At 22.2% G+C, this 72,089-nt stretch overlaps 4 protein-coding genes and 2 further genes across 7 annotated transcripts in view; 5 read left to right on the forward strand and 1 right to left on the reverse strand.

Annotated features, from left to right (window-relative positions):
* The window catches only part of Bm7244 (Uncharacterized protein), a gene marked incomplete at both ends in the record, with an annotated part of 22,282 nt that extends 21,905 nt beyond the window's left edge, over positions 1–377 (forward strand). For both annotated transcript variants that reach the window (XM_043080966.1, XM_043080967.1), the window contains one exon: positions 275–377. In XM_043080966.1, coding sequence (XP_042936900.1) covers positions 275–377 — 103 coding nt within the window. The remainder of the gene's footprint in view (positions 1–274) is intronic.
* Positions 378–14,488: 14,111 nt separating this feature from the next.
* Bma-irx-1 (Iroquois-class homeobox protein C36F7.1, putative) lies at positions 14,489–31,826 on the reverse strand (the record flags this gene model as incomplete). Its single annotated transcript, XM_043080968.1, has 6 exons — positions 14,489–14,796; positions 19,213–20,022; positions 20,653–20,857; positions 28,143–28,373; positions 30,579–30,860; positions 31,785–31,826. 6 exons carry the CDS (start codon positions 31,824–31,826, stop codon positions 14,489–14,491), a joined length of 1,878 nt encoding a protein of 625 aa, XP_042936902.1.
* A 4,280-nt stretch (positions 31,827–36,106) lies between these two features.
* On the forward strand, positions 36,107–36,195 carry Bm15622. Its single transcript, XR_006228004.1, has one exon. The product of XR_006228004.1 is annotated as a pre-microRNA Bm15622 (primary transcript).
* A 10,006-nt stretch (positions 36,196–46,201) lies between these two features.
* Bm15739 lies at positions 46,202–46,280 on the forward strand. Its single transcript, XR_006228028.1, has one exon. The product of XR_006228028.1 is annotated as a pre-microRNA Bm15739 (primary transcript).
* A 542-nt stretch (positions 46,281–46,822) lies between these two features.
* Positions 46,823–46,918, forward strand: Bm841 (Uncharacterized protein; the record flags this gene model as incomplete). Its single annotated transcript, XM_043080969.1, has 1 exon — positions 46,823–46,918. A coding segment is annotated over one exon (96 nt), but the record flags the coding sequence as incomplete, so codon positions are not given.
* A 14,513-nt stretch (positions 46,919–61,431) lies between these two features.
* Bm8658 (Uncharacterized protein) overlaps positions 61,432–72,089 on the forward strand; it is a gene marked incomplete at both ends in the record, with an annotated part of 11,204 nt that continues 546 nt past the window's right edge. Inside the window, 7 exons of the mRNA XM_043080970.1 lie at positions 61,432–61,515; positions 62,282–62,434; positions 68,149–68,274; positions 68,633–68,761; positions 69,074–69,149; positions 69,451–69,516; positions 71,867–72,031. Coding sequence (XP_042936904.1) covers positions 61,432–61,515; positions 62,282–62,434; positions 68,149–68,274; positions 68,633–68,761; positions 69,074–69,149; positions 69,451–69,516; positions 71,867–72,031 — 799 coding nt within the window. The remainder of the gene's footprint in view (positions 61,516–62,281; positions 62,435–68,148; positions 68,275–68,632; positions 68,762–69,073; positions 69,150–69,450; positions 69,517–71,866; positions 72,032–72,089) is intronic.

Consider the following 72,089-nt stretch of genomic DNA (forward strand, 5'->3'; position numbering starts at 1 on the left):
ATGAAGCTTCAACAATCATTGATCATATTTATATAGCATACAAATGAATATCTGAAATTTGAATCACCTAATTTTGTCATGAAAAATGTTTAATTAATTAGGCGAAAGAAGATCATTTATTGTTATCTTGCAAAGAAATATTATGATGTGACAATCAAATGCGATCATAAAAAAAGAAAAAAACCGATAATTCTTTCGCTGAATTTTTTATTCTTATTTTTTTTTTAACAATAATTATTTAAAAATTTGTTTTGTTTTTTTTTTTTTTTTATAGATCGGTACGTAGCGTAACATCGCTCAGTAAATCAACAAGTGGTTCATCGATACCATTACATCTAGCCGAAAAAACTGCCAAAATATCTCGCTCAAAAAAATGAATTAGGAATGCGATCAATTAAACTCAGTGTTTTTTTTTTTTCTTTTTCCATAAATGATAATGATTCTTTCATGTTTGTGAATTTAAAAAAAAAAGTTTTAAATCGTAATTTTCTTGCCATCTGTATACTTCACTTCCTTATATTATATTCATTGCATCTTTCTTTTTTTAAAAAAAAAACTAGAAATTTCTTTTAATCTTTTTTTTTTTATCTCTATATAAGTTTGATTATATGAATTGTGTTATTTTATTTGAAATTTTAGAAACAAGAAAATTATTTTTAAAAAAAAAAAGCTATATAGATTAGAAATTTTTCTGATATATGGAAAATACGAAATATGATAGTAAAATGATTGGTTTTAGAAATAGAATAAATTCAAAAGAATTATAATTACGAAGCTAAAAGGAAGTAAGCTTTTTTTTTTATATATATAACAGCAACATTGTAAAATTTATAGCTTATAGCTTTCTCTATAAATTATTATCAGGATTACTTTATCATATATCATCGAAGTAATAAAGTAGTGAAATTTCGAAGTAACATTTTTGATTAAGTTTAATCTTTCTTACATCAATGATTTATCCAACACTTAATTCATGTGCTCTCTTTTTTTTTATCAATTCTTATTGTAAATTTTGTAATTTATGCAATACATATATTATGCATGTATGATATTGTTTGAAGCATTCATTATTTTTTAAGCATCAATTCATCAACTCCATTTTTATTTATCATTTTATATTTATTATATTCCTTTTTGTGGAACCGGTTTTCCTTCTTTTTTTTTTTCTGTTAATTGTTAAAAAATTTTTGATCATTTTTTTTTCTAACATCAAAAGGAATTTTTTTCCATGTGCTTTTCATATTTGTGAATTTGTTTGCTATCTCCTAAATGGAAAAAAAAAATAGATAAACTTATTTGCTAAATAAGTAAACCAAGTAAAAATATTGTGCTTATTTATTTTCTTTATTTGTAGTGATTCTACTTGTATTTATGAGGAAATGTTGTAATATTCTTTTTTTTTTTCTACCGATTTTTAAATTCTATGATTATATAAATTTTTCTGAAAATTATATCAATATTATCAATTTTATGAATTATATCAGTTTTTTGATTTTTTTTTTCTTTTTGATAACAAAAAAGGGAAAAGATATGCCAATATCATTATAACTGATCGTAATTTTTTTTTAGTTTACTCTTCACTACTAGCAAAAGTAATCAAAGATTGGTATTAAAAAGGGAAGAAGTCATGGAATTGATGAACTTGAATTTTGATAAATTTAAAAAATTCAATTTGGAATTTCAAAAATGCAACCTGTATCCGTGGATTTTTCTTTTCTCTCATGAATTGCGGGAAATACTATCTAATATTTATGTAAATGAAGATTGTTCATTTTTGCTTAATTTTTTCTTTCTTTTTATTTGTTAAAGGAAAATTATTTCATCTTATTTAAATAGCATGATTAGAGAGGAATGATATTTTATTATCACTAACAATATGTTTGTTTTATTTCTTTTCTTATTTTAATTTCCTCCCTTTTTTTCTTAAAAATTCACTTAACAATGCTTTTGCATATTTCAAATTTAATTTTATTTTTCTTTCATCTATAATTATATTCAATTCAATTATGAATTATTGTTTTCATTTTTAGTCAGTTATGCACATATATATTGTAAATGTATATGTGTTATGTGTATGTGTAATATTGGAATTACATTTTGTAAATTTTCGAAAAAAAAGTTTCAAATTTTTTTTTTTCATTCATCTATTGTGTTAAAAATTAAAATTCTTATATGAAAATGTAACTGTATTAGAAGAGATTTACTTTTTTTTTTTTTTTCAAATATTTCTTTTTAAGCAAATTTTAATTACTCGAATGTTAATCGGGTATTGCTTTTTGAACAATAAATAAAAGATTTTTACCGGTATTAGCGCATATTCCTCTCATTATCATTATTATCATAATTTTCTGTACAATTATTAAGTGGGCAAAAAATTGATAAAAATATATGTTATGCATAAAATGTGCTTAACATTTCTTTTCTTTCTTCCTTTTTCTTTTTTCTCTTTTTTTGAAAAAAAAATCAATTTTAGTTAAAAAAAAAATAAACAAAATAAAGATTAATTATTTAAAAAAGAATAACAAAGTTTAAAAAAAAGTAACTTTTTTTTCTTGTTCATTCATCTTTTTTTTATATTATTTTTCTATAATTTAATTACTCAAAAAATTTTCATTTATACATTCTTCCCTTCATAGGTTAAATTTTTAAAAAATTTTTTACTTATTTTTTAATTTAATTTAAGAAAGAAACAATGAAAGAAGAAAAAAAGAAAACGAAGAAATAAATTTTAATTTCCCCCTCCATCCAATATTTTCAATGTCACACACATTGTGACAACATATGTTTGACAAAATGTCTCACTCAATTCATCTAAATATATTATCAAACAATAGTTGTTGATAGTTAGGTTAGTTGAGTTGGGTAGGATAGTAGGATTGGGTAGGGTAGAGTTGGGTAAGGTTGAGTTGAGTTGATTGGTTTAGTTGTTTGTTACAACAACTATTGCTGTAATCTAACGATAGATAACTAACAATCATTAATAAAAAAAAGAGAGAGAGAGAAAAAAAAAAAGATTGTAATCTTTGATTATCAAATGATATTAATTTCATCTTGTCCTGACTGTCAACGAAATACATACATAATGGAAGTTGCATTTGGACGAACCAATTAAAGTTTATGAAGATTAATCTATTTTTCCTTTTTTGTGACATACCTTATCTTGTTATCTTTCTCTCTCTCCCTCTCTCTCTCTCTCTCTTTGTTGTTTATTTCATAACATTGTATGTATCTACGAAACTAACATATGATTATTATTATTATTATTTAACGATTGATTGCGGTAGATGATAAGTGATATAATATTATTATTATCACTATCATTCTTAATGGTTAAAGATTGAGGAAATGACGAACAATTAATTAATGAGAAGAAGAAGAGAGATAGTTGCGATAATAAATTTTATATGTTTTTCATTTCAGATATGACTAATTTAATAATTTAATGAAATAAACATAATCAATGTAAATTTCTCGTTTTTTTTATTTTTTTGTTGTAAGAAAAGAAATATTTGTAATCACTTTTGCATCATTCAAATAATCAATGATAGCATTTTAATCAATTATTTATATTATTTTAATCAATAATTTATAATTACTATTACATATACATATATACATACAATAGCAGTTTGAAAAATAATTGATTATATATTGATAAAATTTATATCTTTTAAATGTGAATTAATAGGATTAGAAAATGAGATAAATGAATGATTTTGCAGTGATATATGATTGTAATTGAATGTTAAATCTAATTTTTTCATTTTTATTACCAATTTCCTTAAATGTCAATTAGTATTTATTAATTTAATTAATGAATATTTTCCATTTTATAAAAATGACAATGATTTATTCATTGCAACAATTTAATTAGTTTAATTTTTTGTGAAGAAAAAACAAACAAACTATTGAGAGTTTAATTTACTGATTTTAATTTAATTCAGAATGTAAATCATAAACATTCATGTAGTTTAAAATAAATTAGGAATGATATGTAATTAATTTTAATTATATTCATATAATAATTGGAATCATAATTCATCATTAATTAAATCAAAAATAAAAAGGCGAAAAAAGTTTTTGATTTTCTGATATTTTCCAAAAATTATTTTCTTTCTAAATTTTAACATAAAATATATTTTTCTATAATATAATGATCGATATGTTTAACATATGTTTTCAATCAGTGAACTGCCATATTCTTATCAAATATAACACAGAATGAATAAAAGCTATTTAAAATTAAACGAGTACAAAAAGGAAATGGAAAAAAGAAAGAGTAAACAAAAGAAAAAAGATAACAAAAAATGATTTTGATTTTTGCAATTTTATTGATTATAATTTTTGCTTAGATTTTTTTTTAAATATGTTAGTTAAATTATAGTAATAATATAGAATATTTTGTTTTGAAGCAGATGATAAAAGATTTATAAATATTTGATGATTTGCTAATCTTTTCTTGTGCTATTGTATATTTTGTTGAGATACCGCAATTCATTCATTCTATCCAAATTTAATCCGTACCAGATGTCATCCTTCTCTAAGTCTTTGTCGTTGTTGTTGTTGTTGTTGTTATCATGATCATTGTTGTCATTGTTGTCGTGATCATCTTTTATCATTAGATGGTTGTAAATTTTATTTTTAAATCATTGGAAAATTTTATCCTTTTTATGTCATTTCCAAATGCGCAAGTGTTGATAATACTGATTATGATGATAAATATAGTAATGACAATGATGATAGCGATAGCGGTAATAACCATCGATAGCAGCGATCATGATGCTATAGTATTAATAATAGCAATACTGATAATAATGATGATAATGTTGATGATGGCAACAATAATAATAAATAATAATTAATGATAATAATAGATAATATTAATAATAATGATAATGATAGTAATGATGATAATGCTGATCATATCATTGTTGTTTATAGCTGATAATTTTTGACATGAATATTATTTTAAAATTAAACAAGAGAAGGAGAAATTTCAAGCGGAATTATATAAATATTTAATTTAATTTAATTTTTGCCTGAAATATATTAACTATATCTAATAATTTCTTTTGAAAAAAAAATTTCCCAAAAAAAGGGAAATTCAAAAAGTTAATGTGAAAATTTCTCATATAACTTAATATATTTATGAAGAAGAGAGAAATATCTCAGACAATAAATAATGTAAGTATTTAAGATTGCTTCTGAGAATGAAAGAATAATTCATTGAAATAAGTCAAACAATTTTCAGAATGAAAAACGAAACGACGTCTTTTTGAATATTCAGCTAATAAAAAAGAAATGAATAAGAAAAACGAAAACAAAAAACTTAAAACATTTCTTTTTCTTATTTTATTTATTTTTTATTCTTTTATTTTTTAAAATTATATTTTTTTTTTCCACTTTAGTATAACCATTATAATATTATCACTAAATATTTCTATCTAAATACATTTACAAATATTTTAGTTAGAATATTTTAGTATAAATTTTATTATCAAGTCTGTTCATTATACATCTAAATATTTTAATAAATTTTAAAATGAACATTTTATTTATTTGATCATTATAAAATTGAAATGACGATCATTTACTACTTTTATTATAATTTTATCAATCCCTGTTATTGTTATAAGAAAAAATTCATAAATTGTATAATAAAACCATAAAATCAATAGGAAAAAAAAGAGAGAGAGCTAAAAATAAATAAATAAAAACTATGAAATGATTTATAACAATGAATATTAATGGAAATTGACAGTGATAATTTATGATATGAACTACTGAATGCAATCTTTGTAAATATATCAATGATGCAATCAACAATTTGACCTTTTGTTTATTGATGCTTACATTATCTGACTTAAGTATCATTATGAATCATTTTCTCTCTTCTTTTTTTTTTATTTTCATTCTTCACTTAAACATAATTGCACATTCGTAATGTTAATAACCCTAAACTAACTCAATGTGAACAATAAATCTTTATTGATTCTTTCAATTTTAACTTTTACTTTTTTTTGGTGCGATTTTAAAATTTGATTAATAAAATTTTATATTATAGAAATATAATTTGCACACTCGTAATGTTAATAACATTAAACTAACTGAGTGAGAACAATAAGAAAGTCTTTATTGATTCTCTCAATTTTAACTTTTAGTCTTTTTTTTTGCAAATTTAAAATTTTAATTTGATTAAATTTTATATTGCAGGAATAACTGTATGAAAAGTTTGCTATTTGTTTGATTAATGCTTAGATTTTTTTTCGTCTTATTTGATTGATTTTTAATGGGAATTAAAAAATTTGAATAAATATTGATTGAGATACGATTAATAATAAGAAATTTGATATTTTATTAAGATATGATAAATTTTATTTTAACTATTATAATTGTAAGTTTGATTTAATTTATAAAATTTGATAATAATATTATTATGCAATATTATTGATTATGATCGTAATTTTCATACAAAAATAAACTATTACTAAATATTGAAAAATGGAAAATAATTTTAACTTAATTTTGAAATTTGAACTGAAAATTGATTGAACAATTTTTGTTTCAGCTAAATTTTTACACAGTACGTTTTTATTTAAGCAAATATAAAATTGAATAAAAATTTTTCTTTTATTTTTCATCTTAAACATAAAAATTTTTTTTTTTTCTCAAAGGGTTTGAAAGAAAATAAAAAAAAAAAAACTTTTTTTTCTCAATCAGCAATTCATCATTTTTTCGTTGAATTTCTCAAAAAATTTTTTCAAGTTTTTCAAATTTATCAATTGCTTATTCTAATCGAACAATTCCAAAGTTTGTGACAATTGAAGAAGAAGGAGAAAAAAAAAAGAAAAGGAAAAAACTAGATCGATAGTGAAGTGATGAAGTGAACAGATGGATGAAAAGGTAAGATTTGGACAGATAATATGTCATTTAAAAAAAAAAAAAAAAAAAGAAAGAAAGAATGTCACATGGATGGAATAATGGAGACAATTTACAAGAAATGATCATTTTATGTTAAAAAATAATTATCATTCAAATGATTGTAATCAAAAATAGAAAAAAGAAAAAAGTATGGGAAAATGTTACTTTTAGTAGTTTATTATCTGATACAAAATGATTAGTTTATAACAAATTAGATCATCTTGTCATCTATTAATTATGATATAAATCTACAAAATGAAAATGAAATAATTGATTACATTTAAGATTTGTATTAATAATAATCGATTATATAAATAGATATGATTAAAATGCAAATTATTTATCATCGTAATTTATTTGAATAATTTTTTTTTTTTTTTTTGAAGATTGAAATGAAAAGATGAAAAAAAAACTGTTAAAATTATCACTAAGAAAAAACAATTTATTAAACAAACTAACAATGAATTATTATTTCGTTTTGTTTAAAAAAAAAAAAAAAAATTATAATTTTTTTTTTTTTTTTTTTTTTTTTAAATACAACAAATATTTACAGAAAATTTATGAATAGTTAAGATTAAGATTGTAAAAACAAGCAATAATAATTGTATTAAAATTATTAAATTAATTTGTTACAATGACTTTCAGAATAATTTAGTTTTCTTCCATTCACTTTAAAATTATAAAAGAAAAAAAATTTTTGTTTTACAAAAATATTCAATAGAAGGAGTAAAATTGAATAAATGATTATTGAGCAGTTTTGGAATTGAAACTTATTGAAATGTTAAAATTTTTTAAAAATGTTAAAATTCTCATTGTTACTATGAAATATTCTAAATACAAATACTGCCAACATTACACTCTAAAGTAATATTTCTGTTATACAGATCTTTCAATTTATTTGTGTAATTTTTTTTTTGTGGATGAAAAACAAAATACAAATTAAGTATATAATTAATTAATTATTTACCAGTTTCTTATATTAATATTTTATATTTTTACTCTCATCTATCCACCAGAAATATTACAACAACAGCAGTAATAATAATACCACCACCAGCAACAACAAAGAAACAAACATTTCGGAATCATCAAAGGGAATTTCTAAATGTCATATAACTGTCACCTCACTGTACACACTTCATTTGCAATCATTTCTCGCTTTTGTTAGCAATGATTGAGTGTTTTCTTTTTTTTTTTTTTTTTTCTTTATATTTTATTCTATTTTTGTTTATTATTTAATATTTTCATAAAAAATTATTTAATTTTATTATTAAATTATTAATAAAATTATCAAATGTTTTGTTTTCTTTTTCCTATAAATATTATAAATATTTTCATATAAATATTTATAAATATTAATTAATTTATAATCATTAATTTAAAATATTTTTAATTATAAAATGAAAAATAAACATTCCCTTTCTTTAAATCATATAGAAGAGATCAAAAAAAAAAAATTTATTCATCTTCGATCTTCTTATGCGGCATCTTAGAGGAATAATTTGTGTTTAACCTTGCGGCATAAATTGTGATCAAATGAGATGGATTAGTAAGTGATGCAAAACTATGATGACCTCTTCACTTTCATTTATTAATTTGATTAATATCAAAAAAAAAAAAAAAGAAATCATTTTCTTCACAAAAAATTTTTCATTCAATTATCATATCGTAAATATATATATATGTTTTTTTTTTTTTTTTTAAATATCAAATTTTAAATGTAATATCAAATAAAGTTAATTTCATTTATGTAAAATAATTATTATGAATTTCTGAAAAAAAAAAAAATAAAAAGGTCATCTTTCATTCTAAATGCTTGATAAGCTTTTTTTTTCTTCTTTTGGCGCACTTGACCTTGTAAGACTGATAAATTTCATTTTTCTTTTTTTTCCTTCTCTTTTTCTCCTACACAAAATTTTCTTCTTTTTTTTGTGACAATTTCAAGTACTTCTAATCTTTTAATCAATTTTCAAAATTTTGCTAAATATTTTAGTTGAAAGATAGAAATGATAGATGAAAAATATCGAAACAAAAGAAAAAGATTGATGAGTGAAAGAAATATTATGGAATTTTGTTTTTTGTTTTTTAAATATATAACAATTTTTAATTAACATTCATAATATTAAATTTTAGTTTTAGTCTTGAATTGAGTTAAATTAAAATTAGCTGTAAATTCTACATAAATATATTTACGCATTTTTTTGGAAGGAATATTATGAACCCACCTTTTTTTTAATATATAAGAATTATATAATTATTTTATTATATCAAATTAAACTTTAATCTTTAACTGTAATTTTACATAAACATGGATATATTTTGGAAGGAATATTATTAAATCTTACTTTAAAAAATGTATAATAATTTTTAATACTGGTCATATCAAATTTTAATTTTAATCTTAGATGAAGTTGAATTAAAATTTGCTGTAAAAATACATTTTTAGCATTAAAAACGAAAAAAAAATAAGATTTCATTTCGTTTTTTTTTTCTATTTTCCATTTTTCATTTTTAATTGGTTTAAAAAAAAAATATTTTTTTGAATTATTAAACTAATTCTTGTGGCTAATAATACTTTGATCATAAGAATCGTTTCATTGTTCAGCACCGTAAATCCGAATTGGATAAATAAATATTTGCAAAAGATGAAATTTTCAATTTTTCTCTGCTTTCCTTTCAATCAGTCATGAAATTTAAAAAAAAAAAAAGCGAAAGAAAAAAGATAAATAAATAAATAACAAAGAAAAAAAATTTTTTTTGAGAAGAAAAAGGATAAATATGAACTATAAATTAATATAAAAATATCATCGAATGATAGTTAATACAAATAATCAAACCAATTTCGCTTTTTTCTTTCTTTTTTCATAAATATAAGTAACGTATATAAAACACACTGATATATTTTAATATAAACAAAAATAAAAAAATATTGCATGCATGCATGCATGCATGCACATACAAATGACATGCATGCAGTAAGTTCCTACTGAACAAATAAATCAATGCAATATGGTTAGCTTTGTTATTATTATTTGATGTTTGAAATAAGATGAATGAAATGATTTAATTTTTTATTACTATATAATTTCACTAAAAATTATCATCAAATAATTTAATTAATTCAAAAAAAAAAATAAAATAAACGAAATTTTATCAAAGAGAAAAATTCTGTAATAATATTAGATTTGAAATTTTTTTTTTCAAATAAATTTTTTCTTGTCTTTCGTTTTTCTTTTTCCACTCGTTCATTCATTTTCAAAATTAAAAGCAATACAGTACATTTTTAAGCGTACAATAAAACAATGAAATATTTAAAGTATGTAAATTCCTTTATTTTTTTTTTTTTTTTTTTAGAAAAAAACGGAATTATTTTTTGTGTTGAAATTTTTATTTATTTTAAATTAGAAAATTTCAATTTCAATCAACGAAATTTGTTATGCACATACATACCCGTTTTCTTTTTTTCTATTGTAATTTAAAAATGCATCCATTTTACCGACTACATTAATATTTTAAAATTGTTTGCATATGTCTTTAAATGATTTGAAAAATTATTCCAATATCATTCGTTTAATGATACAAACATAAATCTCATCTTCATTCTTATCTTCTCTCCCTCTCTCTCTCTCTCTCCTCTCTGTCTGTCTCTCCCTCTCTTGAAAAATCAGAAAAACTCATTGAAAAACTAAAATTCCAAGAAACGATATTAGTAATTCTAAAAATTAATATTATTAGTAATAACACTAAATAATAATAATAATAGCATTTATTAATAACAGAATAATAATACTAATAAAATGATGATAAAAATTATAGTAATAATAGTAATAATAAACAATAATAATAGTAGTAAATTATATTACTAATATTAATATTAATAATAAATAATAACAATGAAAATATTAATTCAATAATAATATTTATAATATTAACAACGCAAAATAAACTATCCATGCTGTAAGCATTTATTAATTTCAGTATTTCTTTAGCTCATATTTAATCTACCAAAATTAGAAATAGTAATAAGAATTATTTTAATAGTAATATAATATCCGTCAAACTGCTAGCAATGTCAATAAATGAATTATTTCAGGAAAAAAAATTAAATTAAGTAAACTAAATAGTTAAACAAGCAGACTAAAACTAATCTTAGCGACTTTAATCTTTATTCTTTTCATTTCTTTTTGTTAACTTATCCATTTATATTTATTCATTTATTTATTAATTCCTCAATTTCATTCATTTTTTAATTCATTCAATTCATCCATTCAATTTTAATTCATTCAGTAAAATGGAATATTTGGCTAAGATAAATTTATTGCTTAATTTATTTTCATTTCTTTCTTTTCTCCTTTTCTTTTTGTAAACTTATTTATTTATATTTTTCGATTTATTCATTCATTTTTCAAATTCATTCATTCCTGAATTCATTTAATTGTTCAATTAAGGTAGAATATTTGCCTCAGATAAATTCATTGCTTAATCCATTCATTCCTTAATTCATCAATTCCATCATTCGTTTCTTAATTTATTAATTTCTTAAATCATTAATTCTTTCATTCATTTCTAAATTCGTTATTTTCTTAATTCATTTAATTAATTGGCTAAGGTAGAATATTTGCCACAGGTAAATTCAATCATTCCTTATTATAGCTAATGATAGAATGAGGAAAGTGAATGATGTGTTTCTCACGAGCCACCACCGTATGCTTATTAACTTTTTAAAATATTTGAGAGAAGTAGCAATCATGAAAAATTGAAATAGAATTTATTTGTGTGAATTTTTTTTTTATTTTAAATATTTATTACCTAATATAATTTTTCATTTTTAATTGTTTTCATTTTTTTTTTTTTTTTTTTTTTTTTTAGAATTTAAAAACTTTATTCCAGGAAATAAATTAATCAATCAATATTCTTTAATTTTTATTAATCATTGCTTCAATAAATATTTTGTATGTTTTTAAAATAAAATCAATGCACAGTGATTTTTATTGTTGATTGATAAGTTATAAAATAGAAAAGTGATAATTTAGGTAGAAAATAGGTAAAATTGCTATTCAAATTTATTCCTATAATCGATATTATTGTAAATGTATTAAAAAATCATCAATTTATCGTACAATTTGTGTTCAATTTAAGTTTTTTTTTTTCAAATTTAAAAAATTTTACATTATTCTTAGATATATAACTATTACTTTACCTAATGAACTTTTTAATATTTACAGTTCAGTTTGCTCATTGATAGCACAAAAATTATATTTTAAAAATTCATGGCAAAATATTTTTCGAAATTTATTGATTACTTCTGGATAATTCTGAAAAAATATTTAATAATATCACTATCTTTTCTCATTATTTTTTAAAGCTATTTTTATCGATGTAATTAAAACATTTTTTTTAGCTGTTTTAGAAGATTCAAGAACATTAATTAATAGAAAAATTAATTGCATTAAGATTTTAAAATAAAAAAAAAAAAATTGTTAATTTTAGTGAAATGTGTTCGATAAAAGAAATTGAAATATCAAAATCAAAGAACTGAAAACTTCTAAATGAAATACAACAAACTTAATCAAACTTATCAGTGAAAAGAGTTCATAAAAATGAATACTTAAAGGTGTTGTTTCTATTGTTTGATTAATTAATTCATCTTGGAATGTATTATTCAACTGAAATTGATTTTGAATAAGTTTAATTTCAAAAAATAATAAAAATGAAAAAATTACAATTCACACACATACAAAAATGAAAAAAAAAAAAAAAAAAAAGGAAGACGAAGTAAAAGAAAGAGAAAACAATTAGTTAATGAAATAGCAAATTTAACATTTTTATTGCAAGAAATAAAAGAAAATAAAAATGTAAAAGTAACGAAATGAAAAGATGTGCCATTTTTTTTATTTTTTATTTTTTTTTTTTTTTTTGTTTTGATTATTATCTGATTAAAAAATATGAATGAATGTAGAAAAGAATGAAAATGATAATTTGTAAAATTTATATTTATATGCCATAAAAATTAAACAATAAATAATATACCTAAATAGGTAGATAGGCACTTGCTAATTTAGGATACTGAACGAAAGAGAGAGGAAAAATGAAATGAAAAAAAAAAAAGAAACGAAATAAAAAATAGAAAAGAAATTGAAATTAAAAAAAAAAAAAAAACAAAGAAACCCGTTTTGTATGAAAACAACAAACATTTACGGTTTAAACCCAAGAAAAAAAGAAAATGAAAAATTGAATTAAACAGAAAATATTATTGAAAAATTTCACACATAATGAAGAAAAAAAAAAATTTGTGGGAATTCTTGGTACAATAACAAAAATAAAAAATTAAATTTTTTGTAGCAATAATTATGATTGAATTTAATTAGCATACTTTTCAAATTTTAATTTGCATATTTTTCAAACAAACTTCTTTTTTTGTTCTTTCAGTTATTCTGTAATTTTTAAAATTAAAGAAAAGGAAAAGGAAAAAATGAAGCAAAACTAAGAGAAGAGAAAATAAAAATATGCAAAAATTTTATATTTAATTATGAATGTTGCTGCTGTTGTGATTGCATATATAAAATTAAAAAAAAAAATCGTTTTTTAAATAATTAAAGTTTTAATAAATACTTAACAAATAAACGATTAGCTAAGACATACCAAAAAAAAAGTTCTTTTTTTTTCGTTAAAAATTAAAATTATTACTATTTTCATTTCTCTATTTCTATTTTATCCATACATAGAAATTATTTCTTTAATTAGAAAAAAAACGAAAAATTTAAAGAAATTAAAAATTAAATGAAGAAATTTTTTTTTTAAAAAAAAAAAAATAAGAATTTTTGCTGTGAAAAGTTAGAAAAAATTTGAAAAGGAAAAAAAAAGTTTGATAAAGATAATTTAAAAAAAAAAAAAAAAACTTTTCTTTTTTTTTGGTTAAAACAACAAAACAAAAGAAAAAAGTAAATAAACAAATAATATTTGGGGTGAAAAAAGAGCAACCGAAAATTACTAAAGCACCGCACATTTTCCACTGAATGAACAATCATTGATAGTAGTGCTACTGTGATAACGATTACAACTTTTCATCACATGGATATCATGATGATAATTTATAGTGATAATGACAATGATAATAGTAATTGATAGTGATAATAGTAATAATGACAGTAATAATAACAACATTCACAATTATTAAAGTAACGATTAGGTATTATCATATAAGCGAAAAAAAATAGAATAATGAAAGAAAAAGAAAGAGAAAGCGAGAGAGAGAGAGACGAGAAGAGAAGAGAGAAAGAAATAAAGGAATTAATTTTAATTTGAGATTATTATTTTTTTTTTTTCCTAATAACAATTTAGAATCTCTTTTTTTGTTGTTAAAAATATAATCATTTGCTTTAATAATTTCTTTCATTCAATTCTAGAATTTATTTCCCAAAATCTTTTTTTTTTTTCCGTAAAAATTTTCATAGAAAAATTTTTGAATTAAAAAATAAAACTTTTTTTTTTCATTTTTTGAAAGAAATGAAAATAGAAATAATAATACATATTAATATATACAATATATAAATAATAAAAATAATAATTAATACAATGAATTTTCCCAGGATTTATCGCTACTTTTACTCCTTTTACTATCATTTGGCGAATTTTCATCATCACAATCAATACTGCTATGATTGTTATTACTATTATTATTATTGTTGTTGTTGTTATTGCTATTGTTATTGTTGTTATTGTTTGTTGTAATCGCTATCATCCTTTCGTTAGGTGTTATTGTTGCACCTGTTGTTGTTGTTGTTGTTGTTGGTGTTATCGCTGATGGTGAAATTACCACAGGTGTAATAGGACTTGTTGCTGCAGATTTTGGTGTTCGCCATTGTGATATAGGTCCTAAAAAAAATTTAAGTTATAATTCAATTTTTTCTTCCAATTTAAAAAAAAAAAAAAAAAAACTTTGTTTATTTAATTAAAACAAAATACAAAATCAACTAATTAAATAACATAAAAAGTATTTTCCTTTCTTTTTTTTGCTTTTTTTAATATGTTATTCTTTTTTCACACCTAATTATAAGTTTATCAACTTTTGAAATTTAGCTTATCACTTCATTTTTCTTTTAAATTTTATTACTGATATTTAATTGTTGTTGTTATCGTATCATACAACGAAGTTATGTATTATTTTATCATTTACTCATTTTTGACAATTAATTAATTAGCTTGATTGTTGACTAATTTCTTTTCATACTCTTTGATAGTTTTCCTTCTAAGCCTTTAAAATATTATTTGTTATTTGTCAAATAAAAAAAGATGAAACAATGAAAAACAAAATAAAACAAAGCAAAACAAAGTTATGCTATTAACAACAAATCATTAATAAGCTATGGAAGAAATAATAATAATATAAAATACAAATTTCTTCCCTAACAATAATATAATACCAAATAGTACCAAAATTTTTATTATTAAATATTTCTAATATTAAATTTTTTAAATTTTGTCAACAAAAATTATTGTGAAATTTATCACTTACTAATGCTTCGGCCAGTTTAATGTTTTTTAAACTAAAAAATTTTTTAATTTTACAGTTCTAGTAACTACATGTAATTTAGAAATTAATAATAACTGTAGATAATAGATAAAGAAAAAGCAAATTTTAAATTTAAAATATTATTTCAAAAAGTCATTTCCAATTTAATTAATAGCATTTTTGCTATGAGAAGTATAATATCCGCTTTATTTGCAAAGTGACTAATATATAGATAATAATATTAATTAATATTTATCAGTGCTGACATGATAAAGAGAAAGAAAGAAAGAAAAAAAAAAAAAGGATGAAATGGGTAAAAAGTGGAAAAATAAAATGAGAAGGAATTTATTATGACAATATTATTTCAAATATTTCAATTTCAATCCTTTGGTTTTACATCCTTTTCATTTATCACTTTATCAAAGTAAACAAAAAATTTATCAAATATCTACGTACTTTTATTACAGTCAAACTAGATGAAATCAAAATTTATTACTGTTAATTATTATTGTTATTATTATTAATATTATTATTATTATTACTACCATTGTTATTATTTTTGTCAATTATTTTTATTGGATAATATCATTTCTCTCTCATTAATTATTCCATCATTATCACTATTATCATTCATTATATCATTACTAAAATGTTTGACATTCTTTTCATTTGGCATTAATTACCATCATTTTCATAATTCTAAATAGCATTTAAAATGAAATAATGCATAATATTCTTATTGAAGTAATAAATAATAGTGTATGTATGTATGTGTGTATGTGTGCATGTGTGCATGTGTGTATGACAAAGTGATAAAAAGACATACAGAAAGTATGGTGACACATGCTATCATGATTATGCTTTCAAGGACAGAAATAATTTGTGAGCTAATCAAGAGGTAAATCAACCGAAACCACTTCTCCTCTCGTCTTTCTCTTTTTTACTCCGAAAAATCTTACTAATCAAATCTGATTAATAACAAAGAGGAGAGAGAGAGAGAAAGAAAAAGGGAGAGAGAGAGATAATAATATAGATGTAATAATCTGTCATTCTTCAAATCATCATCGTCATCATTGTCATCATCATCATCGTCATCATCATTCAACCCCGACTAAACTAATACACAAATGGAATGAAAAGAAAGATTAAAATATGAAATAATATTTTTCATTTTACAAAAATTCGTTCTGATAATTTTATTATTATTAATATTTTAAAATTATTATTTAATTCAAAATTATTACTTAAATAAATTAATGTAAAAACAAAAACATCTAAATGAATGGAAAGATGTTTAATTCTTGTGTATCTCACGTGTACATTGTCTCAATTTTAGAAATTCTTTCTAATAATTTTATCATTATTAACATTTAAGTTGAAAATTATTAATTAATTAGATTAATACTAAAAAAAAAAAAGTCTAATCAATGGATATATGTCTAACTCACGTGTTATTACCTAAACAGATAACTTTTTATGATGAAAAAAAAAGAAGAAATAACAAGTTCCTCTTTATAAAATATCATGAAATATAAATTATTTATTTTATAGTTTCTTTTTTCTCCTCTTTTTCTCTTTCTCTGTCCCTTTCTTTTCCACTTGTATTAATTATTTAAATAATAAATGATAGAAATGTCATGGAGAGAAATAAGAGCAATATGAAGATAATATATTTATTACACTGGTATCGTAATAATAATGATAATTGTAATGATAATCGTTGATAACAGAAGTGTAGTAGTAATACAGATTGATAAGATTGATAATGAATTAGTTCATCATTGTTATCATCAGTAATATCATAGTTGTATAACATTATATGTTCTGTTATGTACTATATTTACAATTTTGTTTACATTTGATTCATTTGATTATTAAACGAGGAAATAGAAACGTTTGACCTGAATTAATTGAAATTATTAATAACCTTATATGTATGTACACATACACAACATACATGCACAGACACATACATACATACACATTCTCTTTATCATTTAATTATCACATCATTTACTCATCCATCTGTTAACACTGATAACCCAATTATAGTGATAACAATAAACGATAGTAATATATATTTTTGATTTTATATTATAATGTAATAAGATTCTCAAAATTTATTGTAAATTTTAAAATTTCATTTTTTAGGAATGGAAACAACAAAAAAAAAAAAAATAATAAGTGAATAGAGAAAAGAAATAAAAAAAAATTCATTGATAACATTGATTAACCTAATTAAAACGATAACAATAAAGTAAATTTAGAATTAATTAAAATTAATTTCTTTCATCTTTTTTTAAATTCGTCTTTAACTTTTATCGTATTTTCCCTTCATTTTTACTTCGCGTTTGTTACAGTTAAATGAAATTAAAAATTATATTTAAAATTAATAATTATATAAACAAAAATCTTTTTTATGCTTTTGTATTAATTATAATCTATTTTAACCATTATTACCAATTGTTTTTTCTCAGTTTTTTTTTTTAGATTTAAGGAAAATTTTTGAAATGCATAAAACTATTAATTTCATTTTTTTTTCTTTTTTATCTTTTTTAAATCCCTCATTTGAATTATTTCATTTATTGTTCCCTATTTGTCATTCAATATGCTTTTTCTTTTTTTTTTTTGGCTTTTGAAAACAAAAGAAGGAAAAACTTTTTTTTTTTAAAAAAAAAACAGTAATTATGATAAAAAACTTCCTTGTACTTCCTTTCTATCTTTTCATCATTTTTTTTTTTTTTCTTTTTATCAGTTAATTTAAACATATTGCTATATTAACAGTGATAGGCTGTACCGTGGTGCGAGGATGCTAAATATGTGAAATTTTGTTGACATTAGCGATTTAATATCAATGCAAATTATTATGTAACAAAAATCTTTCACTTATATATAATATTTTTTTTTTTATTATCAATGTTTTTCTCAAAAAAAGAAATTTTTTTCTTCTCATTTTCTTGCATAAATATCATATTTCAAGTACAATTATGATAAGAAACAAAAAGAAAAAAATAAAGCAAAATATTTAATTTTTTACTCACTAAAATTTTTAATGTAATAATCATTGCTAAGAGAACAAAGAGAATAGTTATTTAATTATACAAATTGTTGAAAAAAAATTTAAATTATCAATTAATTAAATAACACGCATATTTTCCTTTACTTCTAATAATTTATACTTATACTTTTTGTAATGTATTTATAATTATTTTTTATATTTTAATCACTTCTAATTTACTGTAATTTTAATAATCATTCATGTGTAGTACCAATTTGATGCTATAAATTGATTTAAAATCTTATAAAATTATACATTGATAAAATTTTCCCGAAATTATCCAAACGAAACATATATAATATAAAACTTAAATTATTAAGTGTTAATGAGATTTAATTTCTATCCTTAATAATACTAATAGGCAATTAATGCCACTCTTAAAACTGTTATATTCAAATATTTAGTGTAAATTTTAGAATACAAAATTTATAACATTGTTAGATATCATTACTAATGATAAATATTTATATTTTAAAAAAATATTAAAAAAATCATATTCGAAAAAAATAATACAGTGAAAATTAATGTTTTTATAACAAAAAAAAAAAAAAGAAAAAAAATTTACTCTTACAATAAGGTGCTGCTGTTTTTTCGTAAATTTAAAAAAGAAAATTATCAAAATTATTTTGTTGCAAATAAATTTGTTAAAATTAATTTTTCCACAAAAATTTTTTTTGTTGAAAAAGAATATAAAAAAGAAAAATGAAGAGAAAAAGCTAACCATTTGTTAACAATGTATTATTAGATTGTGTTGTTGATAAATGAGTTGAATGTATTGGATGATTTGTTGTTGATATTCCAGGCATTATTGCACCCATAAACATTGGATTAAATAGCATTGGTGATCGAATATGGCCTGCTTGTGCCATCATTGTTAATAATTCTGGCCTAGGAAATGGCATACGAATAGCCATTGCCATAGCTAATTGTTGTTGTTGATGATGATGATGATGTTGTTGATGATGATGTTGATGATGTTGATGTTGCTGTTGTTGTTGTTGCCATGGATGAAATTGTAAAAAATGATGCGGTATTTGACCATTAATAGCAGTAATAGTAGAAGCATTTGGAGGTAACAATGATGATGTTAATGGTAATGATTGTGATATTGATGATGATGATAATGTTGTTGATGATGATGATGATGATGGTATTGTTTGATTAATATTAATCATTGTTGAAGCGATATCAGATTGTACCATCGATTCTTGATCATCATTCCATGATTTTCTTTCAACTGATGTTGATGCACGTTCATAATCATCTTTATTACTACCATATCCGATACAACAATTATTACTACTATTTGCTTCACCTGTATTACTTGATAATGTTTCTGCAATAGACCAAATTTTTGTTTTCCTTGGTGTTGTTACTGTAGTACTAGTTGTTGTTGTTGTTGGTGTTATTGTTGTTGTTGTTGCTGATGATGATGATGATGATGATAATCGTGGTAAATTAATATTTGCTTCAGAACATGATGATTGTAATGGTGGAGTGATTGATTTTGATTGTATATCACCGGATGCATCTGAAAAAAAAACATACTTTTTAAAAATTAAATGTAATAAATATTTAATATAGTAATAATAATTAATAATTGTGATAGTAATAATAATTATTTAATTTGAAAAAATACATTTTGTTGATGTAATAATAAATAATAATACCAATAGTTATAATAATAAATATCTAATATAAAATATATATTTGTAGATGTAATGAAGAATAATATATAATAATACTAACACTACTAATAATAAAATGTCTAATTTAAAATATATGTTTTTTGATGTTTATTTGTTTTACATATTTATAATGAGTAGAAATTTTTCATTAAACATAAGAAAAAAACGTTTAATTAAATGATAATGAAAGTAATATCCGTTTTAAAATATATGTTTATTATTATTTTCTTTTTTTTTTTTTGGATGTTTTTATGTATTTATTAATAATTGGTAATGTTTAAAATGAATGAAAATTTTTCACTAAGCATAAAAAATTTTTAATTTAGTAATGATAACAAACAATATTTGAATTGTATGTTTATTTATTTACTTATTTAATTATTTTTTATTGTATAATAATAATAATTAATAATTGATAGCGTTTAAAATAAATTGAAATTTTTCATCACTTTAACATTTTTTTTTTAATTTACCGTGTTCACTGGTATCATTGATAACAACAGAGATATCACCATCAGATGCACTGCTACATGGACGATCAGAATGATTTTGCTCGGATGATGCATCAATATCACCTAAATCATCATCGTCATCATCACCTGGTCGATTACGCGGTGACCATGTCATCTTATTTTCCTTCTTTAATCGTCGACGAGCATTTGCAAACCATGTTGACACCTAAATTTATAATTTATTTCATTTATATTTTTTGCTTTCTTTACCAAAATTATTGTTTAATTAATAATTTGATTGATTAATTAATTAATACATCTAATTTTTTATTATTTATTTTTTCAAATTATTATTCATTCATATTCACTTGCATTATTTGATTCATTTAATTTTTTCATTATTTACTCAGTTAGTTGTTCAATTACTCAAATATTACATTCCACTCTTTTCATTTATTCACTCAATCAAATGTAAATATTTTGCTGATCATTGATCATAAAATAATAAAATTATTTTTGAAAACTTTTTGTTGTAATTCAAAAAAATTTGTCATAAAAACAAATGTGCAATTCTATTCATTTCAAAAAATTTACATGCATATAAATGTATGAATCAATTGAAAATCGTGCACTTATCAAAAAATAAATGTTTTTAAACGAAAACATTAGAAAGTTAAAATTTGAACTGATTAGATACGATTAAATGATAAAGGACAAATCACTGATCATTTTCATTTGACAATGTTGTTCTCAGCAAAACAAAATGATGTAATTTTTACACATTAACCTTTTGAAAAGCCAGAAAAAACGAAGAAAAATAAGTGTAATAGTCAAATTGTAACTAAATTTTTACAAGTTAAAAAATTGTAAAAATTTAAAATTTTCAAATATAATAAATATTTTTTTTATTTACATTAAAATAATAGTATTCAACTGAAAAGGATGAATTCCTAATGATAACGATAACAATAGCAATAATAATGATAAATATTCATAACATTCATAATAATAATAATAACTAATTGAAATTAAATACTCAAAAGGAAAGTTTAAGTTAGTGCAAAAAAGAAATTTCTGAATTATTGATAATTTTTCTTTTTTTTTTGTTGTTGTTATCATCGAAAATAAAATATTTTAAACTTATCTTTCATCAACTTAAAACATTTCAGTTTTTTTTTTTTTTCCAATTTCACTAACAAAAATGATTAATTTTAGTTGTCATTTTGTTTTTGAATGAAATTGAAATCAATTTGAAAATTTTATTAAATTTCATTCATTTATTATTTTGTTAAAAAATTTAAATATCAATAAATTGGAAGGAAGAGAGGGAGAGAGAGAGAGAGAGAGAGAAGAGCAAAAGAAAGATCATTTTAGAGATGAATTATTATTGAATATTATTAGTGACGACATATCATATTTTATGAGAAATGTACACCTGTCAAAACTATCTAAAATGAGAAAAGCTTATTAAGAAATAAGCTAAGGTATAAAATTTATTTCAGAATTAAAATTTGATCGAAATTTGATAACGATGAATAAAATCTGTTTGCTTATCTATCAATCATATTATTCAATAATAAAACAATTTGTTTTTAAAGTTTGTAAATGAATAAATATTTTTGCAAATTTAAATTATAAAAACAAAAAAAAAAAAAATATTATAGCCTAAATTTCTATTTTTTTTAAAAAAAAATGAAGCTTTTAATTAAGTTAGCATAGTATTTAAAAATTTTTTTTGAAATGAATTAATATTAATAAAATTAAAATATCTTTTAAGAAATCTTATAATCAAAAAAAAAAAAAAAAGGAATTGAATTTGTTTAAATCAATTTTTATTAATTGATTTAATTCAGACTGTAAGGTTACAAAAACAATTACAAAAATATGAATGATAAAAAATTTTATAAACAACTTTTTTCCATCATTTCAAATTATTTTTCTATCTTAATTATTTATTGTGATAAAGCAAAGATTAAAATTTAAAATTATAATTATTTGATTTTTATCACTTTTTGCACTTTTTTTTTTTTTTTTTTTTTTGAGGAAAAAACTGTTAAGTAAAAAAAAAAAAAAAAACGGAAAAAAATGAAATAAAATTTTAAGAATGTTATCAGGAAAATGATAATCCTTTTACCGGATATTATTTCTTCCCTCTATCATTTCCCATTTTTAAATGAATCATACATGCATTATACAATCATTTTCCATTCATTACGATTACTCATGAATGACGCAATTAATGATTTCATTGTTGTCATATATAAGCTGTAAAAATTTTTTAAATATGCCATACATATGCTAATAATTATTATTATTAGCAGTATTATAATAAAGCTTATTTAGCTAGTCTTTCATTAACATTAAAACCGGATTAAAACCGGATTGATAAGGCGGAAAAAGAAAACAAAAACCGTGCAAAAAAGATTAAAAATATTAAGTATGTTTATTCAAGCTAATCATGAGTTCAATTTATTTATGCAAAGAAAAAAGTTGTATTAATGATAACTGAAATTTCTTTATGTAATAATTTGAATTTATCAATAAAGATATGCAAATATTATATTACTGTAATCGAAAACAGAAAAAAAAACAATTATTAAATATTAAATTAATAAAAATAATCAATTATTTTTTTTTTTTTTATTATAAAGCTATAATGAAAACAAATAAAAATCAGATGTTTTAATTCAATTAAAAATAATTGAAGATAAAATTAGAAAAAAAGAAATGGAAGATATTAAGTATTGCAGTAGTAATAATAAACCAAAAGTTTAAAAATTAGCGTAGATTTAAATTTTAAAATTAAAAATCTAACAATGAATGCATAAATTATTCTGAAATGAATCAAATAATTAACACTTTAGACTATAAACATATATCAAAGTATCATTTGTCTTTTTATTTTTTGTTTTTTTTTTTTTTTTTTTTTTATTCCCATAAGACATATTTAATTTTTAAAAAAAAAATCAATTGGCATAAGTATTTCAAAAAAAAAAAAAAACCAAAACTGAGATCATTTAAAAAAAAAAAAAAATGAAAAAATGAAGTACAAAGCAATAAAATCTTTTTAATCCATCTCATTATCAAAAGAGAGAGAAAGGGAGAGAAAGAGAACGAAAGAAAGAAAGAAAGAGAGAGTGAAAAAAAAAACGAATAAAATGTATTCATTCTGTATTTGAACACATTTACTAATTGATGTTGAAAAAATAAAAAAATTAAAAACATATGTTAAAAATTATTTCTAATATTAACAATAATAATATTATTTTTTATTTTAAATTTTAAAATATACCATTTGTCTTTTATTTTATCATTTAATTAAAAACTTTAATGAAAATTTAAAATAACATTACTACTTGCTAAAATAACAAATAGTACCATTGATACTAATAAAATCAGTAATTTTTTAGAAAGGAAAAACAGTGTAAAAAAAAATAATAACATTTCTGTAATAATTTTTTTTTTTTTTTTTTTTTGTAGATAAAAGTAGTAAATTGAAAGAGTCATTTTTAAAGGAAATGAAAACCGAATATTATATTATTTATTAATAAAATTTGCAAGAAAAAAAGCGAATAAAATTTACAACTTTTGAAGAAAACAAAATATATAACCATTTACAATTAAAAATTTAAATTCATTCAAAAAAAAATAAATAAATAAAAATAAATTCTTTTTTATAATTATGAAGGAGGAGCTGACTGATTACTACTTTGTGAATATTATTAATATTATTATTTTGTTTATTATTACTATTATTACATGTATTGGTGTTAGTATAACTATCATTACTGCTATTATTATCATTACTATTGTCATTATTATCATTATCATTATTATTGTTGTTATTATTATTATTTCTTACTGAATATTTAATTCTTACTAAATATTATATTCGAATTAGTTTTTTTTTTTTCTTCTTTCTTGCATCAGATAATTCTTTTTAAACAAAATGGTATAAATAATTAAATCGAATAATGTGATTATTTTCTAGTTTAAATTCATATTTTATCTATAAATGAAATTTGTAAAGTACATTTTATTAATTAACATTTTCTGCTACCGTAACACTATTCAATAAAGAAATAAATAAGAAAAAAAGAGAAGAAAATTGTTAGAAAATTAAATGATAATTCATTTCATATTAAATTAATAACAAATATCCTTTTTCTACTAATTCTTTCTTTCTTTCATTTTATTTTATTTTTTTTTTATTTATTATTTTTGTTGACCCCATCATACACTTTTCCATTCTTTTCTCGTCATCTTATCCATTCCGGTTAGTTGGTTAATTATGATCTTTCTTGTTTGCAAAAAATAAAAAAATGCAATTACTTCATCTATTCTCTTTCATACTCTCTCTCTCCCTCCCTCTCTCTCTCTCTTTCTTTCTTTCCTCCACCTGCTAAATTCGCTTTTATGTTACCGCTAATTTAACAATGTATATGGAATTTTCATCTCATTACTTTTGTCATTTCCCTTTTTTCCTGTTTTTTTTTTTGCAGTTTATAAAAATTTATATTATTTTACAATTACCACTTAATTACCACTTTTAAAATATTTATTACATTATATTACCATATTATTTGATATTATAAAGCTAACAAATATATTAAATTATTGATTCAAAATTTTCAAATAAGTAAATGTCTTTTTTTCTTCCTTCTTTTTCTTTTTCTCTCTCGCTCTTGCTCTCTCTCTCTCCTTCTCCTTCTTTCTTTTTTGCAATATTTTATTTATTTTAATTAGAATTAAAGGAAAATGTAAACAAAAATAATGGAAATAGTGTATTTCCACAAAATGATCGATTACAATGTAATATTGAATTATAACGATGTCAACCGATTCATTATGATAGTGTGCATGTGTGTGTGTGTGTGTATGTCTATGTATGTGCGTGCATGTGTGTGTGTGTGTGTGTGTATGTATGTGTGTGTTTATGTGGTACCATCAAAAATTTCTTGACATTATGATGGATTGAAAAGAATTGAGAAAGAAAAAGATACCGCAACTACAATTAATGTCATTAATAGGTAACAAGTGATGACACTTTAATCATCAAATAACACTCAATGAAAAACTCTGATTAAATTGGATAAAATGTTAAAAGTAATTATCCTTTGATATAATCTGTAAAAATCTGTAATATAATCTATTAAAAAAAAAAACAGACAAACAAACAAATTTATAATAATAAAAAAAAGATTTAAGTAAACCATAATTAGTTTAAAAGAAAGAAAGAAAGATACTATTTAATAGTAGTGAAAAATTTTTGAATAAAATATTTAAAATATAAAAATTATTTGGCGCAGAAAAATTTTTAAAAAAAATTTGATTTTTTTTTTTTTTAATAGAAAAATATAAATTTTATGGTTGCATATAATATTTTGCATATTGCGGTGGAATTTTTAAAAAATTAATTGTCAAAGTATTAGATGGATGAAAAAAATAAGGAAATTAGTTTGTTCTTTATATTATGTTCAAGAATTATAGACATTGAAATTTTTAAAATTAATTACTAAAGTATTTTAAAATTAATATTACAATTATATCTGTAGTTATTTCTGGTATTACTATAATTACTAACAAATAACAATAATAATAAGTAAGTAATAAATAATAATAAATGAATCAATAAATATATAAATAATAATTAATGAACAAACAAATAAAATTCATTTAATTAAAACGATTCATTAAAGAATAAAAATTACTTTCCTCTTTTTTTTTTGCTAACTTTCTCTCTCTCTCTCTCCCTCCTAATTTTTCCCTGTTTAAACGATTTATCCTACTAATACCTAAGAATAAAAAAACACTTGATTTTGATTGATTAAATGATTCTTTAAGTAGTATCACTTCAGGAAGTAATCCAATCAAGACGAATATATTACAAAGAGTGACCGCTTTGCCTTTTTTTTTTTTGCTTTTTGTTTTGCTTTTGCTTTGTTTGTTTATTTGTTTCACTAATCTTTTCTGCTACAATAAATACTCATTTAAGGTATTAGTAGTACTACTACTTATTAATGAAATTAATAATTAAATAGCATAAGCAGCAGTTAGAATAAGAAAGTGAATGAGTAAAGAGGAAAAAAGTGAAGGTCAATTTCATTTTTTTTTTTTTAAATTTATATAGCCAATAAACGATTTTTAAATGTAAGTTATTTTCGTATAAAATCAAAAAAAAAAATTCAAATTTTTTTAAAAAAAAAGTTAAATTCATTGTAACAATTATATAATAATAATAATTTTAATCAATTGTTTTTATCTAATCTAACATATTCTGAGAGTTTTTTTTTTTTTTTTTTTTTTTTTTTTCATTAAACAAGTTTTTCTTTTATTAAAATTTCATTTAATACAAAAATGGAAATATTTTAAATTGTTATGAAATGAAACTAAATGATATCATTTCAAATTCATATACTAATTTTTTTTTTTTTTTTAATGGAAGGAAAAATTTATTTATCAATTTTTATTAATGAAAAAAAGAAATATAATCCATAATCCATAATTCATGTAAGAAAAAAAAGAAAATTTTACCAAACTCTTAAAATTTCAACTTTTCTAACTATCAATTGTTTATAATTAGTAAAGAATAAAAAAAAATTTGTTTAAAATGAATAAAATTTCTGAACGAAATTTAAAAGAAAAAATTAGTTTATCATTTCTAATAAACAATTTTTCCGGAAAATGTCGCTCACTCTCCCTTTTTCTCTCTCTCTCTCTCTTTCATTTTGCTTCTAATTTCTTATTTCTTTCATTTCAATCTATTTCAATTCATACTTATCTTCTTCCTCCTATCTTTCTCTCTTTTCTTTCCCTCCCTCTCTCTCTCTCTCTCTCTCTCTCTTGCTCATTATGAATTTTTTGTTGTTACCAACAAATTAAATGAGCAAAAGACGAAAAAGTTGCTAATAGATATGGAAATACTTTGATAATAATCTTTGACCTATTGTCAATTAATAAATTTGCTAATTAATTCTCTCAGAAGGGAAAGAAAATTAGAAACTAAAATAACCAATGAAATTAATATAAACATTTATTCAAATTAATCAAACTAATTAATTTTTTTTTTTTTTTTTTTTGCAAAAAATTTTGCTTTATTTTTTGTTGGTGAAATTTGCAGATAAAATGTTTTCAATTCTTAAAGTATCATCTGAATTATAATGAATGAATGGTAAATTAATTTTCATTTTAATTTCTAATTTCCTTTAAATTTTTTGAAAATATTTTGGTTCAATCAAATAATATTTGATAAAATTTTTTTTAGCAAAGAAAATGAATTTGCAATGAAGCAGGAAAAATTCATAATAATATTTATTATTTTTTTTTTTTTTTTTTTTTTTTTTGATTCAAATCTATTATTGAATAAATTTTTTAAAAATTTGCTTATTATTTAAATAACATTACAAATTATATACATTTAAATATTTTATAAAATTTTGTAAAATAAGTAGAAAGAAAGAATTGAGAGAAAATTATTTAAAATTGATAATTTAAAAAAAAAATAAAATAACCTGTGTTAAAGTCATTTTAGTGAGTAATGCAAGCATAATTTTTTCCGCTTTTGTCGGATATGGATTTTTCCGATGCTCATTAAGCCATGATTTAAGTGGCGCAGTTGTTTCACGTGTTGCATTTTTGCGCCGCGTACCATCCAAACCACTAGCATATGGATGATATGGCATTGGATCGAAAAAATAACCGGAAACTGCCCGTACCGCACCAATCATTTCTGGTTTCATTTCCTGAAAATAACCAATAAAATTAAGTGAATTATTTAATTTTTTTTTTTTTTTTTAATTTCAATAATTATTCATCAATTTATTACTGATATATGTATGTAAAATTAATTACAAATGCTAGCTTTATTGCTTTTTTTTTTTATTCATTCCCTCTTTCTTTCTTTAAAAAAAGTTTTTTTTAAGAGGTAAATTATCCGAGAGGAAATGAGAGAAAGAGAAAGAAGTTAGAGAGAAAATTATTTTGTAAGAAATAAGCAAAAATGAATAATTTAAATTTTTTTCCCTTTTTTGAAGGTAATAATTAATACAAAAATGATATTTTCAATTTCTAAACAATTACATAATTGTATGGATGAAATGTTTGATATGCTTCAATAAAAAGGGAGAGAAAGAGAGAGAGAGAGAAAAAAAGAAAAAGAAAAAATGGGAGAGGAATAAATTTGTTATACAAAAATGAAAGCAGAGAAAGGGAGAGAGAGAGAGAGAAAAAAAAAGATTTTTCGTTTCTTTTATTTTCTTTTGAAAAATTATCATTACAACAAATCATCGTGTTTTTTCACTTATTTAATGCTTTTTCTTTTTCAATGATGAGCGAAATTGATTTCTGATTTAATTATGAATTCAATTAATATTGTTCTAACTGCTAAATAATTAAATTAATTTGATGAATTAGCAATCAATTAAACTGATTTTGTTAGCAAATGGAATAGTTTCTTCACTGAAAATTTTGATCACTGCATGTTATTATTATTATTGGTTATATTATTTTTAACAATTAGATTAATTATTAATGGAGGAAAAATATTATTAATTTTCAAATTCAAATGTGACTTTTGAAATTTTCGTCACATTTTTTTAGATCCTGAGGTCTCAACAAAATGACGCAGAAAGATAATAAATAACTGAGTAATTAAGTGCGACTAATAATTGTATTGACAATTGACATGTTAGAAATTAATAAATTGAGAAATGATGTTACAATTTTAAATATTTAAATATTCATTTCATTTGTTAATATAAATCACAGGCCAAGACTAACAATGTTTAAATGAATCATATTGTTACTTTTCTATCTTCAAAAATAATTTCCCTTTAAGGTAATGTTTGTAATTTGAAAAAAGAAATTTCCAAAATTAAAAAATAAAAAAAATTTGATTTTTTTGATTCATTCAATTTTTTTTATTTTAAAATTTCATATTTTATTCAGCAAGCATATTGTTATGAGCACGTTACTAACTAATATGGTCACAATTATTCTAATTTAAAAATATGGAATAGTAATAGTGATTAGTGATGGTAATAATGATGATTACAACAATGGTAATAGTGATGATAGTGGGAGTAATGATAATAGTAATGATGATGACGATGGTGGTGATGATAATGATTAGTGATAGTACTGGTATGATGGTGATAGTGATAATGATTAGTACGATAATGAGTGATGTTGATAGTAGCAAAAGTAATGATGATGACGATGGTAGCGATGGTAATAGTGATGGTGATTAAGGTGGAGGTGCATCATCATTATTCATTTGGAAGAGTTAATGACATTATCATTAGTCGAACATTTTAGACATAATGATTAAAAGACTTGCAAAAACTCTCTTCGGTACTTTGGAGGACGTTAACTGAAACACAAAATATTGTTGTTCCAACAAGTTATTAATTAAATAAAATGAAAAGAATGACAGCAAAAAAAAAAAAAAAAAAGGAAAAAAAAACGAAATAAAGGGAAAGGAAGAGAAGAAAAGAAAAATTCCGAATAAAGAGAGGGAAAAAAATCAATTTGGGCCAAACTTTGTATTAAATTATTTAATTCATCATTTATTCTTTTCAATTTAATTTTATGCTATTGTTGAAATTTTGTTTTTGCCTTCTTCTTTTCTGAATTTAAAAATAAATAAATAAAATGAGAATGAAAAAAAAAAAAAAAAACAAAATGATATACATAAAAGATATTAAAAATTGTATAAACTAGCATTTATAAAACTTTTTTAAAAAGAAACATTATAATTTCTTTGTCAAACAAATGGAAGGGAGAAAAGAGAAAGAGAGAGAGAGTGAAAAAGAAAGAAGAATATATGAAAAGTGAAATTATTTTACAATGTTATCAGTTATTTTATTTTTATTACAATTTTGATTCAAAATAATTTTTTTATTACTTGTTTTTATAAACAAGTAATTAGCAAAAAAAAAAAAACTTACTGCAGGATGTAAACCGGGATAAATGGCAGGAAAAGGAAGTGCACCTTGAGCCATAGCTGCCCTGAATGCAGCTTCATGTTCCATTGGATGCGGAAAACCGGCTAAACCACCGGGTGTCAGCAGTGGTCCACTGGCATTCAAAAATCTCGTCGTATCACCGCCACCACCACCCATTTCATCAGCATTATTACTACTTATTGAGGTTGCAACCGGAACATTACCAACTAATGTTGATGGTTGTTCCGTTTTAACCGGTGTAGACGGTTGTGAGGCAGCCAGCAACTGTAATAAATTGAAAATAACAATTCAAATATATACACAAATATTTTCTTTTTAAATATTATAAATTTTAATTTGAAATTCCTTAATAAAAATAAAATTTATAACTTAATTTAGAGCTCTTTTTTTTCTTCCTTTTTTTTCTAACCTTTAACCTTTTCCTTATCTTTCATCGTTTCCTTTTCTCATTGTTTGAAAAGCAAACATACGATTAAAATGTACAGAAGAAGAAGAAAAATGAAAACTTACTCGTAAAATATTTAGCATTTCAAGTTGATAAAAATTCGTTTCTTCTCTTTATCTATTAAATTTATTCAAAATTTTTCCTTTTTCCTTTTTTTTCTGATTAAAATAATAAATGAATAAAAATAGATGAAAAAAATAGAAGGAAATATTTGAAGTAGAAAATTAATCTGCTATAAATATGAATAACTTATTATGAACTTCTTATAATTAAATTAATTAAAAAGAATAAATCAATTTTAAATACAAAACAAAAACAAATACCAAAAGAAAAAAGGAAAATAGAAAAACGACGACAAAAAAAATATGAGTAAATAATTATTACTATTTCTATTTATATCACTACTATTGTTATAAATTAATTAACAAAATTTACTCCTACTCTTTTGTTCCACCTATTATTTTTACTACTTATTACTTTTACCTTTACTACTTACAAACTACTCATTATTACTAGTTAAAAACAGAAACACAACAGATTAACTGACTAAAACTAAGCTTTTCTATACAATATGGCATTATTTATATAGATATTTATGAACGAACAAAAAAAAAAAAAAAAAAAAAAGAAAAAAAAAGGAAGAAAGGAAGAGTTTCTTTGGAAAATGAATTTATGCCGAACAGAATGGATAGTTTTGGATAGTTAGATTGATGATAGGTATATATATATTGTTGTTGACACACCTGAGCATTGAATGCAGCTGCTGCCGCCGGATTGAATGCCATCCGCGATTTGCTGAAGTTGTTGTTTCTGTTTGATGATGATGGTGGTGATGTTGATGATAATGATGATGATGGTGTGATAATAATAGTAATAATGAGGTAATATCGAAGAAAATGATAAGAAATATTTGGGAGATATTATGCAGTTTATATTCAGTTAAATAATCGTCACCAATTGTTGCTGCTGTCACCAGCTGTTATTGATGCTACTGCTGTTGTTGTTGTTGTTATTGTTTTTGTTGTTGTTGCTGTCAGTAATATTGGTGTTGAATGCTATCAGTGAATTAAAATGATAGCAGATAATGATGATGGTAGTGATAGTGATAGTGTTGTTGAAGATAATATTGTTGAAGATAAGAAATGATAATAGAAAGCGAAAATGTTGCTATTGATAAGGTTAGCAGTAGTAGCAATGGCAACCAAATATATGATAATAAAAATTAATTTTCTGATAAAAAAGGTTTTTTCCTGAAATAAACCTGAAATTAAAAAAAAATATGACATTTGTAGCAATATTTTTTAAAAAAAATGGAGAAAAAAACGACGTTTTAACTTACAATATCAAATTAAATGTAAATAAATCATAAATAAGCAAAATAAACAAATAAATAAATAATAAATTTGCAAATATTATTAAACATATGATTGATATGATTCAACAATATTATTATTTCTACTATTTTATATAAAAGTTATTGTTGATTAAATTTCAAATATAATTTATCTGTTCGTTAAATAAAAGTTTTAAAAGAAAAAATTTTTATTTTATTTATTTTTTTATATATAAAAAATTAAAATACACCAAGAGATTTTTTTTTTTTTTTAAAAAAAAAAGGAATAATACTAATAATTATACATTTAACAAATTATTTGTATAAAATGTATGAAACATAATGAAACTATTTGTGTTTCTGTAATGTACTAATGTAACAAATGAAATTAATAATGTCTAACAAAAAGAAAAATTTCTTAAAATGAAAAAAAAAATGAAAAATAACGCAACAGCAATTTGTTTGATAAAAACATGATGTTCATCGACATGCTAACAGGTTTCTTGACGTTTGTACCCGATATATATATATGGTTGATTTTTAGTTGATAATAATGATTGAAAAAAAAAAAAAATGAGAGATGATGAACAAACTGGGTAAGATTGTCGGATGAGAAGAGAAAAGTGATCATTGTTGAATGTTGTGTAATTATTGAATTGCATTAAAAAAAAAAGTAACGAATTCAAAGTTGGAAATGATTAAATAAGTTGTTCAACTGTAAAGTACAAATATATTGTTAAATTTTTTTTTTTTTTTTTTTTTTTTTTTTTTTTTAGAGAGAATTAGTTTATTGATGAAAAAATTTGTTAGTAAATAATAAATATATATTGCCGCAATTATTATGCATTATTATTATTATTTTCATTGTTGGTAAATTGATTAATTTTTTTGAAATATATGACAAATTTCAATTTTTTTTTTTAACAAAATAAAGTAATGTCATTTTTCCATTTGTTTTTTTTTTTTTTTTTATAGCTCATATATTGTGTATTATAATAGCTATTTACTAAAGAATTGAAGGGAAATTAAAAATGGCTCAAATTTGCAATTGAAAATAGTGATAAAGTGGAGAGGATGATTAAACAATTGAATGACTAAATGAGTAAATATTTTATGATGATCATTTCAGACTTTAATGGTATTAGTTATAGAATTTGACTACTTTTGTTAGTAATTCAAAATAAATAATTAATTAGTGAATAGAATTAAAATGGTATTTGAAAAAATCTTCAAAAGATTAGGTAAGCAAAAAGAGATAAATCGTGTGAAATACACTTTGGCTATTTCTGACGAAACAAGATAAACAGAAACGTCTGAAGCTTTTAAATTAAACAAAAAAAAAAGTAATAATAATAACGCTTAACAAATTTGAACATTAAATTTTCTTTTTTTTTTTACTCATTTTTTTTTTTTTTTTTTTTGCTGAAATTATTAAATTCATACCTTCTAGTTTATTCTATTCACTTTTATACTTTTGTATATATTGATAAAATTTTATCTTTTTATCTATCATTATATTTATCTATACTTCTTAGCTGAAATTAATTCATTTTTAAATTTAATACTCATATATTTTATTATGATTCTCATTTATTCTTTTCCTATTTAATGATAATTAATTATACTTATATTGTTAACTAGGTTATCGTCTTTCTGTTCCGATCATGTAATATATGTCTTTGATACGTTAATAAAACGTGAAATGTAAAAATGTAAAAATTGTCATAGTTGCTGATCCAGTTGATCAGTATCAGTCGCTATGCCATCATCAATCAACACAACGAATCATTCATTTCTATCTGGTAATTGGATTTCTGCGCGCAATTTACCCGACTGTACCATCTAAATTGAAGCGGTAAATGTCAGTCAAATAAATGAACATAATTAAACGGTACAATATGAAGAGAATGAAGATAACAAGGAAGAATTAAACAAATTTATTAAAATTGTTGTTATTGTTATTATTACTTTTCTTTTTTTTTTTTTTAATAAAGAGTAAGGAAGCGGAAAAGATAACAAGAAAGGGAATAAAACAGAGAGAGAGAGAGAGGGGGAGAAATAAAAAAAAAGGAAAAAGAAAGATTGAAATGAAATGGTCGATAGTGATGAAAAAAAGATGGTGAATTTATAGCACTACAACCCGCAAAGATTGTCATCATACAACCACTGACTCACTAACTAACTAATTGACTGATTGACTGACTAACTGATTGACTGATTGACTGACTGACCGATTAACTAATCGACTGATTGAATGATTTGATGAGAATGTAAGAATATTGTCATTATGTTGTAACAACAATCAAGCATTATCAATGTAATATGCTTGATAAAGTTATGTTTAACAAATATGCGCTCGAATTTTTTTTTTTTATTTTTTTTTTTTAACAACAATCGAAATGAGATTAAAAAAAAAAAAAAAAAAAAAGAAAGGTTAAACGTATATAAGTATGGATAGTAAAATAATCCATAATGATGATATGATACGGAATGGAATGAATGCAAATTTGAGGACAGTTAAATAATAACAGTAATAATAATAATGATTATATCAATAGGGAAGAATGAAGGCAACTTTACAAAAGATTAATGATGATAATAATGTGGAATTGAATGGAAAATATAATCTTTATCAAGGTTAAATAATGATGCGAAATCGAATGAAGGTGAAATTTTTGAGAATTTTAATAAATAATGATGATAATAATATTGAAAGATAAAAATGAAAATAATTTTCTAATGAGACTGAATGTGATAATGATGATGACGCGGAACGAAACAAGGGCATAAACTTTTAGTGTGATTAGTAGTGATAATAATGCTACAAAATAGAATAAAAGAGTAATTTTTAAGGAAACTAATAATAAGTAGTAATAATAATGGCAATATATTAGTGATAAAAATAATAACAAAATGATAATAATGATAATGACGATGATAGTAATATTAATTATAATATAAATAATAATAGTAATAGTAATAAAACGGAATATTAGTTATTATAATAACAGCTGATAATAATAATAATAACTAACAATAATAGTTAATAACAATAATAACATTAATAATAATAATAGCTAACATAATTGTGGTATTAATAACAGTGGTATTAATAATAACTAATAACAATAATAATAAAATGATGATAATGATAATGACAATTATGATGATAATGATGATGATGATACGGAACGGAATGAAGAGAATTTTCTCGTATGAAGAGAAATGATTGTTTAGAAGTTGACGGATAGATGTAAGCGTGGCAAATGGTGTGGGTTTTGTTCGACAACACTCCCTCCCTCCCCTTTCCCCTACCCCTGTTGAATTGCTTGTCGAACACGTTGTTCACGAATGTTTCGAGATAGGTGGTCGATGGTTGGAGCTGGGCTGATCGGTAAGAAAATGAAGGTGGAGAAAGAGGGGAAAGGAAAAAGGGAGGGGAGAGGAGGGGACAAAAATGGTGAAGGGTATTCATCAATGGATAGTCAAGTCCCCTTTACCTCCCACTTCCCCTCTGTTCCCCGTCATTCGAATATTTGAGGCCAACCCATTTCAATAACTCCACCTATCATTATCTCTGCACCTTCACTGGGTAATATCAATTTACCCGCCCTCATTTGGGTTGGGCCTATTTGTTCAACAATTCCGCCTTATCCAAACTACTCGTTTTTCATCTTAACTCATATATCATATCAATATCCTAAAATTTTACCTATTAATCCATTAAGATAACTCTCTCTCTCTCTCTTTCTTTTAGAGGCAGAAGTTAGAGGGAAGGCGGAGTTTGACAGATGAACAGAGAGAAGGAGAGAGAGAGAGAGAAAGAATGAAAGCGAAAGAGCAAAAACTTGTTGTTATTGGATGTTTGATACGGTAGCTACCAAGTGCTAAGTATAATGTTCCCATTTTTACATTTTGTTTATGTCAACTTTACATGATAATAATAATAATTATAGTGAGTGTGACTAACACTGATAATATATTGATGATAGTGATAATATTATCATAGAAAATGAAAAATAACGTAATGGTGAAAATAAGTAATAACAATAATGATAATTGGAATAGTTATAAACTTTGATAATATTGATATGTGATCATGACGATGACAATGATAACAGTTAATATATTTTATCAGCAGTGATAGTGATGGTGACATAATTGTAATTATGAAAATAGCTGTTAGAATAAACTAATTGGTGATTAAATAATATTTTACTTAATAAAAAAATTTTGATTATGTACATAGTTTATAAATTAACATATATTTCAATCTTTTCTAGAGATATTATTTATAATGTCGCATTCGTAATTCCATTTATCATTATTATCCGAGTAGTAAGTTAATCAAAATTATTTTATTGATAATAATTACTAATTAATAATGTGATTAAAATTTCATTTCCTTCTTTCATTATTAAAAATTTCACTCATTTATGCGCTTTTATATCAAAAATAAAAATAAATGAAATTTGCTTAATAATTTTAAGTGTTTAAAATTATATATATAAATTCATGATAGAGAATGAGAACGAGAGAGTGAGTGAGAGAAAAAGAAAAAGTGGATGATTTACGTAATATGCGTACGTAAATACGTAAATCTATCAATACTATATCATTTATTGCCTATCAAAGTGTACATTCAATATTAAATTGAGAGAAATGAAATGTTTGTTTTAGAATGAAATAACTCTTTCTCCTTCTTTCCCTCTCTCTTTCTCTTTCTCCTTCTTTCCCTCTCTCTTTCTCTTTCTCTCTCTCTCCTGCTTCTTCTCTTCCTTTTGTCTACAATGAAATGATATATTCATTAATGATATACTTATACAATTATGTATTTTACATATAATATAATATGATATAACATAACATAATATAATATAATATAAAATAATATAATATATTATAATAAAATATGAAATAATATAATATAAAATAAAATAAAATAATATAAAATATCTGTAATAGAAGCAGTCCGAGACATATGTTCATTATATGTTTTTCGAAGCAGATGTTTTCACATTCCACATAGAACCATTAAAAAAAAAAAAAATCTTCCGTTGATTGATATGGCAGCTAAAATTATTTACACGAACTGATACATTACATACATACACATACAGATACACACATACACACATACATTTATATATATATTTACATATTTTAATATTGACTGAATAGATCAAAGCGGGGGAAGATGAGAGGAAGCCGAGAATGAGAACGAGAATAAAAAGAAAATTAACAAAATAAATAAATGAATAAAATGGATTGGATATTTTCATTTATTATTTCGAAATTAATTGGAAAAAAAAATTTTTTTTTTTATTTTTCTTATTTACATTTAAATAGCATAAACCATTTTTTTTTTTTTTTTTTTGGTTTTCATCATTAATTGTTATCATTTTTATTATTTATCATTTAAAATAAAAGAAAAAAAAAAGGTTTTTTCTTCCTTATTTTGTTTGTTTTTTTTTTTTTTTCTCGTACATAAATTTTATATAATATTGTTGACAATAAGTTTTATCATTGTTAATAATAAGCTTTGAATAAACTTATATTTACAATAGGTATATATAAACAAATGTGAAAGTTTTTACAAAAAAACTTATTGCTGATAATAAGTTTTATCATTGCTTGCTAATAATAAGCTTCGAATGAACATATATTTGTAATAAATACATATAAACATATAAGAAGATTTTTTTTTTTTTTTTAAAAAAAAAAAGGAAGAAAATAAAATATATAATAGTTTAAAGAGAAAAGGGAGAAAAAAAAAAAGAGGAATTTTAAATTGTAATTCTTAGCTTGAAATTTAATATCTAACTTTTTCACTCTTTCAACATTTTTCTCATTTTCATTTTTTTTATTTTATCTTCCTGGGAAATTTGTGATGATTTATGTTTACATTTTGCTATTAGTACTAGTCACTGTTATTATTATTATTATCATTACTACTACCACTGCTGCTTTAGCATTTCATGAAGAATATTAAAAAATTTTTTACGAATCATTATATTTTAACAGCAAAAAAGTGATATCGATTTAAAATTGTTAATAATATGAACGAAAATAAAAATGGAATTAGATGGGAATGAATTTTCTTCAAAAATTATATGCTTTAGAGAACAATTTTACATGAAAATTACATATAACGTGTAGGATTTTAAAAATAATTTATTATTTTGAATAGTTTTTTTTTTTTTTTCTTTTTCCTTTTTTCTTTCTTTTTTTTTTTTGCTTCTCTTTGGCACCCATTTTCGAAATATTTTTGCTTAAACCATAGAAAGAAAGAGATTTAGCGGATCATAAAAGGTGAAATTGGTTAGAAAAGTGAAATTTCATTGATTCATTCAATGATAGCATTTCAATTTTGCTAGGCACTTATTTGTTTATTCTAATTTAAATTTTTTTTTTTTTTTGTTTTTTTTGGGCAAATAAATTTTGAAGTTATTTGTGTATGAATGCATGAATATGAACTAAATAAATGTTATTTAGCCAAAAAAAAAAAAAACATGAAAACTTCCTTTTTTCGTTGCGTTGCAACATTGCTTAGAACCTTTTTTTTTGTATAATTGCAATTAACTAATTAATATCAATTAAAATTGGCATATTGATTCACTTTCTTAACTTTCTCAATTAATTTTGTTAATTCTTAAATATTTTTAATCAATTACCGTAATTATTTTGTATTTAATTTAAAGGGAATCTTTTTCTGTTCCTCATTTTAATGCATAAAATGATTGATATTGTTGATAAAACCTTTAGAATTTCGCATCTATCACTAGCTCGTAATTAGCAATTAATAGTACTAATAATAAAAGAATTAATGAAGTAATTACAATTACTAATATGCACTTAAAACTCAATCATTTTATGATATATTAAATTTAATTGAATAAAAACTATTTTAAAATATATACTTATAAAAAACAATTGTAACAAAATCGTATGTACTTCGTTATTTGCCATTTTATAAGAAAAATTCTATTAAAAAATATTAATACATAATGATATAATACGAATATATAAATGTTAAAGTGGAAAAAAGAATATTTGGATTGAAATGATTTGATAGAAATGATTAATCCAATCATTTAATTAAAAATTATTTTTCATCAGTTTTAGCTTACGCAACGATATAAAATTGTTGTTTCTAAAAATCTATTTTTTTTTTTAAGTTTCATAAACATTTGAAATTTATAGAAAAACAATTTTAGAATATGACAAAATGATTTAGTAATAATAATAACATATAAAATATGAATAAAAAGTATTATATAAAAATTTCATATATTTACCCTATGCATATGTTACTGTAAATTAAGAAAAATAGAAATGAAATGAACAAATGGTTATGGTAGGAAGGTAAGATTAAATATTAATAATTGTTATTTAAAATTCTCGTTTTTATCTAATATAATAATGAAATGAAATTTTTATTATGTATGCATATATTTATATTTTTAATATTTGTTAACTATTTTATTTTGTAACAATGCTATAGAAAGAAAATAGTAAATTAATTAATTAACAAAAAATTTGTTTAGAAATGAAAAAAGAAATTTTTTGAGAAAAATTATCTAATAACAAAGGTTATCTCATAGATTTATACAAATATTTGGAATAAATATTAAAGTTCAATTGCAGTTCATTATTTACATATACATATATGCATTCTATATAAAGTACACAAATTGAGAATTCAATTCATATTGTATTGTAAATGACATAAATTCCATCTCAAATATATTTTCCTTCCTTTTCATACCATTTAAAAAATTTTTTTGTCAACAAATGAAAAATTTTTCCATTTAAAACATTTAAGGGAGCAATAATATTTTGCAAAAAAAAAAATTCCTTTTAAAAATAAAATGTTTTTAGAAAAAAAAAAGAAGAAAAAGAAGATTGCATTGTAAAAAAGGATAAACTGATAAATGATAAATGGAATAAAATGATAATTAATAGTTGAATAATATGATAGAATGAGAAAATTGATATGGTTATAGATTAAATATTTAAGTAAATTAATGTTAGACTGTATGAATTAAGTAATAAAACTTAAGCATTAAATGGATAAATGAGAAAAAGCCAAAAACAAAAGGAAAAATTGTATCATTAAAAAAACAGAAAAAAAAAGTCAAAGATATGAGTAATACTAACATAAAAAAGGTAAATTAATCAGTAGGAACAAGTTGTGAATTTAAATTTTCTAGTAAAAAATTATTTAATATTTATGAAAAAAAAAAAAAAAATCATTACAAATATCTTAATTTAATAACAAATTGTATCAGAGGAAAAAAGTAATTTTACTAAATTTTGAAAAGATCTTAAAAATATATTTTCTCAATTCTTTTTTTTACAACTAATTTTTTGTTATTCTTCTTTTAGAGAAAAAAAAAAGTTGACTAAAAAATTTAATTGTATGATAAAAAATGACAATAAAATGCCTGAACATAATGAAAATGATAATAAAATGCTTGATAAACACAATGATAAAAGTAAACAAAATAAATTCTGAAAATTTTGAAAAACTTTATAAAAAATTCGTCAAAATTTAATCATATTTTGATCAAATGTTAATAACATGCATAAATATAAAATGCAATAAAATAAATTTGAACAATTTTTTACTCCAAAAAACGAAACTCTTCCTACTTTGAATGAAGCAACTATTATTGATGACCATTAATGTGACAATAAGTTGATATTTCATCACTTTATCCATCAATAGATGAGATATATAAAGTTTAGATTTGAAATCTCTCCTTACTTCAATTTTCATTGATGATTACAACTCTCTGATGTCTCAGCTAAAGAAGGTTAAGAGGATTAACTTCACAGAGATCAAACAAAAATATGACATCCTTTGAAGAAGCCGATAAATTAGACATCATACACAGGTATGAATGATGTATACACATGGCGCCATATGTATCAAGTTGCTAAAAAAGAAGAGAAAGGTAAGAAAGAAGTAAAATATTTATTCAATTACTTAATTACTCGTTAAATTGTTAACTGTATTATTATTAAATGTTGCTTTCTTTTTTTAATTATTTGCTAGTATTGTATATAAAAATGAAATTAGTTACATTTCATAATAACTATTAATATTTCACATTAAGCTACTTATGATAAGAAAGAAAAAAGAACATGGAATGAAATATTTATTCAATTACTTAATTACTAGTTAAATTGTTAAACTGTACTATTATCAAATGTTGTTCCTTTTTTAAAATGATTTACTAGCATTTTGTATATTAATAAAATTAATTATATTTCACACTAAGCCATTAATGATGCATTAATTTAATTAATCCTCTTTTTCAATTTACTTAGAAGAATAAAAAAAGCAAACAACCATTAACCTTAATATCATTTCAATCATTTCATTTTATTGTCACATTTCCCAAGCAATGGCTATTTTTCCAGTTTAAAAACTAAAAACAACTAAACATGTTAATTATTAATATCACTCTTATATCATAACAAAATTAAATTAATTCTATTCATTCTAATTTAAATTTATATTTTGTAGCATCTTTCTTTTATTACTTCTATATTTGATTTATTTTTATAACTATTGAATGATCCAATTAGTCTATTTTTAGTGTAATAAAGCACAAAATTATCCAATATACAAATTATAATTTAATTTGTAAATTTAAAAAATTTTAATATAAATTTTATCTTTCATACGGTATTTTTAAGTAACAAAAAATTCGAAAATATTGTTTAATTTGCTGTAAAATTCATGCAATTAATTTGTTAAAAAATGTAATAAAATAAGAAATTTTTTTTCAAAAAAAGAAAATAAGAAAAAATTTAAACAAATTTATCAATTAATTTGCTTCTAATTCAATTCTCTTTTCTTTTTCCTTTTTTTTTTTTTTTTTTTTATTTTGCTGAAAATTTAAGCTTTAAAATTAAAGTTCCGCTTTAATGAAAATAATTAATTAATTTCCGCCTAATATAAATATTTCAAAAAAATATAGTTATTTAAAAAGAGTTAAATAAAAGAGTGAAAAAGAATGAGAGAGAGAGAAAGAGAGAGGGAGAAGGAAAGAGAGAAAAAAACGAAAAAGATGGATTAAAAATTTCTTGAAGGGATCAGAGGTTATAGCAAAAGGTGATGCCCTTGTTGAAGACAACAAAAATTTGCTTTAGTGAAGTAATTTACACGGCAAAAAGATTGATGTTATAGAAGCGGATGAACTGTTGTTTTTTTTTTAAAAAAAAAAAAAAAAAGCAAATTTATGTAAGAAAAAAAGAAATTGAACAAAAATTTAATTTTTTTTTTTTTTTTAACTCATCAATAAAATTACTAAAATCATTTTTATATGTATGTGTGTGTATGTATTTGTAATATAAATATAACTTTTATCGTTTAATAAATATAAAAAAGGAAAAAAAAAGCAAAACTAGAAAAAAATCGAAGGAATAAATTAAAAATTTGATTTATTTCTTATATTAAAATCTTTGTTCCGTCAAAATTTATTAATAATTTATAAAATTAGTAAATTAATTAATTTGAAAAGAAAACAAAAAAAGAGAAAAGGAAATTATTTCGTTTGCTTATCTGTTATATGAAATGGATCAATGTTAATAAATTGTCTTTTTTTTTTTTTTTGCTTTTTCTTTAAGCTTATATAGCTTATGTAAAATATTTAAAAGTTAAGCTTATGTAAAAGTTATATTTTCTCCAATATGTTGCTGCTTTTTCATTTAAACTACTATGCTAGAATTTGAACAAAAGTAAATGATTTAAATATTTGATAAAATATGAATGTAAATTTTGGGTCATAATTAAGATACAATCATTATTATTTAGAAAATTGAAAAAAGAAACGAAATTTTAATGTAACTAATTTGATACAATGCTAAAATTAAAAAAAAAAAAAAACGAAAAAAAATGAATCAATTTTGCGTCATTAAAATTTAATAAATTTTAATAATTAAATAAATGACTGAAAGTTTTCAGCTAAATAAAAAAACATGAAAAGAAAATAGAATCACTTTGATTGTATTATGCTTTTATTTCATTTTCTTTGTTTTGTTCGATTTGTAAAAAATTTTTGGTAAATTAATAATTACCAAATTAGGGAAATTAATGATTAATTTCCCTAATTTTGAAATTATAACTCTTTTTTTTTTTTGTTTATTTCATTCAAATTAATTTTTATAATGTATATGAAGAGAAAAGAATGAATACTAATAATGAAGGAAATAATTCTGTTTAAAAATTAAATCTAACAATTGCAAGTAAGAAAGAAGCAAGAAATAAAAGGGAGAGAGAGAGAGAGAGACATAATCCAAAGGAGGCGGAATTTCAAAAAAAAGCAATGTCACAATTGATGTAATCCAAATGGATTGTTTTAGGTGAAAAAGAACATTGCAGGGGAAAAAAAAGGAAGAAGAAGAGAACATAATTTAAAGGTCAATTTTTGCAATGATAGTAATTTATTTGAAAATCACTGAACAAGAAAATTTATTTAAACTTTTTTCTTTTTCTTTTTTTTTTCTTGACTAACTATGAAAATATTTAATATTTGAAGAAGAATTTATTTGGAAGCATTAAATTTGAAATTAATGATAATTGATTAATGATAATAATAAATAATAACAATGACAATAATGGTGATAATTTAGTAGTAACGGTAATAGCAATAATTAATTAATAATATGACAATTTTTGAGATAAATAACAATGGCAAATTTTAGTAATAATAAGATTAATAATAACACACAAAAAAAAAAAAAGAAATGGTTCAAAAAAAAAAAATATGAAATTTTCTTTTCTGAAGCATTTAAAATTAGGCATTAAAATTTTTAATGTTAGCTTCTTTTTTTTTTTCTTTTCTTATTTGATTATTCTAAACTAATTGAATTATAAAATTATGATAGCTATAGAATGGAAAGATTTCTCAGCTTTTAAAACATTTTGAGATATAATACTTTTCTTGAAATAAAAAGAAAAAATTTTGACATTCTCGGAAGTAATAAATGAATAGGTAGGTAATAAATTGTTTTATATATCTATGTTAGCAGATAGAAGATAAAATTTTTTCGTTTTAACTTTAATACAATCATAATTTATAGTAATAAAATATTTTGCGCCATTTAAAAAAGAAAAAAAAAAAATTATACGACACCTTTTCATCGTTTCTCACCTTTTAATGACAAATTCTACTACTTCATCATGGTAGATTGAAGAGTTAAAACGATTAACAGGTATCAACGATCTTTATGTACACACACACACACACACATAGGTATACGGACAGACACACACACACAGGTATACGGACAGACAGACACATACAAACACACACAACATTCATATAGCAATAAAGCAAATAGCCACAGTATGACAATATTGATACAACAATGATGACAAGTGTCGAATTTTGATTTGTAGAGTATTTTGCAAACATTTTAGCAGAAATTACCACAAACACACATACATACATACACATATATACACATACATACACACACATAGACATACATACATACACAAATATCAATATCTTCAATCAAGATAAATAGAAAAGGTAAAGAATTTGAAACTGAAATTTAAAAAAAAAAGGAAAAAGGAAAAAGGAGAAAGAAAAAAGCGAAGAACCTTGTCACATAGGTTAATGAATAATTGTTAGCATTAACTTATTTTCTTCCTCTTTTCTTGCACCTTTCTTTCTTAATCTTTCCGTTTCATAATGAAAGAAAATAACGAAGAAAAGAAGAATGTGTCACCATTTTTAAATTTCTCTTGTGACCTTTAATCCTTAATTATGTAATTAGAATATTAATCGGTATCGATACTACATATATGTATACATTTATGACATACATATAATTTATGTCGATAAATGCATATGGAACAACTGTTTTTGAAAAATAATTTAAGAAATTTTGTTAAAATCACATTTAACAAGTAAATAGATGCTAAGAAATAGAAAACTTTTTTTTTTCCTTTTTGATGATTAAACAATTAATTAATTAAGATGAAAGGAATTTTCAAAATAATTTGAATTATTTTAAAATTCACACTAATACTAAAATGTTGGAAATATTAAATTTCCAATAATAAAATTACCGTAATAAACATTTTAAACTTGCAACACTCTTTAATCGTATTATTAATTAAATTCTGAAATTAAAAACCATTAAGTCATTAGTGACTAAAATATCATTTACAGCACATTTTCAAGATTCATTTCCATCATTTTTTTTTTCTTAATGGTTATTTGATATGTTACAATTTAACGATTAAATAAATGGATGAGAAATGGAAAACTTTTTGATGAAATAAATTTTTGAAAGAGAAAAAAAAATGTGTTTAAATATAATCGCATTTTAAGTTTTAGTTAAATCAGTAAATAAATAGATCCAATTGCATTTCTGCTACTTTCATTTTCTTTTTTTCTCCATCAAAACTATTTGCTATTGCTAAATGCTAATGCTACTATTTCTGCTGTAGAAAAAAAAAAAAAGATTTTTAGGCTATTAAAATATAAAAGGTTTAAATGATTGAGAAAGAATAAAGCTCAAATTTCATACATCTTTTTTTTTTCCTTCTTCTTCTTCTCCTCCTTATTCTTCATCATATTTTCTTTCCTTTCTATTTTCTTCTCACTCTCTCTCTCTTGCTCTCTCTCTCTCTCTCTTCTCTTCTCCACTTTTTTCTATCATTTTATTAAATATACGATACGATAACATACATATGTTTGATGTATTTTAAATTCGTTTCATCCACTTTTTTTTTTTTTTTTTTTTGCATTATTCATCCTTTTCTTTTCTTTTTTTTCTCTTTTTGTTTCTTTCATTTCTTTTCTCTTTCTCTCTCTCTCTCTCTCTATTTTTTGATTCGAATTAAAGAAATAAAGAGAGAAAGAGAGAGAGAGAGAAAAAAATTAGAATAAAAAAGAAAAAAAGATAAAAAATAAATTTGTTAATACATTTATTACTGTTGTTATTTAAATTAAATTAACTAAAATATTTTAAAGGTATGACAGATGACTCATATCAAAAGGTCATAGCAAGCAGGTGCACCTGTTAAGTAACAAAAATTAATGTTTCACAGTTAAAAATTGTTGCCTCGAAACAACAACTGATTGTTGTTATGTTTTTCTCAAAAAACTATTTCTATGGTATATATATTGTGTGTGTATGTTGGTGTATGTGTGCATGTATGTGAATGCATAAATGTGTATGTGTATGTATGTGAGTGTGTATTTCTATTTATGTATCTTTATGCATTTATATGTGTATGAGTATGTGCATATGTTTTGTACGTGAGTGTATGCGTGTATGTGTATATATATATATGTGTGTGCGTGTGTGCATATATTCGCACACACATGTATGTGTATGTCTCTATCTATATATGTGTGTGCATATATATATTATGAGTGTATGTGTGCATATGTATTTGTATGTATACGTGTATCAATGCATGTATATGTATGTATGTATGTGCATGTATGTGTGCATGTATGTGTGTGTGTATGTGTGTGTGTGTGTGTGTGTGTGTGTGTGTGTGTGTGTGTGTGTGTGTGTGTGTGTGTGTGTATGTGTGTGTATGTGTGTGTGTGTATGTGTGTGTGTGTGTGTGTGTGTATGTGTGTGTGTGTATGTGTGTGTGTGTGTGTGTGTGTGTGTGTATGTGTGTGTGTGTGTGTGTGTATAGTAATGTATTGCAAAGTAAAATTTGTGATATTTTGTTTTTATTTCAAAAAACTTTCGTTCTTTTTTTTAATTTCATTTCTAAATAAATTAATGTACGATGCAAAATAATATAATTACAAAGTAACTTTGTTTTTCATTTTTTTTCTCTTTTCATTAATAAAATTTTTGCTTATTTTTATTACTTTAAAAAATTTCAAAGTTAAATAATAAAAAAAAATTTCAAAAAAAGTTATATATATTAGCAAGTTTTTATATTTAATTTTTTCGCATAAAAAATTTTTATTATAATGAAAAATAATTTTTGAATATAAAAAGAAATTCAAAAAAGAAAAAAGGAAGAAAAAAAAGGAATTTTTTTAAATTAACTTTATTTTTTATTTCTTTCTTTTTTCACTTTTAAAATTAATTTCTTTTTTTCTTTCATACTATTTCGACTTTTTTTTTCTGGAAAAAAAAAAAAAAGGAAAGCAATAATAAATAAAAATTTCTTCATATTGTATAAGTGAAGTGAAAAGAAAGAACGAAAGGAAGGAATTACTTTTACAAGACATTTCTAACAACTTCCACTTTATCATACTGAACATTTAAATAACAACAAACAAACAACAATAAAACATACTTACCACACATACACTCACATACATTCACATACACTAAGAAAAGAAATTTACGGATACTAATCCGGAAAAATGAATGAATGAATGGATCGATTGACTGAGATATACTCATTCATTTCAACATCAGTCAGCAAACAAACAAATTTTTTTTCTCCGAAGATTTTTCAAATTAATATTTGAGGAATAGCAAAAAATTAACAGCCAGAAAAGAGTGGAAAATAAAATTGAATGAAAAAGTTTTTGAAAAAAAATCCTGGAAATGAAAGAGTGTAATGAATGTTATTCTAATGAATTTCTCGGTAGGTAATTCGTGGTATTCTTGGTGGATAATTCCTGGTATTCTCGGTACATAATCCTCGAATGGGATTAAAAGTTATCTAACAAATTTGCGGTATTCTTGGTATCCTCGGTAGGTAATTTTCAAGTGGGATTTATGCTACTGAAAATTCATTCAATGGAAAATAAATAAAGCATACAGCCTTATATTAAATGATAAAATTTGACTTTTACTACAATTTTTCACTAAATTTTTAATTAATTAATTACTGTAACTGAACAATGTCATTTGTTGATGTATGGATGATTAATAATTTATAATTTTTTGAGAGTTTTTAGAGTAAAATTAAGTGTGTTAGATTAAAATATTATTTAAATTATTTTTCATTAATATAATCTATCATTAAATTATTGATAATAAAGAATTGATATTATTCATTCATTATCATACATATATATCGTAGTGAAATAAATATTCAAACTGATTAATTTCTTTCTAAATGATATAGCATGAAATAATTTAAGTAAATTAAACAATATAAATTAAATCATAAAAAAAGTAGAAACAATATGATACTGAAAAAAAAAAAAACTGAATAATCTTCCTGTACAAAAAGTATAAAGCAATAGCTATTAAAGATGGAAAATTTGCATATTGTTAAGTTAATTACATTTCACAATTTTGATTGCTCATTTTTATTTAATTAAAATATGAAAAAATTAGAATTATTCAAAGATTTTGTGCAAAATATACCATCATTTTTTATCAGTGATATATTTTGCTTTCATTCTTATCATCAAAACATGATAACAAATTATTTTTAATTATAGATTTAATTAAACATTTTGACTAATTGTTTTAAGCAATGACAAATTCTTAAAGCAATTAAAATGAGAATAAATATGAAAATGAAACATGAGAAAACGCCAAAATATTGGAAATTTTTTTCTTGCAAATAAAAGAAATAAAAAAAAAAAATTAAATTTTCAATCCAAATTTCATGGGCTAAAATTAGATAAAAAGGAAATGAGAAAGAAGAAGAGGAAGAGAGGGAAAAAAAAATGGGAAAAATTTTGCAAGTAAAAGAACAAAAATAAATATTCATTAAATTTACTTACTTACTTATTTACTTATAGATATATTAGTTTAATTAATCTATTTTAAACTATTTGTCTTCCATAATTAAAATGAGTGCAAAAAAAAAAAACTGATGACACATTTTTTACTTTTATTTTTTCATTTTATTTTTATTGGGAATAAAATAATAGGTAGGAAAGAGAGGAAAGCGTAGGTGGAAGAAGATTAGATATTAAAATGAAGCAAAGTGGGAACAATTCTTTCTTTTTTTTTTGGAAAACATCTGGAAATTTGCACAAATGAGTTAATAAAACTTTCGATGTTATTGTCGTTTTATTTGCAAATGTGTTAGACATTTTATACTTTATAGGCTAAATTGTAAATTATAAAAAGTTTGTGAAATGAATAATGATAATAATAATGATATCAGCAACAATAATAATAATAAATGATAATAAATAACATCAGCAATAATAATAATATCACCAACAATAATAATAAACAAATAAGCATTGAATAAAGTTGAAAAAGAGAAAAGAAATTTTAAAAAAAAAAAAATAATAATAATTCATTAAAAATATAAACATAAAAAGAAAAAAAAAAATTGTTACATTTAGTTAGTTTTCCATTACTTACAATTACAACAACAACAAAAAAAAAACTATTAGCTATTTAGCTATTATTTCAAACTAATTGTTGTTAAAGCAAGTTTCTTTCATTTTTTTCTTATTATTATTATTTCTAAAAGCTAAATGATAGTTTTGTTATTATTTGTTTAATAATTTATTTAAAGAGAAATATGTATGTATAATTATTAAATATTTATAATTACGTATATAATTTTTTTGTTGTTTTTTTTTTTCTTTCGTTTCTCGTAATTTATAATTTTACAACTAAATTTGATAAGAAATTTTAAAATAAAAAAGAAAACAAAAATAAATGAACATTTAAAATGATGATTTAAACGAATAAAAATGGAACAAAAATTTCTCATTTTATTTTTCTTTTTTTTTTTTTTTTTTTGATATATATATTTTTATTTGAAATAATTTTAATGAAATTCCCATCTGAACAATATAAATGCATATTTAATTGTAATATATTTAGTTTTTGTTAAATAATTTTGATTTAATAATTGTTGAAAATATTATCATTATTAGATGAAAATATGAATGGGAAAATGAAAAAAAAAAAAAAAAAAAATTATGATTAATAGAGAGAGTGAAAGTTATATAAAAAGTTAAAAAAACATTCGTTTAAATGCTGCTACTGTAATAAAATAACAAATTGATAAAGTTAAATGAAGAAGAAAACATTTTTGACAAGTTTGAAAAAATAAAAAAAAAATAAAAAATAAAGAAATAAAGAGGAAGAAGAAAAGACAAGAAATATGAAAAGTTTAAAGAAAATTAAGTAGTAAAAGGATAGATAACATTTACGAAATATTTTTGTTTAAATTGAAATAATAGCTTTTCTTTCATTTTTTTCTGCTTATCTTATTGTTCTTTTTTTCTTGGACTAAACCATTTGTTTGTCATAAATTTGGTTAATAATTTAATTTACAAAATATTCAATGATTCATTTAGATTTTCTTTTTTGAACATTTTCCTTTTTTCCAATCATTTAAAAAATTCAAAATTACGATTTTAAAAAGATGACTAAAGCAAAAAAAAAAAAAAAAGAAAAGAAAGGAAGAAGAAATAAAAACTGGTATGAATGAATGAATGACGAAAATTAAAAAATGAAATTTTTTTTTCTATTTAATTTAATAGTTTATGAGAATATTTTCATTTGAATATAATAATACAGTATTAACAACAATAATAGTGATAGTAATAATAATAATATAAATATAAATACTAGTGACAGTGATAAAGTGAAAAAATGTATTTAAATCTTTGTTGATTAAATTTCACTATTTTTAAACAACCTAAAATAAAAGCAAAAGTAAAAGATAAAGTGAAAAAAACGCCAGAAGAGCAAATTCCAGGCTATCAAATTAAAATGAGCAAAAAAAAAAAAAAAAAAAAAAGAAAAATATGATAAAAACAGATAAATAAGCATTTTACATTTACTATCAGCAATTATATATCATTAATAATTAACTTAACATATTGTAATGATACTTATACTTAAATTTTAATAAATATTGAAATTTGAATATTGAAAAATTGTAGTGACAGTAGTATAAATTTTTCAAAACATAATTTTTATTTTCGATTGTTATAAGAAAACATGAAAATTCAATGTGCAGAATTATGATTAAACTTGATTTTAAATAATTTTATGACAAAAAAAAAATATTATTTTTTATCATGATAATAAATAAAAAGAAAAAAGAAAAGAAAAAATGATAGAAATATTTCTTTTCTTTTTTCGTATTATCACTTATCATTATACAGATAAATTTAAAATAACTACTATAAATCTTTGACGGATGAATATGAAATACAATAAATTGGACATTGCATTTACAAAGATATATTAGAAATGTTAAAATATTTACGGAAGTTAATTTTTTCCTTTTTTTTTTTTTTTTGAAAAATTTAAGAACGATGAAAAAGTCTCATATTTATATTTTATCAAAATTTTAATTCTAAATTTTCATTGAATACGGTTACATTTTTATCTTATTATGATTATATATAAGGAGAGAAAGGGAGAGAGGGAGAGATAAACTTATTGGATGACAATACCTTATGAATTAGACAGAAAGGGAAAAGATGACGAGAAGAAAAAGTCTTATAAAATAAGGAAAAAATAAAATTTATGAAAATAATTCTTTCATGCAAAAGAATGAAATAAACAATATTAAAATGATGGATAGAAAAAATGAGCAAAAATTTAAATATAAATTTACAGTTTAATATGTAAAGTAGAATATAAAATGGTACAGAGAATGAAATTTAAATTACAACAAAAATTTGCAATAAAACGATACCATTTGTCAGCAAATCGGAATTTTTCCAAAAAAAAAAAAAAAAAAAAGACAAGCATGAAACATTGTCATCATTATTATCGCTATATCATTATTATCAATATCGTTCTCATGATCATATCATATGATCATAATCATTATTATCGTCATGTCATTACAATTATCATATCGCCAATATCACTGTCATTATTATCAATCATCATATCATATGATCATGATCATTATTACTATCATTTCATCACGATTATTACATCATATCGTTATTACCACAATCATATCACGTCACACAACATCATCATCATATGATTGTCATGTAATACATCATCATTGTCAACCTTATTATCATCATCACAATCATCATATCACTACCACCATCAACATCACAATTATCATTATCATTATTATCATCATGAAAATTATCATTCAAATCATGGATGATATATTGATGTCATCTTAATCGTTATAAAAAGAGCTTGTTTAATTTCCATTTTGCTACTTTCCAACTATTATCGTCTTTCTAATGCATAAATAATTTCATTCAATTTTTCCTTCTTTTTTTTTTCATTATTAATAAAATAAGATTGAAAAAATTAGATAGTTGTTTAAAAAAATCATCATTGTTATTACTCAAAACATAACAAAAACAAACAAAACAAATAGATAGCAAAAAATAAAATTAACTTATTTTTTTTCAATCAAATTGCAAAAAAAAAAAAGTGTATTTATTAATTTTCTTTTTCATTCATTATGGAATTTTTTCATATTATGGAAAAATTTTTTTAAATGGAATAAAAATGCATTGAAAATTGCTAATATTAAATATTTTTATTAAGATCGCTTATTATAATAATAGACTTTATCAAATAATATAACAAATTCAAGAAAAAAAAAAAAAAAAACGAAAAAAAGGAAATAATAATAAACTGTTAGCAGCTTTAATAATTATTAAATTAGTTACAGACAATTCTTATTGACGGATACAGTTAGGTAAATTATATTAATCATTTCTTGGCTTCCTTTCTTATTTACTAAAAGTATTTGAATGTTTCAAATGATATCCTCATTTGATCACTAACAATTAACATTACTTATTGCATCTAACAAAGAAAAGTTTTACAAATATTTTCCGCTATTCATAAACTTTATGAAATTTTTGTTATTATGTAAATCACAAGTGAAAGAAACAATAATAAGCTAATATCAGCTTAAATGTCTATTAAATTGATTAATGGATATATTCAATTAATTTACACAAATCATTTAATTCCTTCTTCTTTCAATTTTTTTCTTGTCTTTTTCCCACTTAAAATTATCAGCTTAAAATAAAATATGCAAAATTTCATCTTTTATTTTTTCTACAATAATTAAAAATTGTCATACTAATGTTATATTTTACTTATTTTTATCAAAATGATATTTATATTTTATCACTTTCTATTATCATTAAACGAAACAAAAAAAAAAAAAAAAAACAAAATTTTGTTCAATTCTTTTCTAACTTATGCTAATTTCTTCAAACAAACTGTCCAAATGTGTACGGTAGGATGAAGCATCGATCGAATGACAAATAAATGATTTGCCATAAGCAAAAGAAATGAAACAAAGAGTGAGAGTGCTCCTTTATACAAAACTGTGTTTCACAACGATGACAATATTTTTGTAGGAAAAAAAATTTTCAAATTATTTTCATTTTGGTTATCAAATAAATTTCCTTCGGTGATTTTTCTTTTTTTTTTTTTTTGTTTATTTGGTTTTTTTTATTTGATTATTGGGAATTGTATTTGAGAATTTGCAGTCATAAAAAAAAAAAAAAAAATCATTACATAATGCATAGTTTTTGATTTCATTCTCACAATTAATATCAAATGCTAATTTGTTACGTAAAATTATTTCTCCTAAAAATTTTCTCTAAAACATATATTAGATGTGGTATTTTATTATTATTATTTTTGTTGTTGTTGTCTTTTGCTCTTGAAGGTTAAAGTTCATTAGATTATCAAAATATATGAAATCTTATTTATATGTTAGTAATGATAAAGACTATTCTGATATAATGTTAAAAGATAATAATTCCATATGTATACAAACATCTATAAATGAATTAATTATTCCGGAAGATTTTCTTGCAAACGATACTCCTACTAATGCTTTTCCGTCAGGAATATCATACGACTAAATGTGCGGCATGGATTAACCGAAATGAGATATTCCTGATCGTTGATGAGTAATGATTAAGCGTTTAAAGATGAGAATGCCAGTGGTTAGTGATAGTTATTGAAAAGATAGAAATTTCTTTAGAACTAATAAAGTTACTGATTGTTTGTAGAATAAAAAAGTTATAGTAATTTGTAAAGTAACAAAGATTTAATAAGAATTCTGTAAAATAAAATTTTGTTAGGGATGAAAAAGAGGAGGAAGAAGAAATGATCAATATTTCAATACTATTTACGTTCAAGCGTGACATTTTTTTAGCATTGATTCTTTTCTAATTTAAATTTTAATAATTTTTTTTTTCAATGTTAATGTAATTTAGCCAAAGTTGTTAATTAGTTAAAAAATTTTATTTTTGAGAAGGCAAGTTTTTTAGCAAAATATAGTAAGAAAATCGGCCTAAGTATACTATCGTATGTCGATTATCAACTCAAAACTCTTGAAATTTTTTTTTTTTTTTTTGCTACTAAAATTGATATTTATGAAAATAAAGTTAATATATTTAATATCTAGCTAATTATAGTTATTTATTATAATACTATCATTTATAAGATTACAGTTTATGTAAAGTTGTAAATGGAAATAATTATGAATCATTTTTTAAATAAAAATTAACCAAACATTATATTAGCTCATATAATATGGTACTAATCATTTTATAAATCATCCATTTCCATCTGTTATTTATTTAATTGATAATATGTTACCGTCATTAAATTTAACTAACTTTTTTTTTCTGCTTACTTTTTATAAACTATTAACAGCGATGATTAAAATAAGCATGGTGATAAAACAGATGGAAAAGCACAACCATATCGGATTGACATGATTGATGATTGATGATGATTCATGGGAAAAATGAAGTGTAGAAAGGTGTTTTGATTATGTTTTCACTATCACTAATCCTCATCAATTATCCATTTTAGCTTAAAATTTGCAATATTTCAATTGTTATGGATTAATAAAGAAAAGAAAGAATTATTATTATGTATTATTTAGTTCATTTATTAACATAAATCATTAAAATACTACATAAGTTCTTTGGTTGCATCATTACTTTCAAAAAGAAAAGAACAAAAAAAACAAATGAAACTTTATGCATAATGCTTAAATAAACCTATAAATCTTCTATTTCATGCTACTAATCTTATTGTTTAACCATTTAATCCTTCATCATCTGTTATATTCCATTATTTTCAGATTTTTCGTTTTTTTTTTTTTTTTTTTTAACATATGATACCATTTCTTAATATAAACAATAAAATATAGGAATTTTTTTTTTCTTGGTATTATTTGTATGTTTGCAATTCTCTATTTGTTGCATATGTATTGAAAAGAATTTACTCATATTTCATCTATGAAATATATACTACTCTTATTTAATCTTATTAGAAATATTTTAGAAAAAAGTGAAAAAATCAATAATTCTTTTAAATAGAATATGAAAAAAAAAAAGAAAGAAGGATTTAGTGAAAATGTCAAGTAAAATGATATGTATGATATGATAAGCAAACCGTTTGTTTATCTTTGTGATATCGAAGTATTGATAAGTTATTATGTATTACTTAGGAGGAGTTAATCAATTTGTACTGCAAACGCATTATGCAGTATCAATTTACGTGTTGTTTGTTTGCAAATTTATCGTATTTATCGATTAACATATATATATATATTGATTGATTGACTGTGACTTACTACTTAAAGAAATTTCATATACCAATAAAGAATTTTACATGCATGCATGCATGCATGCAATAGTTTCGTTACAGACGCACGCATAAGCATGATAGCTCTTTTTTTTTTTTTTTTTTTTTTTTTTGCATTTAGAAAATAATATAGATTTGAAATTCTATTAACAAAATAATAAATTATAATTAAATGTAATTTGAACTTAACTATAGAATTTAACAGCAATTTTTACCACTATTAACGTTACGATTTTTTTGCTTTCTTTAATAATCACTGTTTAGTAGCATTTAAATATATCAGTGATTAAAATTTAATATATCTCCGTACGTGCATGTATTAATCTAAAATTCATTTTGCTATCAAATGTAAGCTAATACTATTTAATTATTATTAGCTTTTTCTTTTACATAGATATTTACAGTTTTTTTTTTCTTACATATATACTTCTTTATTTTAATATATATATTTAATATATTTTAATATATATTCTGCTATCAAATATCTACTAAACGCTTAGTTATGTGACCATATTTATCCATTAATTCATATGTGAATGAATATATGATCAAAATACTTACAGTTTTACATACATACATACACACACACATACATACATACATGCACGTATACACCGTCTATGTATATATATATATATTTATTTAAATACGTACATTCATATAAACGGAAGCATTCGTGGATTCGCATATATTAATAAGTAGGAGAAAATTATGGGCAAATATTATCGTTATCGTCCGAATCATTGTAATATGATATGATAATCATGCCATTTCGTTATCATAACAATGATGTGTTTATTTGTTACATACATCGCATGACACATCATCATCAGTGGGAACGTTTTTGATTTGAAAATTTTTGGAATTTGCTTTATGCATGAACTTACATCCACATAACATTAGTATGTATAATCGTTATAAATAAATATATTTATATATAGATGGATGAATGGATATTATTAATTAATTAGTCATATAAACATGTTAATTGTATATTTAAATATCTGTATGCATACATATACATATGTATATAGTTGCTAATTAGTTTACATAGTAAAATATAATGGATTCCAAAATTCCTAAAAGTGAAGGAAATAAGAGATTCTTTGCTGATAATGATAAGTGTGCGTCTAGGACGAAATTTCTACTGTTCACTTTTCAGAGAAACATTTTTGTCTTTCACCTGATTAATTGCTACTTTTTAGGCGCCAGTTAAAGTGGTGAATTGGTGAATTTTAAAAATTTTTTGCTATATAACAAATCTCATACCTATCCCAAACTTAATACATTTTTTCTTTTTTCATCTTATTTTAAAAATGGGTGGGGTAAAATAGTGAAAGAGAGAGAAAGAGAAAGAGGAATTACCTCTGATAGGTATTTTAGTCGATTGAGATTGAGAAGATTGATGAAAGCTTACTTGATTTTTGGATAGTTGTTGCAAATTAGTGTAAGCAAGAAGAAAATTTTTTGTTCTACACATATAAATTAGTTGTAATAGCAAATGATATACCAAGGGAAAGATTAATAATTCAAAAATTCTGTAAATTCGAATTGAATTAAATTAAAATTTAAATAAATTTACATAAAATTAATCCTGTTGTTAATTATTGCATATAAATGCTATCGTTTCTTGTTATGTTGCTTTCATATTATCAATTAATCATCATTTACCCATTACATATATAGTCGGAAAATGATGATCATTGAAGAAGAGATACGGTGTGTGTGTGTGTGTGTGTGTGTATGTGTATGTGTATGCGTATGTATGTATGATTGCATGTGTGTGTGTATGTGTGTATGTGTGTATGTTTGTGTTAACAAATAGTTAGTCAGGAATTTACGATAGAATGCAAAGACATTTTAGGATTAGTCTTGAAAGTAGATTAAAATTTGCTGATAAGAATGAAAAGTGCTAAGTTTTCTTCATCAATTCATCCGTTTAAATGCATTTTTATAGTTGAGAAAATTGAGTGTGCTTACTTGCTATTAGCCACTTTTCGTTTTAACACTTACCCTCATATCATCCTTATTCATCAAGTTTGAAGCAAATAAGTATGCATCTTCTGTTGAGCAGCCGCAACAGCATTTTTAAACATTTCAGATATTGAAAGCTGATAAGCCACAAGAAGACTAATTGAAGCATTGCTGATTATCAAACATCTAATTGTCACTATTAACAGACATCAGTGTGTATGTGTGTGTTATTTGCCGAAGAAATCTCCTAATACAAATGATGTTTGATTTAAGGATGTATTATCGACATTATCAGAAAGAATTCACACTTTGAAAAAAAGAAAAAAAAACCTCATTCTATGCTAGAATTACATCAGAAACATCAACTTTCACTTAAATATTTATGTCTTAGAAATTTTCCTTTTTTTCAAAATAAAAAAATAAATAATTTGTCGCCAGTATAAAAAAAATATAGTAGAGCAATAAGATGCAATAATTTATCATTGATAATATGAGAATAAATGAGATTCCTATAATATATATATATATATATTGATGAAAAAGGGAAAATATATAGTAGTAAATTAAATATCATAATTTTTATCTGCAATTATTATCAGAAGTTTTCTCAAAAAATGATAATGAAAATAGGAATTGAATTGAATTGAATCATAGCAATATTTTTGATAAGAATGAAAGAGGAAGGGAAAAGATATAATTTGTAACAATAAAATAGTAGTTATTTAAAATGATGAAATATTCATTTTTTAATTTATAACTTCTTTTCTTTTCTTTCTTTCTCTCTCTCTTTTTTTATTCCTGTTTTACAGAAAAGAAAAGCATTTAGCACATTATCATCATTTAGCATTCTTTGATCGGTTGTTAATATTTAAGGAATATAGCATTTGCTTAATGACCAAAATGATGAGTGATGGTAACCCAAAAAGAATGTATCAATATCATTATAAGAGAGAGAGAGAGAGAGAAAGGGAGAAGGGTCATTTGTATAAGATAAATCATCAGTTAAGAAGGAGGTGTTGAACATATGTTCACACTATTCCCTCTGATATTTTATACCCAATGGGTTAGTAATAGTAGTAATAGTAATAGTAGTAAATTGACTACTAACTATTATTACAATATTATGATAATAGCTATCACTGTTAATTTATATAGATAAAAGATGAAGAAAGGATGAAAAGAAAAAGAAGAACTGGAAAATTTTTAAAAGGAAATAATAAGAAGAAAAAGCAATTTAAAGACAAAATTGAAAATCTCCTTTTATTCATCTTTCTTTCTAATATGTTTTATTTCTTATCATCTCTAATTTTCAATTATATACAAAAATAAGCAATGAAGGATAATTTATCTTTTTCCCCCTCTCTTTTTCTTTCTCTCTCTCTCTTTATTTAATTTACAATTATGATTTTAACACCGAAATGTCTAAGAATGTACAGAATACATATGTCTGTGTGTATGTGTGTGTTTGTGTGTGTGTGTATGTGTGTGTGTATATGTGTATGTGTGTGTGTGTGTGTGTTTTTGTGTGTGTGTGTGTGTGAGATATGATTTGTTCAATAAATGTTCAAAGAATAAGCGACATTTGCTACTAAGAAGGTGTTAAGTGGTGTCAAAGTATGATTAATATGAAATATGTGGGCATATTTATTGTAATAAATGTTTAAAAATGATAAGAATAAATAATTTAAAAGAAAATTATTGAATGTAAATATATTAATTAATAAATGATGATTTGTTTTATATGAAATTTATTTGTTACATCCGAATAATTTTAAAATTTAAATTACGCAAATTAGATGAGACGGTAACAATAGATAATATTAATTCATATAGTATAATTATTTTATTTTGTTTTATTTTAAAGGGAAAAAGAAATGAGAAAGGAGGAAAAAAAAAAAAACAAGGTTAAAAATGATATGATATATTCATCTAATTTCATTTATTTTTTCCTCTCATTCTTTCATAGTGATACTTAACTTATCAAATTTAACTTATTATTTCATTTTCCCTCATTTTTTTTAAAAAAGAATTTTTTTCTTCCTTCTATGATTTATATATAAGCAATAATATTGTTAAAATAAGAACTAAATGTAAGCATTTATTTATGTATGTATATATATATACCTGTTAGCTAGTAAAATTTTGCAAATGCTTCCGCAAATTTACAACGAAACAAATTCTATCATTGATGTTGCTAAGATGGGAAAGTTATAATGATTTATCTTAAAATCATTAAGTTTCTGTTGAAAATGAGATATGTCTGTGGAAGACAAGAGGCGCCACCAGGATAAATCGAGAAAAAAAAGAGAAAAAAAAAGAAAATATTGAGATCAACAACGTAAAATCATCATTACTAACAATCATTCATCCCCAAATCTGGACTTTTAACTATTACTATTGTTCTAATCCTACTATTGCTATTATTATTATTACTACTATTTCTACTCCTAAAACTAATACTACATTAATTATTATCATTAAAATCTTATTTTTACTTATTTTTGAATTTTTCAAATATTATATCTTTTATTTTGCAAATAATTGAAATAAAATAAACAGGAATAATTATGCTTTTTTTTTTTTTGTTTTTTGGAGTAGAAATAGTTAGTAATAGTATATTTTTAGATGTGTCATTGTTATATTAAGTATTCAAATGATAGTCATTATTTTATATGAAATATAAAGTCATTTATGAAATATATATATATGGAATTCATTAGTTCATATCATTCATTTTTCATAAAATTTATCTTATTAGAATAAGTTACCTTTTTTTCTAAAAAAAAAAGAAAAAAAATAATAAAAATAGATGTAAGCAGTATTCTTTAAATAATAAAACGGAATTAAATTTTACCATTGCTGATAATAATTTTCATTAATTTAATGCTAATTAATCAATTATTTCACATATTATTTTAAATTCTAAATTTTCGAATTTATTATATCCAGCAAATAAGTATAAATGAGAATATAATCACAACTAATCGTTACCGCGCACTGTTACATTACGGACATTTTTGGTCACTTTATGTCATCCGAAATTTTTCAAACATGGAATGAATACAATCATGAATTTGTATTACTGTTACCCATATCCCAGCGGGATATCACATTAGATCGATTTAAAATCGATGTCCTTGATAATTTTCATGATGTCGTTGCTTTCCATTCACTATTACATCTTGTACTTTAACAATATTTCAAAATGATCTTAACTCAATTGTAATTGTAAAACAATAATTTCATTATCATTTGATAAATTTTTATATAATGAAAAAAGAAAAAATATTAAGCATATAAACTGACATACATGCAATTTAACTAATGTTTTTTGATATGTGCAAAAAAAAAAAAAAATTTCATTAATTATTTGATTCATATTTCATAAACATTATTTTTAATTTTGTATAAGATTAAAAATCAATGATAATTAATTATTTCAAGTTGAAAGTTAATTAATTCACTAACAAAATGCTTGAATAGAATTGGAAATTATTTCATTTAAAAAAAAAAAAAAAAGAAAAAAATTGAAAGTTTATGGTTGCAGATTGTTGCTGTAATTGTTTAGAAAGATGCATAAAGCATCAGATTCTCGAAGACTTCGAAGTCCAGATGGTCTCAAATCTTCGGTTTTCAAAGCAATTCGAAATGTGAGGGTAGGTAATTCTTTGCTAATTATTATAAAATATTAGCTGTTAATTATGCTTAATTTAGCTCAAATGTTTCCACTCATTTATTAAAGTTTATTTCATATCCTATAAAACCCTGTACATTAATTCATAATTAAATTCATTTCAATAACTTCGAAAAAAAAAGTCCAAAAAATAAGATTATTTGCTAAAATATGATTATAGTATCAATAACTATATCTATAAACTCTAATAAATAATTTACTATATAGCATCATTATTAATTGTTCTTTCTTTTTGCTAATTACTGTTCAAAGATTAGTTACTCTTCTATAGTTTAATACTCTTCTATAAATTATCATCGAATTTAAAATTTATGAAAATTTAAAAATTTATCGGTTGAAGAAAAAAAAAAATCTTCAAAATGACAACGACTATGGGTAGCGGAGATAATACACAGAAGGAAAAATGATCATTTAACATTGTGTAACAACTGTTTGATGCAAGAATCACATCATTATAAATAATCATGCGAATAAATCACGATACAGCAAAGAGAATAGAGGATGGGAAGAACTTTTCCCATCAGCGCTAAAGTTGCCCGCTATTTGATGAAAGTTTACCATTAGCATTTATCATATTTCATATTATTTCATCAGAAATTAATTTCAGAAAAAGAAAAAAAAAAGGAAAAGAAAGAAAAAGCAGAAGGAAAAAAAAAACAGTGAAATAAAAAAATATTATAATGAAAAAAAAAAAAAAAGTGAATAAATGTTGCAAAAATTTTTTATAGACAACTATTGAAGATGATATGGAAAACATTCGTTGTCCCTTTGCAAAAATGGAAGATGATTTGGAAATTGGTGATTTTCGAATTTTTGCTAGCAGTGAAATGAATGAGGAAAAAAAATTAACGCAAAAGTTACAAGAGAAAAATCATAATGAGGTATGGTTTTTTCTTTTTTTCTTTTCTTTTTTTATGATCTAAATAATTATAGGCTTATGAAAAAGAAAGTAATATATTTTCTCGACTGAAGAGAAAATTTATTATTTTCCGTGAGTAATAAACCGAGGTACTAAAATGATTTAGTACTTACTCATACGTAATGATATATTTGCAATTACTAAACTTCTGCACTATTTTGAATAAGAAAATCATAGTATTATTACTAGGCATTTTCAAATGACAATTAAGTTATAAATTTCGAAAAAAAAAAAGGAAGAATTTAAATAATGAAATAAAATATAAACAAATTGAATATAGTAGTAATGATAGTATGAGTAATTGTGTCATTACTCATACTAACAAAGCATTCGTTTGGGTATGGTTGAGTGGGATTGATGGATACGGTGAATTTGAACATAAATTGAAATATTAAAGGAGGAGAAGGGGAGAAGGAGGAAAGAGGAGGAGGAGGAGGAGAAGAAGGAGGGTTGAACAAAGGTCATAGTAAGGGTATCGTGTCGTCTGTCTCCTAATATATATTTGGATGAAAGTTTCCTTATCTTATGTATATATGATAGGTATGGAGAATTTTTTTATTTCATTTTTTTTCCTTTGAACTAAACATTAAGAAAACAAATTAGTATGATACTAATTTACTTAATTATTTCTTATTCCAATTATATTTGCATCTATTAAATTGATATATGAATGAGAAGAAAAAGATAAGTGTAATAAACGAATAATTTTTAGATAAAATTTAAAAAATAAAAGATGGATTAAAAAAGAAAGAAAGAAAGAGGAGAGGTAAAAGTGAACTAAAATAGAAATTAAATTGTTGTTGTAAAAAAAAAAAAAAAAAAGAAATTAATCTGAAAAAGCAGAATTCTTAGTTGCTTGTTTATGTTTGATGTAAATGATGAACTAGCCAATCAGCCAACTTGTTGATCCGTTAAAAAGTTGACAAAGTAGGAGAAAAAGAGGAAAGAGGAAGAAGAAAAAGAGTTGGGAGGAGGAGGATGGTTGTCACAATTTTGTTCGATTAACTCTAAAATCTGGATTCTTTTAAAAATGAAGATGATGATGATTATAAAGATGATGACCTTCTCCATTTCTATTCTATCAATTAACATATAGGTGGAGGAGAAAGAAATGATATTGGACATGAAGGTGGGGCAAATTGAAAAGGGCGGAGAAGGTGAGAAAAAAAAGTGGGCGGAAAAAGGTTCTGAAAGATAGAAGTGAGAAATTTGGAAGAAATTAGATTGATTATCCGAAATCAAATATTATAATACTAATAATTTTATAATATTAGAAACTCATTAAGTTATGTTTTTTTTTTTTTTTTTTTTTTTTTATATTTATGCATTATGGAATACTTCAAATTTAATTTATAAGTGATAATTGATGTTCGTATGTTGATGATAAAAGCGGATAATCATTTTAACCTTTTGTGCGCAAAATCATCCCGACATTAACCTCTAAACTTTCATTAATTTATCTATCCATCTATCCGTTCATATCCGATTAATACTTCCTCCCTCCAAACATGTGTGTATGTGTCAGACAAATGTCAGTTGTTGAACAAAAACTGCAGTAAATCCAATTTTCGCACTTTATTTATATGTGTATGTATGTATGTGTGTGTATATATAATATATATATATATGTGTGTGTGTGTGTATGTGTGTATGTGTAAATTGTAATCACTGAAAAGATTGGTAGCGTGACGAATGTTTGACACATGATGGTTGACAGTTGACAGACAGAAAGAAAGATATTGAAGAGTGGATAAATGCCACCTAAGAAGGTGAAAAAAGAAGCAAAGTGGACAGTATTATCCCTCTTTTGATACGTTTAAATGAATGAAAGAGAGAAAAAGAAAAGAAACCAGTTTTATGTTTATTGTTTGTTCTAAGTAGTAATAGTTGATTGATATTGGTAATTGAAATTGGTAGGGATAAAAATGAATTAGTAATAAAGTTAAGATATAGATATTAGATTTAAATAAAATGAATGATAATCTTAAGATTAACTCTTTTCTTATACGATATATTGTGAAAAGTCTACGGTAAATGATTGATTTGTTAATATGATGCATTGAAAACATTGAATAATATTTTTCTCTTAAAAAAAAAAAACGAAAACAGTGAATAAGAAATGATTTTTTTTTTTCTCTTATTCATATATATATTATTTGTAATAGATTGAAATAATTACATTTTGGATTTTGATTAAAAATATAAACAGTATTGCATTTTTTTTTCTTTTAAATTTCTAATTAGGATTGTTTGAATATCATATTTAGATTCAAATAATGCTGATTAATTTTGAATATTAGTTAATTTGATTAGATGGAATCAATTGTTTGTTTGTTTGTTTTTTCCATTATTTCGATTTTTTTTTTTTTTTGGTTAGATGTATACAATAATTATTTAAAACAATTAGCAAGTGTTTATCTTGCATGAATTACCGTATCATGAAAATTTTTGATGATAATTTTGAAATAGCAAAATGGTATTTCATAATTTTTATTCATTATCATAATTTTTCTAGCAATTTATTCTTTTACTTTTTATGTCTCAGTTAATGTTATAAAATATTTGAGAGTTTCAAAAAAACTTTGTTTAGAATAAAGAAAAAACGAAGCTTTATAAAAATATTTGTATCAAAATGTAAAACACATACAGAGAGTAGTTATTCAATTACTTTTTAAAATCTTTTTCTAAAGTTAAAGTAAAGTAAAATGTAGGTGTAAATGAAACAATCCTTTTTTCTTTTTTTTTTTTTGTTCTGTTTTGTAGCATTTTTTTTTTAATGCGTTAGCTGAATTATTCAATTAATTTCCATTGTTTTTTTTTTGAAATTAAAAATATATTCGATTTTTTTGTCATTTCAATGATAGAAGGATCAAAGCAAGGTGAAACTTTTCTAATATTTAAAGATGAGATGAAAAAAGATGAAGAAGAAAGTTGAATTATTGAATAGATCGCTATCCTACTATCATTTCAATAGAACATAATTTCTCATCCCATCTAGCAGCAGCAACTTCAACTATCATTTTCATCTCATTTCATCAAAAAAAAAAAAGAAAGCTGATTGGTTTATGGGAAATGATTTGAAAATTGCTTTAAGGGTGGAATATTTTACATTTGGATATGGTTATGATAAAAGGAAAAAAAATGATTGATTATATAAATAAATAAAGTAGTAAAAATGCGAAAAAAAAATATTTGATAAAAAATATCAAATTTTTAAAATTTAAATATACATTTTTTTTTCCTATTGAATGTATAATAAATGACTATTGAATAATGTAACTATTAATGTTAATTATTATATTAAAATTGAAAAAACGAAAAAAGCATTTGATAATTTTATAGAAGCAAACAACAATTGCTGTAAGTTAGAGAAATTAGGAAATTTTATAAAGGTTATATGTATATTTTTTATATTGTTAACTTGAAATTAATTTTACAAAATGCCATAATTTTTCTTTATTTTTTTTTCTTTCATTTAATATAACTTTGCAGTATTTCATCCTTTAAGATGATAGTCTTGATTAAATTAAATGAAATAATATTGTTTTGTCCTATTTTTTTTAATGGAATGGAACATCTGCTTAAATTGAAATGTAATACTACCACAAAATAATAACACAACATTTATTTTTGGCGGTATCCTTTTTTAGAAAAAAAAAGGAAAACGAAAAGAAGTATGAAAGAAATTGTGCTTTTAAAATTGATGCATCATTTTGGACAATTGAAATGAGGAATAGAAAATGATTAAAAAAGGAAGAAGGAAGAGAGAGAGAGAGAGAGAGAGAGTTTCCAGGTCATTAAAATAACTATTTTTTGAAATTACTTATCATTTTTTTCAACACTTATAATTTGAATAATAATATAATGCTTATCAAAAGTTAAAATTGAAATCAATACTTTTATTTGTTTCGTTGATTTGAATTAGTTTAATCCTAAACATTTATTTATGACAAAATAATAGTTTGCTTAAATTGAATTTCTAGTGGAAAAAAAAAAAAAAAAAAAACGAAAAATTAAGAATTATCATCAATTATCTCATTATTAAATATTTGATATATGTTATCATTAATCAGTCAACACCACTATTTTCTAACATTTTTTTTTTAAAAAAAAAACAAAAAAGTTTACATAATTATTAGTATTAGAGGAATAATTTTAAAAGAAAGTTTACATATTATTATTATATGAATTATTAGCAAATTATAGGCATCAATAGATGAAAAAAATAATAGATGAAATCATCTTTTTTTTTTTTAAGAGAGAGAGAAAGTTATTTTTAACATTTAAATTAATTTTAGAAAAAAATTATTTGTTAAACTTTATTTTAATCTATTCTTTTGATCTATATTCTTCTATCTGTCAAATTTAGCAGTGATAATGTAAAATGATTTTAATATGTTGTATGTATGTATGTTCATGTATGTGTATGTGTGTGCATTGAACCATCGAATTAGCGTTAATAGAGCTAATGCGGATTTTTTGGGATGAAGGGAGTCGGCCGACTTTCCCCGTAAAAAGAGGGTAAAAGTGCCGAAAAAGTACCATTCTATCCTATCATTACCGATCGCAACCTCACAAATTTTGTTTAAAAAAAAAAAAAAAAAAAAAAAAGGAAAAAGAAAGATTTCTACCTGTCAACACAAATTACTTCACTAATTTTGCTTCTTTTGACACAATTTTAACGAATTCTTCTCGGAATACTATTAATAATAATAATAATTGTGATAATAATTTTCAGAGATGAAATCTTTGTAAGAATAGCAAATTACGGTAATATTGTCATAGTATGAATAGTGATTGCGATAGTTTATATCAAAAAGATTTTTATAATTAAAATATAAAATATTATGAGTAATATTTGTTTATTATTTTATGAAATTTCGTTTTTTTTTTTTTTAAAAAAAAAAAGGGAATGATGATACTATAATAATTGTATGTTATCAATAATGATTACATTATTTTTGTGTTTAAAAAAAAAAAAAAAAAATCAAATAATTGCTAATTGTTATATGGTAATAATTTCCTCTCATATGCTCTATATGTATTAAATGATGATAGTAATTGATAACAATCTTTTTACAATTTTTTTTTTTTTTTTTTCTTTTATATAATACAATTTGCCGCAAAATCGTGTGGTGTTAAAATGATCATTCATTTAAATTGTTAAATTAGTTGTGGCAGCTGTTGCTAGATGAAAAGCTTTTTGTTTCTATTTGCGCATTATTGCTATTTTACTTGAACTTTTAACCTCATTTATACATTTTATCACTTCTTTCTTTCTTAAATCTAAGTAATTTGCAATTTTTTTTTTTAATATTATAATAAATTTTTTATATTATCAAAAAATTTTAATTTTCTTAACGAATTTTTTTGTTTTTCTTTCTTTTTTTTCATTGCATAAACAAAAGATTAATTATATTTAATTTTGCTAAAAGAAATGAATAATCCTAGTTTTCTCAAAAATATAGTTATTTGTACACTATAAATTAAATTAAACATAATTCTTAAGCACTGTTATGTGTATTCTTTGTAGGACCAAATAATTTAATTTATTTTTTAATCATTCCATTTAATTATCTCTTTAATCATCTAAATTCATTTCTACGAAACATTGTTATTTTTTTTGTTAAAAAAATTAAGAATTTTAAAATTCCATTTCAATCTGTATAATTTCAGTCCACAGCTATTTTTTCTTCTTTCAACGAACAATCATTGTTGAATGATACAATTCCTACTGTACAATGGATTCAAGCTTGTTCTACCGGTAATTTACAAACAGTTGGTAAGCTTATAAAAGAAAAGGTTAGTTGAAGTTTTGTTTTTTTTTTTAAGTTTAATTAATTTAAAAAAAAAAGAGCTGAAAAAATATCAAAATTTTCTTCTATCTTAAAAAAGGGAAAATCTTTTTTTCATTGAAAATTTTTTATTATACGGCGGATGTAAATAAAAATATTCATATGTCGTTTGATTTCACATTCTTCTAAAAAAAATTAAATAAATAAACTAATATATACTTATTCATATCACTTAAAAATCTACATTTCAATTACTATTAATTTATGCATTTTTTTTGTTTATCTCTTTAATATCCTAAATATCTATATTTTAATTTTTTAAATTAATTTTTATACAAAAATTTAATATTAAATAAATTATTAAGCGTTATTTGATCACATATGCACCAGCAATAAATCATGGCTTTAGTGGTTTACATTATGCTGCTAAAAATGGTCATAGTTCTGTGGTACGATTTTTAATAATGAATGGTGCTGATGTTAATCTTCGAACTGTAAGCATTTGTTAACTGAAATTGAATTAAAATTTTGAAATTATTGTAAATAATCATTGTCAAACTATTTCTATGAATTATTTTTATTCATTCAAAATTATTTACAAATGTATAATGTAAATTGTTAAAAATGTAATTCATTTTTTTATTGCAATTTAAATTCTTAATTAAATTTATCGTATTTTTTTTTCAGGCTGTAAGTTATTTCTATTTCCTTCCTTCCTACTTCTTTTTCTTTCACTTTTTGGATTTATTTGGATAATAGCTTTGAAATACGATAAATGTGAGAGAAGAAAAATATGAGGTATTTAGAGTGGTTATACGCCTCTTCATCTTGCTGCAATCGGTAAACAACATGAAATTATTTCCATTTTACTGCAAGATTGTGGTAAGTGTTTCATTGAATATTAATAATTTAAATTGTCATTTATACTTATTCATTTACTTACTTATCTTTTCATACGAATATGACAAGTTTGGATAGTTGGTTAATGTTAAAATTTACTAGCAATGAATTTAAAAAAAAAAAAAAAAAAAATGGATATTATCATTAACGTTAGTTGCTTTATTTAACTATTAGATGTTAGAAAGAAAAAAAAAAAATTATTTTTGATAAATAGATTGATAGGATTTTTTTTTAAAAAAAAAAAAGGAAAACATTCTTATTTGAAATATTTCTTTTTTTGCAGGTGCAGATCCATCGATTGAGGATTACTCTGGACATACTTATCAGTACTATCTTAGAAATGAACAAGGTAAAATAATTGTATGAAAAAATTTTATCACAATATTGTAAATTTGAAGACAATGTTACAGATAACATATTGAAATCTAATTTTTATCATTTATCTATACAAATCGTATTATTCTCAATTCTATTCTTTTTTTTTTTTTTTTTAAGTTCATTGCTAGTAAATTTTAACATTAACCAACTATCCAAACTTGTCATATTCGTATGAAAAAATTTGGTTTATAAATAAAACAATTTATCATTTTGTAACATTTTTTCTACCAATTAAATGAAATTAAAATTTTATTAGGATAGGAAAGGAATTAAAATATTTTTTTAATGAATATATCTTATATTAAATTTCTTCATTTATCCATGAAAAAAAAAAAAAAAACAATCATTTAGTAAAATTATTTGTGAAATATTGATAAAATATTTGAGAAATTTAAGTTTTTTTTTTTTCTATTTTTCTTTTTTTTAAAAAAAAAAAAGAAAAAATCAAATGCAATTTTATAATAAATTTCATTGAACACATACAGACACAGACATAGACATACATACATATACACATATGTACATACACAGATATGAACCATATGGTTTTATGATGTGATGATCGGTTGATCGGTAGGAAGCACAATTTCAATGTAGGATAAGGACGGGGGATGGGGTGGCGGGGGGGGGGGGGAAGGGGAGGGGAAATCCATCATTCATTCGTTATTTTAGAATGATTATTGTTCAAATATGTTGATTTTTTTTTTTTGCAAATCACTCAAATAAAGGGACCAAATCGTTTTTCTTCTCTTTTTTTTTTTTATTTTGCTCATCTTTACTATATGCAATAATTTTTTTCATCTGTCTTTTTATTTATATATTTGTTATCTTTAAATTTAATCGATAAGTGTGATAATATTTTATAATTTTTTTTATTTATTTATTCTCTTTTATTCATAATGTTTACAAAAGAAAAAAGAATTATTATTACATTATGAGCAAATCATTTCTTTCTTTTTTTCTTTCAAAATCTTTTTTTTTAAGGGTTTAATTTTATAAATTTTTTATATTAGTTGTAAATTTTTTGTACGTTTCATTAATTAAAAAGGAAAAATTCCGAAGCTATTATATGTAATATTTATTATTATATAATAATATTGTAATCATTTTGTTTTTCTTTTGTCTTTTTTTTTTTTCTAGAATATTATTTTTGAAAATATTTTGTTCTTTTTTTTTTTCTAAATCACATTTCAGTAGTTTCTACTTTCTTTTCTTTTAAAAATTTCTACTTTTCGCTATTTTCAATGCTATTTTCATTTTCAATTACGGTAGCACAACACTAATTAAAGTATGAGCCAATAGAAATTGGGAAAAAGTAAAATGGTGCACATTCTAGAATAAAACTTTTCCTATTTATATATTTCTTAATTATACCAAAAAATTCATTTGATCAATGTTGGATAGATCTTGTAGTTTTATTTTTATAGCTTTGAGATTAAACAATTCTAAGATACATTTACCATTTTTATCACTTTTTGTTTGTTTATCAGTGATGCATTTACTCGGAATTGACCTTTCGATGTTCTTTACCAATTACAATATAGTAATAATTTTATTTGAGTTAAAATTCATTAAAATAATTATTAGTTTTAATTACTGGATGAAATTACGCCGTGCTAGTATTGCATAATTATTTATAGTTGATTAACTAAAAGTGTTTTATGTTTATTATAAAGTTTTATTTTTTTCATACTATTCACTTTGATTTTATTCATCATTTTGAGATTTGCACAAATATGCATATACGATTGATCATATGGATCAATCGAATATTGATTATTTGTCATATAACATTTGATGATGTTATCTGATCGCTGATCTTATAATTCTTTTATTTCATTTTAGTTTTAGTTTTAGTTTTACTTTTCTAAGCTATAGTCGTTTATCTTGTGGTTAAATGATTGTGAAAGCACTTTGATCTATTTCATTATCTGAATGATTGATTGATTATGAATTTTGAAATCTAGATCACAATTGTTTATCACTATTCTCATCTACAGTATTATAGTCTCTTTCTTTTCTTTTCTTTTTTTTTTTTTCGTTTTACTTCTAGTCAAAACGTTTTTTAGTTTCTTATAAAGTCTTAATATTTTATTTCAGAGAAAAAAGAATGAAAACGATTTGAAAAAAAAAAAGAAAAATCAATAACGGCTAAATAATTAGATGAACATTTCATAAATTAAGAAACGAACTAACATTTGTCGATCGATAATTAAATCATTATATAAGTTCGCAATAATATTAATCTTTTTTCTTTTCTTTTTTTGCTCCCTTTTTTTAGTACATAAAATTAAAAAAGAAAAGTTTTTCTTTTTTTGCAGGAATTGTTTCTGATAAAATCAAAAATGGAAATATAATTGGTAATAGTAAATATGAACAACATCAAAATGATACACAATTATCATCATCTACAACTGAAATAATGCAATTTTCACGTCTAAAATCTTTCAGAAAAGCAGTTCATGGACGAATGCGCTTTTTTACTGGTTTTTTTTTTTAAATATTTTCAAGTTACCAAAAAAAAAATTGCTTTAAAGAAGTTTA

The sequence above is a fragment of the Brugia malayi genome (assembly GCF_000002995.4).
Source record: "Brugia malayi strain FR3 genome assembly, contig: Bm_v4_Chr3_scaffold_001, whole genome shotgun sequence".
In the NCBI taxonomy this organism is placed as follows: domain Eukaryota; kingdom Metazoa; phylum Nematoda; class Chromadorea; order Rhabditida; family Onchocercidae; genus Brugia; species Brugia malayi.